This window comes from Sorghum bicolor, chromosome 1, assembly GCF_000003195.3.
Source record: "Sorghum bicolor cultivar BTx623 chromosome 1, Sorghum_bicolor_NCBIv3, whole genome shotgun sequence".
Lineage (NCBI taxonomy): Eukaryota > Viridiplantae > Streptophyta > Magnoliopsida > Poales > Poaceae > Sorghum > Sorghum bicolor.
In genome coordinates this window covers 64,587,032-64,659,120 of record NC_012870.2, presented here as the reverse complement: position 1 = coordinate 64,659,120, position 72,089 = coordinate 64,587,032, and the positions used below count along the sequence as shown (strand labels likewise).

Here is a 72,089-nt window from a genome sequence, read left to right as displayed (position 1 = left end):
ACTAATTTTTGTAATCTTTGTTATTGCAGGCACAAGACAGTATGCCTGGTGGAAGTAGGCGGCCGCAAAGGACGGGGGTCACCTAGGCCTTCATGAGGCCCAACGACGAGGAGCAGGAGGAGGAGAGGATGACGAGGAGGATGAGGAGGATGGAGGAGCTTCACGAGGAGAGGCCGAGGAGGGGACGGGGAGCAGGACGAGGACGTGGACGAGGACCGGGCCGAGGACGAGGCCGAGGAGACAACGAGGACGTGGACGAGAACGAGGACGAGGAGAGGACGACAAGAGGCCGAGGAGTACGACAAGGATGAGGAGAGGACGAGGACAAGGATGAGGACTTGGCCCAGGTCCAGGTCCAGGCCCAGGGCCTGGACGAGGACGAGGACGTTGACTTGGGCGCGATGACACCGTTGGAGCCGACTTCCTCAGCTTCGAGGAAGCCCTACCAGCGCGGGGTCACGCGCCTCCCTACCTCGGCGTCTGCGGCACACTCACGTGGGACGATTCGACCCGTGGGTGATAAGTAAGTAAACGTTCATGTTTTCACAACTTATTCATATGATATGTTGGAAATCAAACTTTACACTAACAATTTTTCTTAATGAATCGTGCAGGTTTCAGATTGTGAGTGCGGGCAAATTCCGCCACCCTAGTTCTATCCAGGGCCTCCTCATTAAGAAGCACTACCCTGGTTTCGTCACCCACAAAGGGAGACGTGAGCCAGCCTTCACGTGGGACCACTTCTACAGCGCGTTGGACGAGAACGATGTTCCCATCGCACAGGTCATCAAGGACGAGTTCTGGGTGAGTCACTATCGCACAACGTTGCTCAATATTATGCATTTATTCTTGAAATATTGAAATGATGCATGATGTATGTATGCAGAAGTGGTACGTGATAGAGGACGGCGCCCCCGCGGACAGGGTTGCGTATGCGCAGAAGGAGACCTGCAAAGACCGAGTCAAGGACATGTACCACGAGGCGCGCATCCAGTGTATTGTCACCTACAACGCCGACGTCCTTGGCCGGTCGGTGGGCAAGAGCCAGGCTAGGGAGATGATCCTGGATCCCGACACCGATCTCACCAGGGAGCAGTACATACAGGTAAGTATGAAACATTACTTCTGATTCCATCCATGAAAAAATAAGTACGCTACATTTCTTTTGATTCATCTTATGACGTGTCAAATGCAGTTTCCTGCTGAATGGTGCAAGGGCCATCTTGACTGCTGGAAGGCCATTGTAGACTGGTGGAGAAGGCCGGAGGCGTACGCCGAGCGGAGAGCCAGACGGGCATACCGCCTGCAGATGCCAGGACCGGCCCACCACCAAGGGAGCCGCTCCCTCCCAGGGTACATGGACACATGGGTACGCTTCTGTTCATTTCATTTGTTCATTCATTAATGTATTCATTCTCATTACGTGTAATCATCCTTGTGTTTTTCTCACAGTCCCAGTCGCATGGTGGCATAGTCATCAACGAGTACGTGGGGTACGCCCTTGCACACAAGGGCCGAGCGGACGATCCAAACAACGTCTACAGCCCCGCGGACGAGACCGAGGCGTACACCAACCCGAACGCCTACGAGAAGATGGCCGAGTACACTTCACATGCTCGCGCGCGCCACGGGGATGACTTCGACCCCGCCACTGAGCCCCTCGACACAGAGATCCTGATGAGGGCTGGAGGAGAGAAGCAGCACGGGCGGTACTATATGGCCCACAGCGCCATCGACCCGACCACTGTGCCCACGCTTTGCCAGGTGCGACAGGCGAGCAGCACGACCTCCTCCGACGTCCCCATACGAGCTCGGCAACCGTCTTTCCAGGTAACTATAGTTTTATGCGTCGTTCATATACTTTACATATATACCTAGTGCATTGTTCAAACATCACGGGTGTGTTATTGCAGTCCGAGTTGGCCGAGTTGCGGGCCAGGCACGAGTCCGCGGAGGAGGCCCATCGGCAGGAGATAGCGCGCCAGAACGAGGCCCATCGGCAGGAGCTGGCGCGCCAGTTCGAGGCGTTTCAACAACACTAGCAGCGTCAGATGCAGGACTTCGCCAACTACTTCACCTCCCTTCAGATCCCTGATGTAGTCACGCCTCCGCTGCCTGTCTTGCTGTTCGCTCCACTCCCCCTTCCTGGCACTGTAGTACAGTCTCTAGTGAGTATATACGAGTGCATATTGCTTTGTCTTCTGCGGACATCATGGAGGTACTAATGACACCGCTCCTACTTTGTGAAGGCACGGTCGCACGGATCGAACCTGACTCCTCAAGACGGCGCTTCTCCAGGCCATGGGTGTCAGGTCCAGCAGACTCCACAGCAGACGTGGCCTGGCGCTCCTCGGCCTCAGACGTACGGGTGGGGTCCGTGGTCAGCTGGCGCTCCGCCGCCTCAGACACACGGGTGGTCGCCGTGGTCAGGTGGCGCGCCTCAGCACCCAGCAGGTTGGCCGCAGCAGGGGTGGCCAGGTGAGGGCTCTTCCCAGGGACACGGGGACGCCGGGTTGCAGCCGTACCAGTGATATGGATATGTTATGCTTGTGATGGATATGTTAGGCGGATTTGTGAACTTTGTGTACGCGGATTTGTGACAGGATGAATACCAACTATTCTGTATGTGGATTTGTGAACATTGATGGATGCATGTATCGATTTGTGACTATATATGTTATGCAGGTTCTATTACATATGTTATGTATGTTGTCTATTGTGAATTGAGTGAAAAAACAGCAAAAAACTGAAAAAACAGCAAAAATCTCAGCTTTGCCAAGTGCTGGCACTCGGCAAAGCTGGGCACTGCGTGGCTGTGGTTCCCAGCTTTGCCGAGTGCCAGCCACCAGCCACTCGGCAAAGAAATATTCAAAAAAATATATAATTATTCTTTGCCGAGAGCCAGCTTGTAAGACACTCGGCAAAGATTTTTTTCAAATAAACAATAAATAATCTTTGCCGAGAGCCCGCCAGCAAGGATCTCGACAAAGAATTTTTTTTTAAAAAAAATAAACAATTTTTGCCGAGCGCCGACCATGGTGGCGCTCGGCAAAGAGCCGTCAACTAACGCCTCCCTTGCGACGGCCGTCAGCCTTTGCCGAGTGCTGACGTGGCTCTCGGCAAAGCCTTTGCCGAGAGCCTGCCACGTGGAGCTCGGCAAAGACAGCCTTTGCCGATTAAGACTATGCCGAACGAGCGCTCGGCAAAGGCTTTACCGAGAGCGTAGTGGCCCTTTGCCGAGCGCTCTAGAATGCTGTAGTGTGCACCAGTGGCCATTATGACATTGTCCTTGCTGCTTGCATGCTCCGAGTGGTTATTAGGATATGTATTCTTTATAATTTGTTCGCTAAAATTGTGGTAGGCACATGTACTTAGACTACCCATGCACGCACGTCGCACGTACATCCGACTTGTATTGGGATGTGACTTTGCACAATCTGATCTGTTTACTGGGTTCGGCTGCGAGCCATAGAAAATTGGCCAATGTTGAACTAAGAGAAACTCGGTCAAAGAGTTTTCACTAGAAGGTGGTTCTTTATTGTGAAGTGGTTCTCTAAAATAAAATTGGGTCTGAGAGCTTAAACAAGTAGCTTCTGTGGATTTACTCCACACATGACATCATTCAATCATTGTATGCATAGAGTTTATCCTAGAGACTCATAATCAAGAATCAATTTTAGACAGAAAATCTTCTACTATAGAGAATCTAGAGTAAGAAGACCTTTGCCAAATAGACTAACGTTGTTGTGAGCTATCTAGGAAAAGTTGCTATCCCTCTCTATCTATCTTGAGACAACTACGAAACATCTCTCTATTTTCACTCATTTGGAAAATTAGAAAGCCGAAAGCATGTGTAATACCCGATTTTGAGGATAAAACCAAATATATATCATATGTGAGTCTTAGAAGTCAAATCTCACATATAACTACAAATAAGGGATAATATTAAAAAAACAATGCATAAATTATATAACGTATATAATAAAATCAGAGATAACCTTAAGCAGCAAACAACGGAAGATACCTCCAAACTTCGGGTATTAACTTCACTCTACAGAATACAACTGACTGTTGATCATAAGCCTAACACTCCTCCTTAATTATGGGGGAAATAGCAAGAGTGAGTCCATGTCGAACTCCACAAGTATAGCAGGAAGACAGTAGATCCCCAAACTCATGATCAATGTGACATAAATAATGTAGGGCATTAAACAATAAACATGAGCATATTAACACAACAAGAATCATCATCTTTAATGTAAGAATTCCCAAGACCGCTCGTGACCGTGAGCACGGCTAGTATACCAGTTTAATAAACACTCTACAGAGGTCGTACATCTTTACCCATGAGCCATGATTTATCCTTTCATCCGAGTTGATCAACCTCTTAACCCACTACTAAGAAAGGTCGGCAAAGATCCCTATGAAGTATTTCAAAGGTTCTTCTAACAAGTTAGGGCCGCTTGGTTTCATTAGTCAGTCCGTGTGATTCTACCACGTAGGGATCCACGGTCTGCTATCCTCCAATTGCGCCACATGGATAACCGCTAACGAGCTAGAAAAGTTACTCATACTTGACTAAAGCCAGAGCCATTATAGCCCTCATGGTTGCACTTCAATCCCGGTTATCACTTACAGACAAATCCTCAAGTTGCTAAGAAGTCATTTTTATCGTTTGTTGCTTAAACATTATTAAGTTACAAGATCATGGCCACAGAAATAAAACCCAAATGCTATACTTGCCTTGATCCACTCTTGCTGAACCTACTGATTCTGCTGGTCCTCCTGGTCGTCAAAGGACTGATCTTGATCACTGAAGTAGCTCACCGTCTATACGTACTTGATCACCAATCATCATCACACAAACAATCGGGACTAAACATAGATGAAGCAAACAAAGCTACAATTAGAATAGTACACCAACGGTATAAAAATAGTAAGAAAAGTTTATAAAATGTTTCTACGCAGCGCTACGATCACATAGACATAAAGATCATGAAAATCGGAGCTAAAATGGAGAAGATATGAATTTTCTAAGATTTCCAATAGAAAAGTAATTAATTAAATAGGGTCAAGAAATTAAAAAGTTTCAGACTGGTGAACCAAAGTTACTAACATGTAGTTCTCGTGATTACGAATCTAACACAATTTGAATGAGTCAAATTGGAGTCAAAACGAATATTTTATGAGCTAAATAAAATAAGTGGCAGTTTTGTAAATACTAAAAAGCATATTTTGAATCCACACGGAGGTTAATTTTGTTCTCAAACTGGGAAAGCGTATTCTAGAAGAGCGCTAAGGATGGCGGGTTCTAAACTCCAAAATAACAGGGGCTCTTTAACAATTTTGCCAGCGAAGGGATATGTTCTTTTCTGGCCGTTAGATCTTGATCCGACGATGAAAACCGATCCAGGGGCACTAGGTGGTGGCCGGCGGTGTTCTTCACGGCGGCACCATGGCCAGAAAATCGTGCCCCTCGCAGGAGTTCATTTTTTTTGATATTCGGGACACCAAAACTCAAAACAAAAAGTACGGGGAGGTACGAAAACTCACTACGAACTCACCTAGGGCCTTTTTTGGGGTCGGGGAGGTCCCGTGGAGACGAGTGGCGAGAGGTGGCGGATGGCGGTACCCTGGACAAGTTCGGCATAGGTGAGAGAGCAGTAGAACGTGATAGAGAGTAAGAAGAGGGGCTCAACACCTTCGTCAACTTGTTGCGAAGCTCGGCAGAGGATCAAATCCCAAGGGAGAGCTTCGAGTGACGAATTCCAAGGCGGCGATGTGTTTGGCACCTCGGCGAGATCCAGAAAACGGTGATAGCGATGGCTAGGGCATCGCGAGCATTGCAGATGGAAAAGGAGAGCACAGAGAGGGCTCACGAAGTTTTATACGGGCTTGGTTAGCGCAACACGTAGGAAATCCTGAGATTTCGGGGATTGGAAAACCGCCGAGGATTGTGTCCTGATCGGACTCAGGGTAGAAGATGGCTGAGATATGGGGCCCGACATGCAGTGAGAGAAGGAAATGGAAGGGAGAGGAGTACGCTCGTGGGCCGGAAACTGGCGGTGGGCGGCCTGCTGATGTGGATTCTCGGACCGGCCTGCCTGCTTGGGCCGAGTGGGTGTTGGCCTGCAGGAGGGAAGAAAGGGAGCTCGGCCGAGGAGGAAGGGGAAGAGGGAGTTGGGTTGCAGCTGCTGTTGGGCTAAGAAGGCCGAGTGGGTGAGGTTTTACCTTTTCTTTTTAAATTCAAAGCCATTTTCAATCCCTTTTAAAATGAGTTTGAAACCATTTTAAATTTTGGATTCTAAAACACTCGTCCCAATAAATCAAATGCAGAGGCATGTATATTCAACAAAGTTGCTAAGTACAATGATAAATTTTAATTTAATGAAAAATATTATTTTTCCTGTGTTTTCATGAGCACAAAATACAAAATTAAATCATTTTTCTTCTATTTTAAAATGGACCAAATTTTAGGGTGTTACAATAGGATTCAAAGGCACTATGAAAATTGTACTATATAAAAGTAGATTTAGATTCAACCTGTTTGGTTGGCATTCTGCTTCTTAGTAGGAAAAAAATACATTCCAAAAGTTGAAACAAGTCACTAGACGCTGCCACACATACGACATCCACACTGTCTAGCCCTGCAGCGGGTGGAGTGAAGAGGGCGTCAACACCCCTCGCCCTCCTCCCTCGGCAAACATTTCTATATACATGCCCCTCACAATACACCCCCTTAAGTAGCTACTTGATACTCCAATTAGGTAGTTAATGATGGTATTTGTGTTTTGCTTTTTTGTCCTCCCTCCATATATATTAATCCCTAATAGCATCTTCAGAATTAGTCTTTCTATTATTTCTTTATCTCTTTTTGTAACACCTGAAAATTTGCATCTTTTGAAATATAGTTAATATGATTTATTTATGTAATTTTGTGCTCATAAAAACATAGAAAAATATTTTTTTCAACCTTAAATTAAAATTCATCTTAGGGTTTAGTAGTATCTTTCTTTCATTCATACAGGTGCATTGGATTTATATAGATCAGTGGTTTTGAAAAATGAATTCAAATGCTTTTGGAATGGATTTGAAATGGCTTGGAAAAGAAAATTTTTTAAAAAAGAGAGAAAATCTCCCTTCTCTCCCTGATTTTGGCCCGAAGACCAAACCCTATCCCGCAGCCCAGCATCCCACCTATGTTCTCCCTCTCTCTTTTGGCCTAGCAGCAAAGCTGGCCCGCTTCCCCTCTCTCCTTGCCGCTGTACGCCAAGCTGGCCTTCCAGGAAATGCCACTATGCCAGCGAGCCAAGCTCACCATGTCCTCTCCCTCTCTTGCTGACATCATGGCCCCTCCCCCTCCCTCACTACCACCCTGGTCCCACCTATCGGCATCAACCCCTACCTTGAGGCCTGGTTTAGTTGACAACCAAAAACTTTTTAAAATTTCCTGTCATATCGAATCTTATTAGACACGCATAGAGTATTAAATATAGACGAAAACAAAAACTAATTGCATAGTTTGTCTGTAAATCATGAGATAAATCCCTAGTTAGTCTATGATTATACAATAATTGTTAAATAAAAACGAAAATGCTACAACACCCAAAACTAAAAAGTTTTTGGAACTAAACAGGCCTGAGTTGGCATCGAGCCGGACTGAAGGAAATCCCCCCGACGCCACATGAATCATCTCGCGACCTTAGCGTGCGTGCCATGCCAAGCCCGTTATATAATCCACCCCTTGCTAGCGTGTCGCCCCCATCCCAAGCCCTAGCTCAAGCCGTCTCTGTAATATCCGATTTTAAGGACAAAATCAGATACGAACTATATGTGAGTTTTAAAAGTCAAATCCCACATATAGCTACAAATAAAGGGTAATATCAAAAGACAATTCATAAATATATAACGTACTTAATATAAAAAATATAACCTTTGATAGCAAGCAGCGGATAGACAACTCTAACCTTCGGGTATTAACTTCACTCTACAGGATCCAACTGACTGGATGATCACAAGCCTAAACTTCTCCTAAGGTTTGGGAGAAATAGCAAGAGTGAGTCCATGTCGAACTCCACAAGTATAGCAACTAGATTGTATAGATCCCACAATCTCATGATCAATGTGACATAAATAATGTAGAGCATTAAATAATAAATAATGATCATATTTAACACACAAGAATCATCACCGTTGATGCAAGAATCCCCAAGGCCGCTCTTGACCGTGAGCACGGCTAGTATACCAGTTTTTAACACTCTGCAGAGATTGCACATCTTTACCCATGAGTCATGATTTACCCTTTCGCCCGAGGCCCGTCGACCTCTTAACCCACTACCAAGGAAGGTCGACAGGGATCACTATGAAGCCTTTCAAAAGTTCGTCTAACATGTTAGGGCCACAAGGTTTCCTTCGCGCGCAGATATAGATGCCCCCCTTCCAAATGGCACAATGACGCGCAACCTATACACATAAGGACAGGGGCTCGCACTATACCCAAAACGGTTCAGCCCCTCTAGCGCCCTTTCGGGTAACCGCTAACATGCTAGAAAAGGACTTCATACTGAGCTAAAGCCAGAGCCATTATAGCCCTCATGGTTGCACTGTTGTCCCGGTTATCACTTACAGACAAATCATCAAGTTGCTAAAAAGTCATTTTTATCATTTATTACTTAACATTAATCTAGTCACAGGATCATGGTCACAGAATATAAAACCCAAATGCTATACTTGCCTTGAACTTAGATCCTTCATCAAGTTCAAACCTTTAAAGAACTGCTTCTAGGTCACACGTATACCTCACCGACTGGACAAGATCATAAGGCACCACACAAGCATCCGAACAAACATGCATAGCAAACATAGTAAATTTAGAACAATACATCAAATTGAAATTACGTGTGACGCATGTTTAAGCTAAGCAAATTATAAATTAGAAACATATTTATGTTTCCGTTAATCAAGCTGACAATTAATTATGAAAGATCAAGATTGTCTTTTTACATGGAAATTATAATTTGCATACATATATACTTAATTTTAGTTTGTAACATTCCGAAGCATATGACATGATTGAAGTTTTAGAATTAGAAGGAATGGATGATTATTGCACAACTACGAAGGAAACCTGGCATTAAGAGCTTAACCAAAATAGAGGTATATATGTGTTTGCATGGCAACCGCCACTTGCAACTTGCAACAGGTGAGATGGTGGCGTGTGCTTGCCTGTAGCTTGTGTATGCGGTATGAATATGGTCGACATGTACAAATGTAAAGGAGCATGCGAATACATAGGCACATAGGAGCGGACAGAGAGGCTTGCCAGAGAAAAGTTGGAACGAGAGTGTTGCCTAGGAGCGCTTACCGATGGCCGAGAAGCAGCTGAGGCCGGATGACCAGCTGACCATCGTTGACGTGACGAGTTCAGGTTTCACATGAGCAGCTTCTCCAGTAGCAGATCATTGACGTGACCATGCATATGTGTAGATATGCATATTCATCTGCACTTGAGGCAATGCGTCTACCATCCATGGTGCTTCCTCTGTGACAAGGATGGAAACGAGACTTTGATACTGGACTAGCAAAAGCACGGGGCACTAAACTTATTTGAAAGCAAATGCAATAGCTGGTCCAGCGACTTACGTGATGGCAAGTTCATCCAAGTAGAGTCCCACGGTTGTTGTCCACGAATGGAATAGGCTAGACGACGAATTTGGCTGCGCGGCATAGAGGCACGGAAGTGGCGCAGACAAAGTCGCTGGAGACGGCGTAGTAGAAAGAGAGAAAATCTAGTTTACTGCCTAGAGATTTTAATTATGGACTCCGTAGTTTTTGGATGTTTCTCCTAAGGGGTTGGTACATATTTATAGGAAGAAAAATTTTCCACCTTCACATTAACTAGCGATATGGTACTAATCAATGTTGCATCCTCCAACTTTACTAATAGGCCTGATTAATTATTTAAGCCCACTAGTAAATAAATATATTGTCCTTTGAGATCATGGGCTGAGCGTTGAGGTAAAATGAAGGATTTATTATTTTCAGAATTATTTAATTTCATGGATAAAATAATTCCAGAAAAGTCTAGAATTATTATTTAAACTGTAAAAAATATTCCGAAAGCTCTGAAAATTCAGAGAAAATTCTCAGAGACATTATGGAACATGAGGAACTCAAATAAAGTATTTGGAACCCATGATAAGATTATTTGGAGCATTAAAAAAATTAGATTATGCTTACAGAAAAGTGAGAACGGAAGCTAGAAAATTCCTACAAAGTTTGTAGGGACTGCTTGATGAAAGAGAAACTAAAAGAAGTGATTCTGATAACAAAGAAAATATTTTAGGAAGCTCCTAATAAAAAAATAGAGCTGAGAAACAAGGAATTTGGTTATAGATAAAGATAAAGACGTATCATTCAAGGAAGATCGATCTATTAAACGCATTTTTAAAAACATTGCTCACTCAACACAAAAAGGAGCAACAAGCAAACATTACATCAAATCTTATGCGCCAGCATGTATGCACAACAATGTTGTTAAACCCTATGATGAATTTTAATTTAAGGAAAAATTTCATTTTACTATATTTTCATGAGCACAGAAATACAAAATAAATTATTTTAGCTCTATTTTCAAAGAAGCAAAATTTAAGGTGTTACAGCCTCATCCCGAGCCCACAACGCCTCCCACAAACCCTAGCAGCGCAGTTGCCACTTCCTCCATTGTCTCACTGATCCGCAACCGCTTTGAGCGGCTTGCCATGCTTTGAAAGTTGATAAGGAGGCCATTGGTACCAGCTGTGCTAATCTCACTCTCTGTTTCGCTCTTGCGCTCATCGGAGCATCACCGTGAGGCTGAACTTCTCAATTGAGCCTAACCTGCCTCTGCTTGCTCTTTGTCGCACCTAACCCTCTAGTCATGTCTGCCACCTCCTGATCTATCCCCCTGTACCTTTCTTTCGACTGACGATGGACAGAATCGACTCCTAAAGCGAACTTCGGCGAGGTCCCATGTTCTCCGGCCATGACATCACCACTTGTGCCACTGTGCGATACCTCTCCCTCCCTTCCACCAATAGGCCGGATCTAAAGTTGACTGAGGTCAACACACGATCAAGTACCGGTCAATCGTGCTCTTCTTCAAAAACACCCTGCCTTTTTTCTTTTTGTGACCTTAGTCCCTGGCTCAGATTAAAATTTTGATTTAATCTATTTTAATTTGAAAATAGTTTGGTCTATTCATGGTTTTGCCATCTAGCTCCTAAAATCCCCCATAACTTCTCTATTTTAGCTCCGTTTTAGTCTATTTAAGTTGCATTAGATTCATAAATGACTTAAAATATGTGTTAGTAACAATGTTTACGATGTCACTAGTTCTAGAATTTCATGGTTTAAATCCTAACTTGAATAATGATTATGCAACTGGATTATAAATGGAATATGGTTAATTTTACTTTAGTTTTCCAATTCAATATAATTTGACTTAATTCGATTTAGTTTTTTTAAATACCTTATATTTTTCTCTTCTCCTATATAAAATAAATACTCATGTAGTTGTTTCTTATTTACCATAGCTCCAATTAGCGTGCTTTTCGCATCTACGAGCTTGTAACGATACATAGGTTAGTTACAAAACCTTTCACTGATTGGTGTATTGTTCTAATATAGCTATATTTCTATGCTATGCATGTCTTTGTGGATGCTTGTGTGGTGCTTTATGATCATGTCTAGTCAGTGAGCTTTACGTGATGATCAAGAAATCTTTTGAAACTATGAATCAGTAGAAGATCAAAGTTTAAGGCAATAATATGGGATCATCCTTGTTTCCTATTCATCTTCACTTAATTCATGTGCATGTGTATACCTTGTCACCATAAGGATATCCTAGCATTTTTACTTGTACCTTGACGCCGTGGGATAAATGCATTGGGTGGTATGATGCTAGTGCTCTACTTCAATAACCATGATCTGTAACTTGACTAAAATGACGAAGGTTGCCAAATGATGAGGGTTGCCCACTACGAAGGTTACTGACTGACGAAGGCTGTAGCTGCGCGCGTGGGCTGTTGGGCCTTCGTGTTGTGTTGTGTTGCTCGGCATACTTTGCTAAGCCAATCTTCAGGAGCTCCCAGCTAAAGGAAGCAACTATGGCATGGTATGGGCGCCAGGACCTTCGCAATTCGTGCGATCAGACCAGGTGCGCCTTCAGGAGTGGCATCGTGCACTTCAGACGTTGGAACCTTCGGAATGAGATTATTGTCCTTGCTTTGCCTCAACTGTAGATTTCTTGGCACAGCTTCGCTGACTGAGGCGTAGTTATCATCGAAGGTTGAGTCATAGATGAATAATGTAAGTGATGACATAGGTGGAGTCGAAGGCTAACTGAGCAGTGCTCGAGCTAGGCGCTCTAAGGATCAGTCTCGGTTGTATTGTGGAGAGTGGAGTGACGACTCTGCTTCTGGCGCTTTCGCTACGTAATGTGTATAGCTTGATGGTTTTCTGGTTATAGCACGTACGTGAAGAAGATGTGCCTTCATGTGGGACATGGGCAGCTGCCAATTAAATTCTTCATTTGTCGGTTAGCAAATAATCCAGCTTGCCTTAGGTAGTCTAACAGATGATCCAACTTACCATCGGACTGAATAGAGATGGGACTTGAAGTTAGTAGATTTAGCAGGAAAGAAGATAACAGTATGCATGTGTACGCTGGTGGTGAATGCACGAAGTATTGAGCGGTCCCACCTTCACGGTCCATGTTGTGTGTCCGAAGGAGGCGACAAGTCAAGGGTGTTCCTCCATCGCTTGCCAACCGGAGGTGTAGGTCGTGCGACTTGGCCGGTGGTGCTGGACGAGGGTCAGGCGAAGATGCAGCCCAGCCTATCCAACGATATGAATGCTTTGGCCTGGTGAAAAGTGTCCATCCGCTCCTGAAGGACTCCGAAGGTTGTGGCATAGGAGCGACAACTACGAAGGTCCACTGACTCTCCGCACGAAGAAGGTTCTCAGAAGAAGGTCTGGTAATGAAGTTTCCAACTTCTAGCTCTTGAAAATATTTCGTGTCGAGCACGGTGGGCGCCAATGTTACGTTGGGATGTGGTTCCCGAACAGGTCTGGGAGAGAAGAATGAAAGGAGGCGGCTAAGGTTTGTTGACAGGAGTGGGGAGAGAGAGAGCCCCCTTGCCATCATGATCATGGCATTATATAGGCAAGCAGAAATTTACAAGCGACTCCCTAGTGGGGCTGGATTTTATATGCCACTCCAATGGCTTGAGTTGGGCCTTTTCTACTGGACTTGGTCCATGTGAATATGACATGTCCCAACAACTTCATAGTTGGAAACTTTTCCATTTGAATTAATTTACTGCTTCAAACTAATGCCTTGAAGTTCTATTTATCGAGTGTTAAATTTCATGCACTTAGCAAAGTCCTATTTGCCAAGTGTTAGTGCGAAACAAAAAAAAAACTCAGCAAAGAACTTGTTTGCCGAGTGCAAAAAAAGCCATCGGCAAACAAGCAAGTTTGCCAAGTGCTATTATTTGCCAAGTGTTTTTGCGCAGCACTCGGCAAAGAGCTTGTTTGTCGAGTGCCAAAAGTTTGCACTTGGCAAACCACCTAGCACTCACCAAAGAGCCGGTTTCTGGTAGTTGAGGAAATGTTGTGAGCAAAGTTAAGTCACATTCAAGTGTCCATATGCTGAAAGAATTCTAACAAAACCATATGAAAAGTTCCATGATATATTCTTAGTTTGCTAACTGCTCCCAAGGTTGGAAATTCTTATGGTGATCAGGAACTCTGAGATCAAGTACCGTTGTGTTGGAAATTCCAATGGGATTTCGGATTAGGGATCGTCTCGGGTAGATGTTATTTTCTTGGGTTCGATATATCTGTACATTCACGTGTTGTCTAGGTGGGTCCACTCTATCTCTTCTAGGTACTGGAATTTTCAATGGAGATCCAAATTTCTGATACTTGATTGTCCAATCACAATAACGGCTAGTGGATGAGTAGGTATTTATATCTCTTCTTCCACGCTCTCTCCTCATTCCAAGGCATATAGGGGAAGGCTTGACCCGGCTACCCAAGGACGATGCACTCCACCAATGCAGTTATCAGGTAATTGGGTTGTGGCACAGGGCGCGTGGGCTTCACACGATGGCCGACAGATATACTTAGCCAGTAATCATGTCACTAGTACAAAGAAGCTCTAAACTAGCGGTGAAATTTAATTTTTACAGGTGGTTTTAATTAAAGAACGCCTGTAAAAATAAATTGGCGGGCCCAACTCAAAAACCACATGTAAAAATCAATTTTCAGACGGTTCTCCTAAGAAACCTTGTGTAAAAATCATATTTCTACAGGCTGTTTCTTAAGAAATCCGCCTGTAGACCTCGTTTGAAAAAAACATCAAAATAAAAGTTGTAGATCTCAAAAAGTTATGAAACTTTATAGTTGATAATTTTTTTCATTTGAAATCATCTTATCATCGAAAACTACGTTTGAATTTCTCAAATTTGAAATTCAAATTTTGTAAATGACCTCAGATGGAGAAACTACCAATATAAAAGTTGTAGATCTTGAAAAGTTATGAAACTTTAAAGTTGACAACTTTTCCATTGTAATCCGTTTAGGGCCTGAAATAATCAATATATACTCGGTTTAGGATAATATGTGGGGAACTAAACTCTAATATAGACACAAGTGAGTGATAAGTGGAGTTGTAGAGGAGGCTACCCGCAAGGGCAAGGTCTCAGGTTCGAATCACACCGACCACGAAGCATGCGATTTTACGCGAAAAAAAGCGCGACTTGCGACTTTGACGAAGTCGGGCGGGCGATTATCTAGTAGGCCTTACCTCGCGACTTGCGACTTTGACGAAGTCGGGCGGGCGATTATCTAGTAGGCCTTCCCTGTAATTAAATCTTTTTTTTTTCTATTTTTAAAAGTTGATTTTATATTTTCTATAAAAATATTTCTACAGGCGAGTGGCATAATTGAACCGCCTGTAGAAATAAATTTTTACAGGCGGTTCTCAGTTATCCGCCTGTAGAAAAATTTATTTCCACAGGCCAACAGCGCAGATGGTTCGTCAATCTGCCTATAGAAAGAGGTTGCGAACCGCCTGTCTTGACATGTAGAATTTTGGCCTGCGAGCTTCTTTTTCTAGTAAAAAAAAACTTGTCCAGTAGAAAATGGGGTGCAATGGATGGGCGTCGCACTAACACGACTGGTGTGCACATCAGCTGTACGTCTACTCTACACCTGTTTAGGCCCTGTTTAGTTTCCCACCCAAAAGTTTTTCATCCATCTCATCGAATCTTTGACATACGTATAGAATATTAAATGTAGATAAAAAAAATATACTATTTACACAATTTGGTTGAAAATCGCGAGATGAATTTTGTAAGCCTAGTTAGTCTATGATTAGCCTTAAGTGCTACAGTAACCCATATGTGCTAATGACAGATTAATTATACTTAATAGATTTGTCTTGCAGTTTTCGGACGCGCTATGTAATTTATTTTTTTATTAATTTCTAAAAACCCCTCCCGACATCCTTACGACATATCCGATGTGACATCCAAAAATTTTTCATCTCCAATCTAAACAGGCCCTTAGATCTTATCACATTCCACAATCTCGGCCTTATTTAGTTACACTCGAAATCCAAAAACATTTTGGAAAAAGTCTACATCACCCCCTGAACTATAGGGTGGTGTCTACTTTACCCCTCGAACTATGAAACAGTCTAATTTACCTCTGAACTATCCAAAACCGTTCAAATCACACCTCTGAGTGGTTTTTTATGGCGGTTTTGCTACAGTAACTATAGTTTTGCTACAGTAATTGTGGTTTTGACTTTTTCTTTTTCTCTATTTGTTTTCATATAATCTTTGAAAAATCATAGAAAAAATATAAAATATAAAATCTAATTTTGTTGGACTCCGCATGAGTAGATCTACGCAATGAATATATAATGTGTTATACTTTAATACAAATTTTTTCTATAATTTAAATTAGTTAGAAAAATCAATTTTATCTGTAATTAATTGGAATAATTCATAGCTGCAGCTTCTGTGGTCCAATTGTGGTGAAATTTTTATGGTGGACTAATTATTCTACGCTTGAACTATAGTAAATATTTCATACTCAACGGATCATAAACCTAAGTTATTATGGTGAATTATTAAAGTAGTTATATATTTAATTATATTTAACAAGCATAAACCTGAATAAACCGGAATAAACTTAGTTATACATGATCCGATGAGTATGAAATATTTACTATAGTTCAAGCATAGAATAATTAGTCCATCATAAAAATTTCACTACAATTGGACCACAGGAGCTGCAACTATGATTTATTCCAATTAATTACAGATAAAATTTGATTTTTCTAACTAATTTAAAGCTACAGAAAAAAATTGTACTAAAGTATACCATATTATATATTCATTACGTAGATCTACTCATATGGAGTCCAACAAAATTAGATTTTCTATTTTATGATTTTTCTATGATTTTCTATGATTTTTTAAAGCTTATATGAAAACAAATAAGGAAAAAGAAAAAGTCAAAACCACAGTATTGTAGCAAAACCGCTATCAAAAACCGTCTGGGGGTGATTTAAGCGGTTTTGGATAGTTTAGGGGGTAAATTAGACTGTTTCATAGTTCGGGGGGTAAAGTAGACACCACCCTATAGTTCAGGGGGTGATGTAGACTTTTTCCAAAACATTTTAAGATTCCCTGTTATATCGAATCTTGCAGTATATGCATGGATCGTTAAATTGAGATAAAAATAACTAATTGTGCAGTTTATCTGTAATTTACGAGACAAATTTTTTAAGCCTCGTTAGTCTATGATTGGACAATAATTATTAAATATAAACAAAAATATTACACTATCCAAAAACTTTTCACCCAAGAAATTAGACAAGACCCTACTTGTAGAAGCTGAGATGGTTTCCAAGCATCCACCAACTTCATAAGTAGGGATGAAAATGGTATGGATATTTTCTGACTGTATTCGAGATCGAATCTATTTAAAAGAGTTCAAATTTGTCTGTATCCAAGTACAGATATTCAACATCTGTATCTGAATACTCAAATCACATATTTATGATATTGACATCCAATAATATCCATATTTGAATCCGAATCTATGTAATACCCGATTTTAAAAATAAAACCAGATATACACCATATGTGAGTCTTAAAGGCCAAATCTCACATATAGCTACAAGTAAGGGGTAATATCAAAAGACAATGCATAAATATATAACGTACTTAGTATAAAAGAGATAACCTATAATAGCAAACAACGGATAGACAACTCTAAACTTCGGGTATTAACTCCTCTCCACAGGATCCAACTGACTGGTTGATCACAAGCCCAAAACTTCTCGTGAGGTGTGGGAGAAATTGCAAGAGTGAGCACATATCGTACTCAACAAGTATAACCAGGGGTTCATGAGGCTCAAATAGCTGACACTGGTTTGACTGCATTTAGCTTTTAGTAGTGGATAGCATGTTCATAATTATATAACAAATGTCAAGGTAGCATAAATAATCCATTAATCACATGATCAAGTGTAAGCATAATTAATTCATAGCATAAACGATAATTAAATGGACATAACAACTTAACAAGCTCATCGTCGTCGCAGCAAGAACCTCCAAGGCCGCTCATAACCGTGAGCACGGCTAGTATACTAGTTTTAACACTCTGCAGAGGTTGTACATCTTTACCTATGAGTCATGATTTACCCTTTCGCCCGAGGCCCGTCGACCTCTTAACCCACTACGAAGGAAGGTCGGCAGGGATCACTATGAAGCCTTTCAAAAGTTCGTCTAACATGTTAGGGCCGCAAGGTTTCCTTTGCGAGCAGATATAGATACCCCCTTCCGAATGGCACAATGACGCGCAGCCTATACACATAGGGACAGGGGCTCGCACTATACCCGTGTCGGTTCAGCCCCTCCGCCTTTTCGGGTAACCTCTAACAAGCTAGAAAAGGTCTTCATACTGAGCTAAAGCCAGAGCCATTATAGCCCTCATGGTTGCACTGTTGTTCCGGTGATCACTTACAAACAAGATCTCATATAGTTATTTGTCATCTTTTAACGTTCATTGCATAGCTATTAATCATCTTACAAGATCATGGATTATATCAAGCACTAGCACATCTACACCAAATGCATATCAAGTAGGTAGCAAGGAATCCAGATAACAATCATCTATGATTTTGCTAAAGTCGACAAGGTGAAAGCATGCATATGATATATATGTGTATTTATAAGTGAATAGGTAACAAGGATGATCCCAAGTTATACTTGCCTTCATCCAATTGCTCTTGCTGATCTTGCTAACTCTGCTGGTCTTACTAGTTGTCCAAGCTCTAATCTTGATCACCAAAAACTGCTCTCCGTCTAAACTCGATCATCGATCACAAACATACGACAACAAACATACACGAAGCAAACAAGGCTACAATTAGAACAGTACACCAATCATATAAAAACAGTATGAAAAGTTTATAAAATGATTCTACTCAGCGCTACGATCACACAAACGTGAACACACTCTAATTGGAGTTACGATGAACAAGACACGGCTAATGAGGATTTACTTTATTAGAGAAAAGAGACTATGAGTTTCATTTATTTTAATTGAGTAAAACCATGTGAGAAGTTATTTGGACCATATTAGTCAAAATATAATTTATTTCAAAAACCAGGCCAAAACTACTCAGATTTTATCTATAAACAGTATCATATAATTTAATCAGATTAAACTTTATTTTTTAAAAAAAATACGATCACATATATTATGTATTCAAATTAAGCAACTTAGAACATAAGAGAATAAATAAACAAACAAATGCTGAAGCATCATCAGGTGTAACGAGAAAGGAAAATTGGAAAAATGAATAGATGAAAACTCACGGAATTTTTGATTTGGCCATCGTCGAACTCCAGCTTTGGGAAGGTGGATCCGCTATGGAACTCACACGATTGAGCAGCTTTGGCAAAAACGAACGACTATCGAGACTAGACAGGTTCTCGATGACCAGAACAAGAAGAGCTAATTGTTGGGGCAGCGTAGAAACTAGAAGAGAATAATTTATTTATTATATCATATAGATTCCCAAATTAGGGGATTTTCTTGTGATAGTTTTGGTGTGCTTTGCCCAAAGGGTCGGTACGTATATATAGAGAGGAAAACTCTTCACATCTAGATCAACTAGCAATATGATACTAATTAATGACACATCTTCCACCCTTACTAATAGGCCTAAATAAAGTTAAAGCCCACTAGTAAATAAAGACAAAGGCCTTTGATAGTTGGTGGAAAATAAGAGATTTATTATTTTCGAAATTAATTAATTTTGTAGATAAAATAATTCTAGAAAACTCCAAAATTATTATTTAAACTGCGAAAGTACTCCGAAAGCTTTAAAAATTTAGGAAAAAAATTCTTGGAGACATTATGGAAGATGAAGACCCTAAGTAAAGTATTTGAAGCTCATGATGAGATAATATGGAACATCTAAAAATTAGATTATGCTCACGGAAAAGACCGGAAAATTTTCCGAAAAGTTTGCTTGATGGACAAGAAACTGAAAGGAGTGACTTAGATTTGAAAGAAAAGATTCTGAGAGACTCTGAATGAAATCTTGATCTGAGAGACAAGGAATTTGATTGTAGAAAAAGATAAATACGTACTGAAAAAAGAAGATCGATCTACTAAACGTATTTTTTAAAAAAACTTTGCTTAGTCTCAACACACAAAGGAGCAACAAACAAACATAACATAAAACATAAAACATATGTACCAGCATGTATGCACAACAACGTTGCTAAACCCTATGATGAATTTTAATTTAAGGAAAAATTTTATTTTACTATATTTTCATGAGCACACAAATACAAAATAAATTATTTTAGCTTTATTTTCAAAGAAGCAAAATTTAGGGTGTTACAATCTAATCAGAAATATAAAAACAAATATTATATCAATCATATTCGTCCATATCAAATCGTTTTCATCCGTATTCAGCTTGTACAATCTCAAAAGCTTCTACTACCTTAGGTTGTCTCCAACAGCACGGAGACAAGACATATTGCGTCGTTTGAGTCTTGTACAGGGATAAAGTCAGATACCCAAATCCCTCCTTCTCCAACAGTGAAGACCCAGTTTCCTTCGTCTCTCGCAGGCCGCAGCACCTCCATCTTCGTCTTCCCCGCAGCCGTCCACGCCAAGCTACCAGCTCCGCGCGCGAGCTCCAGCGAGGTGCGCGGATGAGCTCCGGCAACGTCCCCAGCGTGGGTCCCTTCGCCTGTGCACGAGCCGTCCCCACCGCGAGCAGCACCTGCAAAATCTGGCCGCCCTCTCCTCACCTCGCCGCGTCAGCTGTTCCTGGTCATGCCGACGGCTCCCTGCTGCGGTCGTGCCTGCTTGCGCCGGCCGCACCAGCCATGGACCTACTAGAAGCACCGGATGCTCCTCACCATGGTCGCACCCGCCATGGCTGCTAGAAGCACAGGCTGGGGCAGTGCGTGGCGGCTACCTGCTATGATCGCACTTTCCTGCGCCGTTCCCGCCGCCGCAGACCTGCTAGAAGTTGGCTGCTCCTCGTCTCGCCACGGGCCCACCACTACGGGCGCAGAGGTTTGCGTCGCCTCTCTGTGGAGACGCTTATTTGCGTTTCGGATGAGTCAGGACGCAAAATGTGTTTCTGTATGGCTCTGTTGCTGGAGAGTGTTTTTTGCTACCTAAAACACTGTAGAGGACCTAGTTTGGGTTTGGGTAACATTGTCGGAGACAGCTTGGATGGATCCAAACGCAGCGATAAATGTACCTGCACGCACAGCTTGCAGTGTGCTGCACTGCAACTATCAGCTAGGCTGGGTCCCGACCGGCAGCTGCTTGCGTGCCTCAGATCCACGATCTAGGAAAGATTACCATATGAGTGGCGTGGGAGGCGTTGTAAAGATATATGGGACCATGTCTGATTGACACGAGTTTATTTGATGAATATATCGATCGTTCAGCAGTCAACGAATAGTATATTTAATTATGATTTTTCAAATAAGCTAACATGCTCTCATAATAAACACGATTCTCGTAGAGTGTACTACAAACCTATTCTCTTGTATGAAAAGTCATAGCTAAAAGTATTTTTACTGATTTATTTTGAAAGAAAAATGTTACTGGCTGGTTAAAGAAAGTACCGACAAGAGAACATATCCGACGTTATCTTGTACGTGACCGACATAGGACCCCACGCAATTGGCTTCAGTAGTATCCTGTGCAGATAAGATTGAGTGCTGCATGTACGTACGTTTGGCTGCCCTACACTTCATTATGTGGCCCGTCGTCGCATATGCCCATCATCATCATATAAACACCAAGTACTATGATAAAAATCACCGGTTGTATAATGTCATGAGGTTATTCAATAGAATAGAAATCCAAGTTAATTAACTGTTGCAGGTGTTGAATACATGACAATAAACTTCCTAAAAAATAACAATAAACCTTTCAAATTAAAGGTTGTGTTGCTGGGTTGGTTCTAATCGGTTGAAATCAGATTTAGAGCACTCGAGGGCTAGCTGGTTCGAACTAGCTGCCGTAACTAGGTATAAACTCGACCATGCATGTTATTGGGATCTAAAGCCAAATCTAAATTAACCTTGTAGAGCTCTATAGATCCAAGATCTAGTTTAGGTATGTGCTTTATAGATTAAATTAAAATGGTTTAGATATTTACATAGAAAAATGATTATATTAATCTAAATGCTCTTTGACATACATATATCTAGATAATACCCTAGTAGTCACATAAGCCCGAGTAGCTCAAGGACTCGACTCGCTGCGAGAGTGAATTTAAATAGACCTAACTAAGCTTAAAAATACATTTCCAAGTGAGTTGTGCGTGTATATGTGTAACCGCCTAAGCCGTAGGTATGTTTTCTAGGCCCTCGATAGTGGTTGAGGAAGGAACTAAATCAAGATGTGTTGAGGTGCCAAAGTAGGAAACACAGGTAATATATGTAAGATTTTAAACTAAAGTTTTGTTTGTATATACGCAGAAAATGTGTTTTGATTTCATGCGGCAAGTTTGTATACACGAAAGTTTTATATTTAATTGGCCACGAACAAGACTACAATAGTGTACCTCTTGTTTTGGGCATTTTGGCATTGCCCTTACCTTTTCCTTTCAGATCCATGCTTAGTTTTTTATGCTCACTGAATCAATGTGCTTCGTAATAAATTAGTCAACAAGAAAACCAAACAGGTAATTAATAATTATTTAATCAGCAAATAAATAAAAAATTGAACAAACTAAATTACTTCATCCTTATGGGCTGATGCAATTGGGCAGGACAAAAGGCCGTCAGGGTCACATTAGTTGGGCCCATGCTAGCCTCCCCCAATATGCATAAGCCCGCAAACAGCCAGGAGTAGGTTTAGACATTTTGTTCTTCTTCAGAGCACTTCGGAGCATTATTGTTTTGGGAAAATAATAGAGCACTTCAGAGCAGCAGAAAAAACAGATCGCGCGCGTTCTCGTCAATGCGGGGAGTGGCGGCACATCCACGGTAACCGCCTTCGTGTGTTTGTCCAAATCCAAAAAGGTTTTGAGTTCGTGACTTTTTTTAAGCCACTGTAACACTTTCATTTGTATTTAGTAATTATTATTCAACCATGGACTAACTAGGCTCAAAAGATTCGTCTTATAAACTACAGTACAATTAATTATTTTTTATCTATATTTAATACTCCCTGTCTCAAAAAAGCCGTTGTTATTGACTTTCAGACATCTTGTTTGACCATCTGTCTTATTACAACTTTTGTATAGATCTCATCTATTTTGATACGACTTATTTGATCATTAGAGGTACTTTAATAATAATTTATCTATTTTAAAATTTATATAAAATTTTTGAATAAGACGAGTGGTCGAATATAATTGAACAAAGTCAAAAACATCGATCCTTCATGTACGTGCCGCAAGATTCGATGCTATGATAAATATTGAAAAGTTTTAGAATTTTGAAGGTATCCAAACAGGTTCTCTCATAGATTTTCCTGGCTTTGCGCCGGCCACGCAACACAACTGCGGCGCCGTCGCTGCAGCAGTTGTCGCTATAGTAAAAGCAAGACTAATAATACAACAGGCTGCTGGCTATAAATTTTCTTTATATTCTTTTTGCGGCTCACTCGTATAATAATTAACTTATCACTATTAATACATGATCAACTTGTCTCTTTCACAAATTTTATTGGTTTTTGTGTTTAAGGTGGCTGCAATCTTATAGCCCGCTTCTACTTACTACTTTTTTCTCTCCTCCCTCTCAGTATTTAGCCACTTTACAGCCTGCTATAATTAGTCTAAATGTCAGTTCATGGTGCTGCAGCCGCAGCCACCGCTGTAGCTAATGAACACCCTGATTCATTACGCTGCGTACAATGATCACTTTTGTTTGTACCGATATTCGTTACTGTACTAGGCCAAGAGGAAGCAGCAGCAGCAGCAGGTGCCAAACAAATCTAATAAGGGCAAAAGAGGGCCAGGCTAATAATGACGAGGTGAGCGCGACGGTGAGCGCCGACTCCGACGGGCTACACACAACACGTCGATGGCGATGGCGACGGCTGCCGGTACTGTGCAGCATGCATGACAGGCTAGGAGGGACTGGCCCGCGCTAGCTCTCCCTGCTTGTCTTTTTGCAGGATGCAATGCAATGCAGCTGCAGTTGCCACCCACCACTATCCTGTGGGTGTGGCACGTAGTAGCCGGCTGCCGGCAGCAGGGTACTCCTACCCACGCATCTCTCTCTCTCTTTAAAAAAAAAAGACTTGTTTAGTTCATCTGAAAACCCAAAAGTTTTTAAGATTTTCCGTCATATCGAATCTTGTGGCACATACATGAAACATTAAATATAGACGAAAACAAAAACTAATTACACAGTTTAACTGGAAATCACGAGACGAATCTTTTGATCCTAGCTAGTCCATAATTAGATAATATTTGTCACAAACAACGAAAGTGCTACAGTACCGAAAATTTTTCACTTTTCGAAACTAAACAAGGCCAAAGTCTGAACTTTTGTTTCTTGTTTTCTAGTCTTTCTAACACTAGTGGTTACGAGACCCGCAACTATGATTTAACAGTGATAGCGAGGCAGACGTTTGTTAGTGTTGTGATTGGAAAAGTAACCTAACCATAGTTTACAACATTCAGACATTTTCGCTATCATAAGAGCCGCAACTACAGTTAGGCCTTGTTTAGTTCCGAAAAGATTTCGGATTTCGGTACCGTAGCACTTTCATTTGTTTGTGACAAATATTATCTAATTATAGACTAACTAGTATCAAAAGATTCGTCTCGCAATTTCCAGCTAAACTGTGTAATTAGTTTTTGCTTTTGTCTATATTTAATGCTTTATGCATGTGCCGCAAGATTCGATGTGACGGAGAATCTTGAAAACTTTTTGCTTTTTGGTTCAACTAAACAAGGCCTTATAGCGAGGCACGAAAAGCATGGCCGAGCCGGCTGCTCCTCGCCACAGGCCCACCGCTACGGGCAGGGTAGGGTGCCAAAGATTTGTGTCGTTTCTTGAGACGATGCTTTTTTTATTTCCTCTCACTTGGTATGCAAAATCAGTACTGTGAATGGATTATCTGTTGAAGGATATTTTTAGGTAGGCAAAACAATATGAAAAATATATATTTTAGGTTTGGGTTGTGCTGGTTGAGACACTCTTATGTCAGGCCTGGTTCAGTTAGCGAATTTTTTTCGATTTCGCTGTTGTACCACTTTCGTTTGTTAGTGGCAAATATTGTCCAATTATAGATTAACTAGGGTTAAAAGATTCGTCTTGTGATTTACAGACAAACTGTGTAATTAGTTTTTATTTTTATCTATATTTAATGCTTCATACATGTGCCACAAGATTTGATGTGACGGGAAATCTTAAAAAATTTTGGAAACTAAACAAGGCCTCAATTTATTTTCCCCACATGTCAATGATTAGGCAACTTGTTTCCCGTATAGATGTACATTGGGCCCGTTAAATCTGGCCCGGTCCGTGGCACGGCCCGGTGTTTGCGGGCCACGGGCGGCCCGGCCCGTTGTCGGACCGGGCCACGGGCCGCACCCTCGGCCCGCAGCACGGTGGTGGCCCAGCCCGGTCGGCCCGTGGCCCGACACGGCCCGCTCATTTTGTCCTATATGTTGTGATTTTGTGCTCTTTCTCTTTGATATAACTTGTGAATTGAGATATGTTTTGCTTGAAACAATGAAATTGTATGCTACTTCTTTCATATGTTGTGATTTGTGAAAAAAATTGACCTTTGTTAAAAAAAACTGGTAAATTAAGACATGAGATGCTTGTCGGGCTGTGGGCCGGCCCGGCCCGACCGGGCGGCACGGCCCGGGAAAATGGCCCACGGGCCGGACCATGGGCCGCACCCTCAGCCCGCAACACGGTGGTGGCCCGGCGTGGCCCGCCCCGTGCCGGCCCGGCCCGTTGTACATCTATAGTTTCCCGTCGTCTTCTTTGCACCGCCCGTATTATAAAATAAATAAATAAATAAACAAAGACTAACCAGAGAGATGATGCCACCGGTCCGTCCGTCCGCGCGCGTGACCGCGTGGCATATGTCATTTCTTTTTCAACCAGTGATCTTCTTATCTTGTGTTCCCCCTGCCGCTGCCTGCCGGCCCCTATGATATGATCGATAGGAATCCTCTGGAGGACATGCATCGTGGCCTCATATCTGCGACTTGTTGTTCCTGGCCCGCCTGCTGTTGCGGCGCTGCATCGATCTGCATGCCCAAACACGTGCGGAAAAGCGTGCGCCACACCGGCCGCGGGTTTACGCGCCTGCTGTACGTGTATTTAATCCACCGGCCCGCCGGCCGGTTAATGCCCACAATGCTGCATGTGTAGGAGCAGGAGAGTACTACGGTTTTATTATATGATTAGTATTTCTAAGCTCTCGCACAACAGTCGCCACACAGTACACTCTCACAGGCAGGCAGGAAGCTAGCTAGCTTAGCTATAATGGAGCATCATCATCATCAGGAGCTGGACCTTGAGCTCAGCCTCCAGCCCTTCTCGGCGGATGCGGCGGCGGCGGCGGATGACCCTCCCGGCTTCTTCGTCTGCACCTACTGCGACCGCAAGTTCTACAGCTCGCAGGCGCTCGGCGGCCACCAGAACGCGCACAAGTACGAGCGCACCCTCGCCAAGCGCCGCCGGGAGATCGCCGCCGCCATGCGCGCGCACGGCGCCCGGCAGGTCGACGCCGCCGCCGCATCCACCTGCAGCAGGCCAGGCGGGGACCGAGCGCCCGCGGTGCAGTCTGCCGCCGCCTTGCTGCGCGGCAAGAGCAGCTCTCTGGAGCGCGGCGGCGTCGAGCGCGCCGCCGCCGAGTTGGACTTGTCTCTCAGGCTATGATATGATGCTTAATTAACTGTCGTGCATGTCTCGCTTAATTTTTAGCCTTTCAATTCGCTGCATCTCTGTCTGTATATTTTTTCTTTTCTTTTCTTTTTTTATTTTAGACTTCTATATATGGGGAGATAGCCAGCCCTGTAAGGCTTTGCCTGTTTCCCAATATGGTTTCTAGCTCGTTTCTCTCCAGCTGCATGCAAGTTATTGGTGCCTCTTGCATATATAAATTCAATCGAATCGATGGAATTTCTTGTCAAAGGAAGTAGAGGACAAGCAGATTTAATTATCCACTAGCTCGTTTCTCTTAAATTTGTTCTTCCCAAATTTGTTGATTGATTTAATTTCCTCTCACGGTACCCACTCAATTTTGGGTGTGGAGGGGCTTCTTAGATCGAGTGTTCCGCTCGATTTATGGGCAACTGCTATTTTTCTCTACTACCATGTGTTCTCTTCGTATGTCGATATACATAGAGTTTATCTATCCTACACCCGAGTATCTGCCCAAAACACTCGACTCGTTTCTTTACACATCTTTCTTCCACCCGATGCACCGCCGCCGTCCACCGTCCAAAAAAGAGAGGGAGAGACAGAAAATTAAAGAGAGAAGAATCTAGGGGGAAAAAATTGGAATCCAATCGATCGCAAAAGGAAGACACGAGCTTGGAATGGAAAAAAATTCGAATCCAATCGAACGCCAAATAAAGGAAGACACAACATCACAGACCAAACCGAGGAGAATGAACTGAAACCACAATTGACAAATTGAAACATATATCTACATACAGTCGCCCGACGGCGCCCACACCGACCATCGAAGGCACGTCCAACCCGCGGACGCTGCTCCCACGCTCCGTCGCTCATAGAAGCCACTCCTATGCTCCGTCGGTGAGCCGTGCATATCACCTGCCCACCTGTCTACGTGGCCGCGTTGTGCTGTCGAAAAGCCACAGTGCCTTGCCCGGCAGCCGTCCACGCCGTACTGGCAACGGATGCTTGCCCCCACCGGCCATAGCCGAGGATGTCATGGTCATCATAACATAAATTATATATTTAATAAAATATAAATAAATACGCATCATTATTTCTATAATGTTTTATGAACGTTCAATAGTTTTTTTATCTTCCGTTGCAATGCACGGGTATTTTTGCTAGTAATAATAAATCTGCAAAATTAGTAATCATTCACTATGTAAAAATTGATTTCTCGTGATATTGGGCTTGTTTTTTTAAGGGTGGTTGGTGTTGGAGCCGCTCCTACAGTGGCGTGTTTGGGCCCCACCTGATTAGCCACCCTTAGAATGGCACTTTAGGGGTGGCTAGTGTTCCCTGACCGCCCTTACAAATAGCATTTACAAGGACGGCTGGTGTTTCGAGACATTCTTAAGCGCTTGGACAAGAGCGGGTGGCCCAGCCGTCCTTAGAGGTCGTCCTTAGAGAAGGTTTTGACCCACCCTTAAAAATACTAGGCGTCACTACCGGAATCCGGCTCTTTGCCGAGTGTCTAGAGGTTTGCCGAGTGTTTTTTTCGGGCACTCGTTGCTAAAGAAAAAACGCTCGGCAAAAAAGAAACACTCGGCAAAGAGGGTTCTTTGTCGAGTGTCAAAAAAAACACTTGGTAAAGACCCTCTTTGCCGAGTGTTTTTTTAACACTTGGCAAAGAACCCTCTTTGCCGAGTGTTTTTTTTTTACACTCGGCAAAGACCCTCTTTGCCGAGTGCAAAAAAAGAAACACTCGGCAAAGAAAATTTCAAATCAAAATTTGAAGCCCTAAACAAATTCAAATCAAAAAGTTTTGAACTACAAAGTTGTATAACTTCTCAAGATCTATAATCTTTATTTTGGCCATTTCTTCATTTGGTAAAGTGAAAATAAATTTATTCACAAATTTTATCTTGAGCTCTTATAGTTTCTAGAACTACAAGAGAGAGATATAAGATTTGTGAAAAATATTAGAATTACCGTGTCAGATGAGCAAATGATCAAACAACCAAAATAAACTTTATAGATTTTGACAAGTTATGAAATTTTATAGTTGACAAATTTTTCATTTGAGTTTATCTTATCATTTAAAACTGTGTCTTTATTTGAAAATTTTTAATTTTGATTTTTTGAAATTACCTCGGATGAAAAAACTTCCTAGATAAACTTTGTAGGTCTCGAAAAGTTATGAAACTTTGTAGTTGATAACTTTTTGAGTTGAAATCATGTTGTCATGCAAAAACTACGTTTAAATTTCTAAAATTTGAAATTCAAATTTTGTAAACGACCTCAGATGGAGAAACTTCCTAAATGAAAATTATAGATCTCAAAAAGTTATGAAACTTTGTAGTTGACAACGTTTTGATTTGAAATCGTTTAGAGGCTCAAATAATCAATTTACATATGATTTAGTATGATACATGAGGAACCAAAACGTAATGTAATCACAACCTCCCTCCTCGAGCTCACGGTCGCAGGTTCGAATCCTGCTCGCGGCATATTTGTTGATTTTGTAGAAAAAAAGCTGAAAAAAAATATGGAGGGTGCGCTAGCGGGTGCTAACTGATGGGCAGCCCTTCCAAAAAAAATAATTTTTTTCTATTTTTCGGCTTTTTTTTTTCTTTGCCGAGTGTCGGCACTCGGCAAAGCCTTTGCCGAGTGCCCGATAAAAAACACTCGGCAAAGACCTCTTTGTCGGCTAGAATTTTGACGTGTGCTCTTTGCCGAGTGTGGTACTCGGCAAAAGCTTTGCCGAGTGTATTTGGGCCTTTGCCGAGTGTTTTTGACACTCGCAAAGCCTCTGTCTCCCGTAGTGCGTAGTAGTGAGTATATTATTTTAGGATTTCTTTGGATTTGTTTTACATGTAGGTTAGTATAGTGCACAGAAACCTCTTCAACAGAAACCCACAAACTGGAAGGACCATCATGAATGTTTAAGTAAATTTTTACTGCTTGATTGATTGGTTGTGTATGGATTCAAAAAAGTCCTCTTACTTATGAGGCTCCATTTTGCGTGGCTGTTACCTCCTTATTTTCTTTAACGTCCTTATGTTCACATTACGTTGTGCTAAGTTTTGTGTCCACTAAAATCGTAGAGACAATCGATTATGAACGATTTAGAAGTAATATATATGTTGGCACTCCATTAATCTCAAAAGATACCCGATGCATACTAGCCCTGGCAATTTTTGGCCACTGTAGCAGAGCAAGAGAAAGCCTAAGACTTAGGCCTTGTTTAGTTCTAAATTTTTTTCAAGATTCTATATCACATTGAATCTTTGAACACATGCATTAAATATAGATAAAAAATAACTAATTACATAGTTTGCTTGTAATTTGCTATCTTTTAAGCCTAGTTAGTCCATAGTTGGACAATAATTGACAAATACAAATACAAATATTACGAGTAGTCAAACTCAAAAAATTTCACAAACTAAACAAGACTTTACCTCCTGTTTCCTTTGCAAAAATTGAATCCACAGAGCAAGAACCGTTCCCCTAGCGCCAAAGCACGACAAAATAGCGCAATAAGAAGACAAAAAAGGCCTTATAATCCCTTGGCTCTGGCTGCTTGTTGTGACGAAAAGGTGCTATCGTCTTCGTTGACATGACTGGTGAGGCTGCGTTGGCATTGTTACCGGTGAAACCTAGTTGTCCCCTTTAGTCTTTGATTGTCAGCAACTGTAGCACGGATCGTAGTCCGAAAGCTTTTTGGCATTGGTTTGACACTAGGAATTAGTATTGTTTACTCCTATTGCATGACACCTCATCCGTCTACACGAATTAGCGCATGTCTAAATGGATGTTACCAAAGACGGTGCTCCATGCCTGCTTATATCCTCCAACAAGCAGACTGCTTGGCGCGCAAGGTTGAGTGCTGATGATCTCGAGGTTGAGAGAGAGGGAAGGGCTCACCTCGTCGGTTGTGCCTATGCCTGAGAATTCTCTCGACAAGAGATACATAGTGTTGTCATCCATAGCCTCCTTGCTAAGATCCATTGTCACCTCACGCGTCCTCTTATCGAGATCCACGGCCTCTGATAGTGGACTCAGGGGGGGCACCATAGGTAGAAAGACACTAGATGCGGGGTGCTTCCATATACGACGGGTCTGCTTGGTTGGCTACCAAAAATTATCATATAAAGATATTTAATAAGAAAAAAATTATGAAAATTAAATCAAGAATATTTGTCATAATTTTGGCATTGCTAATTGTGAGATGTTGGCAAATCTTGGTAGCCAACCAAATGGCTGTCAAATTTTAGTCACCAACCAATCAGGCCATCTCGATCTCATCCTCTCTTATGCGCCAGATCTTGAAATACTATCCCTGAATCTCAAGAGGAATGCACGTGAGACGCAGAACCCCATCGCCTCTCTGTGCAAGTGCGCTACCACACTACCACTTTCACATGTGCATGCACTAAGCTTGCGCTTGAGGTTGCACGTTATGTGGGCCGTTGTTGCTGCTAGGAGGAGGGAGAAGGCACTACGTAGAAGGAGTGGACAAGGGAACAGTTGTGCTGAGAGTGATTGAAAGAGAGGGGTACCTAGGGGCTCTGCTGACGGAAGAAGATAGGGAGAGTTAGGGGTATTGAAAAACCCTAGGTTGAATATATACTCTTGAGCATGTGTGGCCTGTCTAGCTTCGAGCCAATTTACTGAGGCAAACCTCTTTGAAGGTCCACCTATGAAAATAGAATCTGCCTCTATTAATTGATTTCGAGAGGTGGTGCTGATTTCACCATCTTTGCAAATATGTTAAATGCATCTAAAAAACATTTCTTTTTGACACCCAAACTTTTCTACATCTCTATAAATAAGAGGTCTCTCTAGAAATATATTTTTGTAGTAGTGTTTATTCGTCCATCACTCTTATTCATTTTGGCCAAGTACATACCACTATGCTAAAACCTATAATCATTCTCAGACCATCAATGTCCATTGTGTTGAATCCTGCAGTGATAAGTTTATCACTGCTGGTTGGTGGCTTCAGTCACCAGTGATAGGACAACTGACAATGATAGGTGCATTATCACTATCGGTATGTGGCTTCAGCCGACACTGATAGACATGGTACTATTACCACGAACCACCGGTGATAGCCTGTTTTGCACAAAAAAAAACTCCACACTTTCATATGAGGCTGAACTAAGATAAACTTTATACCAAATTTGTAGGGTTCAAAGAGATCTAAAACTTTGTAGTTGATAATTTTTTAATTTGAGATAGTTTACATGTCCAAATATTCAATATGATTTCTTAGATTTGATTTGAGATGATTAATAGTGTCAAATAAAGACAATGCCAACATTAAAGTTGTAGTACTCAATAGGATCTACTCCCTCTGTCCCAAATTAAGTGTTGTTTTAAGTTTTCGTGCCACGAGTTTGACTCGATTTGTAGAAAAATACGTGCAATATTTGTATCTCTAAATAAGTTTGTTAAAAAACTAGACTCAAAGATCTTTCTAATGATACTAATTATGTACCATAAATGCTAATGTTTTTGAAATATATTTAGTCAAAATTATTTCTTAGAAAGCATATATATATATTTGTATTTAATAACTTTTTTATTTGAGATCATTTAGAGTATTAAATATATAATATAGGATTCATAGTGCCAGGTGCATAGTCACATTGTCTGTAGCTGAGTTGGTAAAGAGAACACGAACATTAAGGTCTCGAGTTTAAATCCTAAAGCTATTAGTTCTAGACCAACGATTTCGACAGTGACAGGAGTTCCCACCAAAATGTGATTTAGAAATCTGGCGTAATGTACACATACTATGCTCTCCACTAGTTCATTTACCATAAAATCAAAAAAAAATTAACCGTTGTACAATGTGAATGGGCCTTTTAAGTGGCACACCTCTATTCATTGATTTCAAGAGGAGGTGCTAATTTTACTGTCTTGGCAAAAATACGCTAAATACCTCTAAAGATCGTTGTATATTTTGAGAGACTAAAACTTTCTATTCATCTATGTAAATAAGAGGTGTCTTCGAAAATTATTTGTGTAGTATTGTATATTCAATCTTCACTCTCTTCTTGATCTTGGCCAAGTACATACTACATATATACACTCATATTGATCTTGGCCAAGTACATATACATATACTCTCCAATAGTTCATTTACCTTTGGACTCACCCTGTGAACGCATATCATTACAAGTGCCACGTTGTCGATGGCTACTAATAAGCTTATTGTTGAAAAAACAATGCCAATAAATTCTAGAATAAATTAGAAAAAAATGTGAACTTTTTTGTCAAGTCGAAGACTTTAAATCGGTTGAACATATTCCATCATAAGAAACTCAACCACCAGCTTGCTCGGAATATGTTGACCCAATTCAAAGTCTTCGATTAAGTGGTAAATTAGAAGTCATTTTAATTTTTTCAAAATACATATTCTTTTTTAGTTTTCTATATGTATAACAAAACTATAAAAAAATCTATAAAATCCAAAACAATATATAACGTGGAACAAAAACAGTACTGAACTCTACTTATCACACTGGAAAACAACATAGGCTTAAAATTCGTCGTTGTCGTGTCTGGCTCCGCCTATAGGTGTAGCTTGCTGCCTCAGGTGCATACCCAGCGCATCAGCAAATCTGTAATAGGCCTTGTTTAGTTTTAAATTTTTTTGAAAAATGGACACTGTAGCATTTTCGTTTGTATTTAATAAATATTATCCAATCATAGACTAACTAGATTTAAAATATTTATCTCATCAATTTCGACCAAACTATGTAATTAATTTTTATAATAAAAACCACAGACCATGTGAGTGAGACTAGCTACCGGACCTTGCAGCCGGGGCGCAGCTGGAGTACATGACAAGGCACTGAGGCGCAGAACACGGGCATGCCCGACCACCTCGATTTGTGCGGGCCAATCGAATGGATCGCCGGCCAGAACTCACCTGGATCACACACGTACGCTCTCACTGTTTCACTATTTGTCCTTGGCCGTATCTAAGGCTTTGTTTAGTTCGTAAAAATTTTAGTTTTTAGCTACTGTAATATTTTTGTTTTTATTTGACAAACATTATCCAATCACGGAGTAAGTAGGCTTAAAAGATTCCTCTCATAAATTACAGGTAAATTGTGCAATTAGTTTTTATTTTTATCTATGTTTAATGCTCTATGCATGCGACCAAAGATTTGATGTGACGGAAAATCTTGAAAATTTTTGCAAACTAAATAAGGTCTAATAATAATGTTTGTCCACTTCAGGATGTCAAGGGTATAGCTACTGTAATGTTTCCACTTTCCACTCTGATCCTTATGTCCTGTACAAGTATAATTCTCACATCTCAAGGGTAAGTTAGCGAATAAACAAAATTATACATGTATCCTTACACCTTTTGTTATCACGAACTGATCATTAGACCAAGGTAAATGATTACATTGCAAATTTTATACTTTATTGCCACCATATAGATCTATATGCACTCCATTTTAGAACATCACACCTACAGCTGAAGAGCTAACAAGCCAGTCCTAAGCTATAGTTTTTTAGAGTAAAGTCCACTAGCGGTCCTCAAACCAGCTATGTCGTCCTAGTCTCTAAACATGTAAATCGTCCATTTAGGTCTTAAAACGTGTTTAGTTATGTTATCTCGGTTCCTAAACATACAAATCGCTTGTTTAGTTCTCAGACTTGTTCGACTATGTCATCTAGATCTATAAGCTCACAAATCACCTGTGCAGGTCCTTAAACTTGTTCGGTCTGAGTCCCTAAATCGTAAATCGTCTGTTTAGATTTTGGATCTATAGTTGAGTCTTAGATCCAATCTAAATGGGTCTAGATATGTGCTTGTATGCTGATGTGATATGCTAAAATGTGAGGCCACATGTTAGCTCATCCTGTGTCCCTGAGCTCCCTCTCTTCTCTAGTGAGCTCACGCCTCATGGCTCAGGACCAACACAACTTGGGAGCATGGTTGGGGCTAGTAGCGACACTGCTTAGGTCATCATGGTACCCATAGAGATATCCTTTGCATATGGACACAAATCTAGACCTATTTAGATTGGCTCGAAGACCTGAACATAGATTAAGAATCTAAATGGGTGATTTGCAATTTAGAGACTAGGATGACATAACCAAACATGTTTAAAGACCTAAATGGGTGATCTGCAAGTGTAGGGACTTGGATGACATAGCCAAATAAGTTTTATGGCCTAAAGGAGCGATTTGCATATTTAGGGACCAAGATAAGATAGTGGAACAAGTTTGAGGACCTAAACAGGCAATTTACGAGTTTAGGGATTGGTATGACACGGTCGAACAAGTCCGAGGACCGCTAGTGGACTTTACTCTTTTTTTCTACAACATTTGAATCCTAGAACTAAATTATTCTAGGATGGAGGAAGTCATTGAGTACTTTGGAAGAAAATAAGTGGTTATATCATGTCATTTATTAACAAGACATGGATAGTCATTTTTATACGAGTTGTATGAGTGGCCCCAAAACATGTCAAGGGATTCCACTTAGGTCCACAAACTTTAGAAATATTTTTTGGATCCCTAAACTTGTTGGTGCATTCATATTCCTAAACTTGTTAAATGGTGCACCGTAGGTCTATTTTTTGACCATGCCTACGGCAAACCACTTAATAAGTTCAAGGACCCAAAATGTGTTTTCAAAGCTCCACTAAAAAAATATTTGTTTTCAAAGCTCATAGACCTAAGTACTCCTTATAACATCTTCACTCGTGAATTTAATTCTTTTTATAGTATTATTAGATACCTATACTCAATGAAAGCAACCAACTCTACAAGCATAAGTAGAAGCCTCAATTTCCTTGGTAACAACATATTAAAAGAAGAGTGGTACAGAATCATCCTTAAAACATAGCTATATTTCACTTAGGTTCACAATAAACTCTTCAACAACTATGTGACTTCATATTCCTAATTTTGATAAATAGTTCCCCAAACCTCGGTAATCAGCATCTACAGTTTCGCATACATTATCTAATTAAAAAACAGTTTTCACATAGACAAAACCCAGAATCCAATGGTATTTTTCATCTGTGCAATGAAGAATTTATTTATTATATGCTTTGGCTTCTTCACCTATAAAGATAGTCTCTCACTGGACACAATTCCCTTTGATTTATTACTAAGGGGTGTTTAATTTAGGGAATGAAGCAGTCCATCATCATCGTCTAGATTTTTGTTTGGTTTATGGAACAATGAGTTGATCCATTACCACCTCATTTCTCACAAGCTAATAGTTAGCACTAGTATGAGGAATAAGGTTATTTCACTACATTTGAAAATGGATTCATGATGCATCACTCAATCTAGAATAGGCTGATTCCCAAACCAAACACTCCATATATATCATTTGGGTTTCTTCAGTATGCACCGTACCATCATGCCGGTTTTATAATAATAGTGTATAGAATGAACACGTACGGGAAGAACAAGCCATCCCTCTAGAACTCGATGTATATACAATCCTCTATATCTCTCGTGCTTCTTCGGCTGAATACTATAATTAATATTGTCAAATTAACTAGCAGGAACAAACGCAGGAATTCTAAAATCCACCATCTTATAGATATATAGGAATCTAACTTTAGGGTACTTTTGTTCTTGAAAACCATATTCAAAATTAAATGAGATTAAGCAAATGATTCCAAGAGTGGTAAGATTTGGCATTTTTATATAGATTATGATATCTAGAAGACACTAAACGTTTATGGTGATGCCATGAGAACCACCAATTGTCTAAATATGAAATAATATATCTGCAGAATATTTTTATTTTCACTGAAATTTTGTACTGCATGTTATTTCATCCATTAATTATCTGCTGAACTGTCAGCTGTTTCTATGTTCAGGAGCTAAGAACCGAGACTTTGTATTCGACCACAAGACAGTAGCAAGATAAAATAAGGAATAATATATATATATATATATATATATATATATATATATATATTGTAGGAAAAACAGCCCTAATAATATATAATGGGATAAAAAATGGGGGACATTTTATCAGTATGTTTTAGTATGTTACACTGTTACCACCAATCATATATCACTTGAAGTCAAACTAACGAAGGTATAATGTATAATATAGTTGGTATTTTGTTTTGAGCTAGATTGCAGAAAATTTCAGACTAACTGGTTGTCCAAAATGCATATGAATCGGAGAGGTAGCTAGTCTATATATATATATATATATATATATATATATATATATATATATATATATATATATATATATATATATATATATATATATATATATGTCTTCTGTAGATGATATGGATGAATACTATTGACTGTCCACGTACTACTGTCTACTATTTGATCTTCACTTGTAATGGCCTGTCACATAACTTGGTTTGCATTTCAGAACCCTACGCAAGGAGACAAACAGAACGAATATCCATTACTCAGAGGCCACATTCTTGGCACATGCTCATAATGTAAATTGTATTTATTTGAATAGCGAAAGAACTGTGTGTTCGATCTCCATCATCCTAGCTATATATGCACAACACACCTCATTTCCTTAATTTGGGAATGAGCTAGAAACAGGGAGATCATAGTGGAATGACTGTTTAATCTATATAATGTTTGTCCTTCCATCAGCAATCGTGCAGTGCTAGATCATGTAAATAGTATCTCTCATAGCATTCAGCGGTATTAGCTAGCTAGCTATCTTAGCTTTTGGATCTGGTGAAATGGCAACAATATACTTAAAAACTCATCACTCTGACATTCTTATGAAGCAATACAAATACAATTCAGAGGAAGCAGCTGGATGGTGCACATGAGATATATATATATATATATTGTCTTCATCAATATGATCTCAGTAATATATGTGACTGGATGTAAGTCTTGCTGATTTCAACAAATAGACCAAAAAGGCTTTGTTCTATATATGAAGTTGGAAGAATTAGTACTTGTCCATAAAGGTGAGCAAAGTCTCACATGGAATATGGCAATATGCACAATCCTGAATCACTAGAAGCGAACGAAACAATATGCAGAACTCGAACAATATTTCAATCGAATGCATTAATGGAAAAATTAAATCGCCCATCTAATTAAGAAGATGCCGCACCTAAGAAAAAACAACTGAAGCGAACTGGGTAAATAAATTCATAAATTATTGTACTCCTTGACATAAAATCCAAAAGAAAAAAAAAACAATTTCTCACGGACAAATTAAAACCAATTACGTGCAAGTAGCACACTGACAAATTTAAAGGTGCTGGGGGAAAACAGCAATCCCATTATCTATAAGTATATAGCAAATAGGCAAAGCGCAGCCAAGGAGATCGAGGAGGTACACATGGATCGGGAGAAGCCAATGATCATATATAGCAGCCTGAGCGATACCTCTGGGCGCTCAACGAGGTGCAGCAGGCCCCGCCAGATTCATAGCCTGAGGGATAAATCTAGCTGGTCCACTGGCCTCATCCTCTCAGTCTCAGCAGCATCAGGCTCAGATCCAGTGATCACTTGGACGACTCCAGAAGGCCTAGGACTGGCCCCGGCGTCGACCTGGCCAGGGCGCGTCGCGAAAACACGGTGGTGCTTACGCAAGGCGGCGGCGATCTCCCGGCGGCGCTTGGCTAGGGCGCGCTCGTACTTGTGCGCGTTCTGGTGGCCGCCGAGCGCCTGGGAGGTGCAGAACTTGCGGCCGCAGTACGTGCAGAGGAAGAAGCCGCCGGGCGCCTCCTCCTCCTCCTGCGTAGCCCACGCGGAGGGGAGGAGGGTGAGCTCAAGGTCCAGCTCTTGCTCCCTCTCCATTAGAGTTATAGCTTAGCTACCTAGCTAAGTTCACTATACAGCACAGGAATAATCATAGTGGTAACTAACCCAGCACTTAAATAGTACGGGTCGGTATGTATGTCCTGGAGCATTTAGCTAGCGCTATGATGGGATGGGGAGAGAGCTAGTTCGTGGAGTCCGTGGACGGAGACCGCGCACGTTTCACTAACTGTACAACGGAAGAATCCAGGCCAAAAGTTGCGCGCGCGACCGCACTTTTTTTTTCTGATAAAGACACTCAAAAACAAAGTCCTACAATGGGAAAAAAAAAATAATGATCCAAGAGAATTCATCAAACCCATCGCAATAATACAGGTTGTTAGTATCGATCTAAGTAACTATCATTAGTTTAATAAAGCACTTAGCTTCTGTTTGGTTCTCCTTACTAAATTTTATCCACTTAAATTTTAGTTACTTTAGTAGTTAAAGTTCCAAACACACTGACTAAAAATAAGATAAAATAGTTTAGTTCCACTATTCGCTCAAGAGTAGCTAAAATAATTTTTGTTGACTAAAATTTAGCAAGAGGAACCAAACATGACCTTAATCGATTATCCCATTACACCCTCATATGATGTACTCAACCAACCTTCATCCCGGATCACGTAGCGAAAAGAAATTCTTACAACATACAGGTAGTTCATATCACAATAAAGGAGTATATTAAGTTTTACATCAAGTTGTTACAAATTTAGTCACGACACATTAGAGCCTCTCCAAGAGGCTACCTAAACTCACTAACCTATACTTGGGTAGTGGAGGCAAAAACGCACTCCAATAGGCTACCTATCAGTCTACTTTTATTGGCCCAACAAATTTCCACTTCCACTCTACCTACATCTGTTAGCCTAACAAATCAAGCTACTTATTTTTCTTCAACTCTCTCTCTCTCTCTCTCTCTCTCTCTTACTCCTTCGCGCTCGCACAGTCTCGCACGCGCTCCGCCCGTGACCATCTCTATCGTGGCCCACGAAGGCACACCTCCGTGGTGCAATGGTCCTCTCCTGTGAGGAGGGTGTGCAGAGCCTCTTGGGCCGCTCCGGCCCTAGATCCCGCCATGGCAACTAGCCTCAGAAGTTCAGCGGTGGTGCCCTCTCCAACACTGGTGGCACTGTGGGAGCAGCACGGGAGGATGTGCAGGAGGCCATGGCAGCGCGGGAGGAAGTGTGGGCATGGCCATGCCAGCGTGGGCGACCAGCTCCCACGCGACGGCCTGCCATGCCATGAGCGCAGCAGCCTGCCCTGGCGCACCGGACTGAACCTTCCCCATTGACCCTGCTATGCCTGGGTGAGCTGTAGGGGAGCCTCCATGGCAGCCTGCCCTGACCCTGATGCTCCATCTGCTCCGGCGAGAAAAGACAAGAGAAAATGGCATGAGGGACCCACCTATCATTGTCTATTAGCATGAGTTTAGGTATTCAGTTTTAGGTAGTGCTGCTAGAGTTGAGGGCAACATTTAGGTAGTATGTAAATAGGGAAATAGGTAGTGTGTATTAGGTAGTACTGTTGTAGATGCTCTTATCATCATCCATCTAGCTAAAGTATGAGCAAAAGTCTTTAAAAGAACATAAGTTTTTAAGATACAACATGTGGAATGTGCCATCCTCCACACATCTACACAACGTCTGTTCTCCTACCACTATTGGTCCTCGGCGGACTCAGGTGCATAGAATAACCCATAGGGTTGTAGGCCAATGCTACACTACCTACACAACTTAGGGAGAGTACTAAAATGTACTCTACGGTCCTACTTACCCAATATAGTACAAGGAAGTATGCATTTATTTAGTTTACTAGCCAGGATTGATTTGGTTTTGTATAAAAGCATTTTATACAGGGTTGAAAAGGTAAACCTTACAACTAAGCAAATGACAAGCACAACATGGTTCAAAGGCATTGTAAGCATTTAAGGTAGTGTTTTGTCCCAATTGGAAATCCCACCTTCTACTAGTGTTTGGTTCAGAGACAAGCCGAGATAAGACCCTCCCACATAGGAATATGTTTTGTTGATGATGCCATGACTCCAGTCCCTCTTTTTCTATGGATAGAGTCATCCTCTCTGGGATGCGCTTTTGTGAGTGCACGACGAAGACAAGCACGAGCAGCTACGAACACAAGTGGGACAATGAGTGGTGACCAGATAGGTGAGCTCCGATGTTAGCCATGCCATGCGGTCACCTCTACCACAATCCATGCCACATGGGCGAGGAAGAGGCAGCGAGGCGCGCGGGTACACACAGAGGAGTAGGGAAGGAAGAAGAGCAAATGAGATCCGGTGCCACCGTGTGGCCTAGCCCTACAAGCGCATGGGAGGGATCTAGCCTTGCCATTTGTGGCTGGTCTTACGGGCAAAGGAGCCGTGGGATTCGTGTACCGCCGAGCGAGTGAGGTCCAGCGCCGCTATCGCATGGGCTAGCCCTGCAAACGCGTGCTTGGGTTTCGGCCTTGCTACCATCATAAGAGCATGACCTCTGAGGGACAACCATGTCGCCATCGTATACAGCGAGAACTCGCCACCATATGCGCGAGGGCGGGGCGGAAAGAGGCACGACAGAAGCATAAGGAGAAGAGGAAGAAAAGAAACTGACAAATGAGCCCCACCTGTTAGTAGTTGATCCCACTTTTGATGTCTCTAGACCAAATAGAAAATGGGTTGGTCACATCCGTCTTCAACCGAACTAAAAATAGGGTCATCATGTTCCATAAACCAAAGATGCCATTCCATCTTTTCTCTCAACCAAACGCTACCTAAGCAATTAGATCTCAATCTTCCACGAGTCCCTTCAACTCTAATACGTATCTAGAAGCACAAAACTTATACCATTCGAGACTTTGTGGAGTACAAATTAAACCCACCAAAGACAAGGAATAAAAAAAGTAGTGATGGACTCCATCACAAACTCCTCTGATTTGGAAGTTAAAAAAACTATGCATTTAGATTGGGAAATAGTAGTATAATGAGGCGATAGACAATAAATCGGATGAAATTTTAAATCTTTAATATTAGATATAAATAAAGTCAGATGGGTACACTCCTCCCCTCCTCCTCTAGCGACACTCCCCTTCATTCATCCTGCAACGTGCTGACAGTGTTTGAATAGGTAGCGTAAACCACGGGCAATGACGACATGCATGCTACAAGAAGAATCTAGCTAGGATCGCTACCGAACGTTTGAGACGCCGGGTGAAGTGGGGCTGCAACTAGACCATGTAGGAGCAAGAGCAAAGTTCTCTCTTTATTAAAGGAAAAAATAGACCAAAGTTCTACGAAACACATGACCAAAGTTCTCAAAACATATGCTATCTAGTTTGACTAGGCGTCATACTACAATACAACTGCATGCTGGTGCGCTGCTGGTGGTGATGATGCTGCCGAAATTTATTGTTCATTTTGGCTTTGTCATCATAAATCAATCTTCTCTAATTTTTTATCGAGTCTCTAAAAGCTTCGCTAGCTTTTGATCAAGTCTCTATAATTTAATTCACTTTGATATTGGAGATTATTCAAAGTGTAATTTGATTTGATTTCACTTTGGTTATCGATAAATTTAGTAGTAAAATTCTATTCATCTATGTTGAACTTAACAAATATACACTTTGAGTTGAGTTGAGTAAATATTTAAAAAATTCAAATCCGAGATATTTATTTTACATTCAGATTCGGTAAGATCCGTATCCACATGTATAAATCCAAATTAAAATGTGGTAAAAAGTAATATCCCGATCTAATTCCATACTGATCCGATTCATTTTAATCCGATCCATTTCCCTTGCTACTATGGCCTTCTTTAGTTCATCCCGAAATCCAAAAAGTTTTCAAGATTCCCTGTCACATCCAATCTTGCGGCATATACATGAAGTATGAAATATAGACGAAAACAAAAACTAATTATACAGTTTGACTGTAAATCATGAGATGAATCTTTTGAGCCTAGTTAGTCTATGATTAGATAATATTTGTCAAATATAGGCCTTGTTTAGTTCCAAAATTTTTTGTAAAATAAGAATAGTACCATTTTCGTTTGTATTTGACAAATATTATTCAATCATGTACTAACTAGACTCAACAGATTCGTCTCGTCAATTCCGACCAAACTGTATAATTAGTTTTTATTTTTGTCTATATTTAATACTTCATGCATGCGTCTAAAGATTTGATGTGATGGGGAATCTGAAAAATTTTGCAAAATTTTTTGAGAACTAAACAAGACAAAAACGAAAATGCTACGGTACCGAAATCCAAAATCTTTTCGGAACTAAACAAGGCCTCTACTCCATAAAGATTGGGCAGCAAGTGAGGAGGCAGCGAATAGTACGGAGTTCTGTTCATGATGTCAGCCATGTACCATACGATCGAGGATGGTCCTGCCGTGTGCTGTCGATGAAGGTCGTGTGACGTACGCTCGCGCCAGTGATTAATTTCTGCATGTGATATTATATATCTGAGCTTGAATTCTTGCTGGGAGCCTGCCTGTGCGGCTGTGTGCAGTGTGCACACACGGTCGGCTCTTGTTTAGGTCTGGAAAATTTTTAGATTTTGATATTGTAACTATTTTATTTGTATTTGATAATTATTGTTTAACTATAAACTAAGTAGGTTTAGAAGATTCGTCTCGTAACTTATAGACAGATTATGTAATAGTTTTTTTATATATTTAGTGCTTCATACATGTACGGTAAGATTTAATGTGATAAAGAATTTTTAAAAGTTTTTAAATTTTAGGTGATCCAAACACGGCCTCAGTGGTCATGCGCCACATGATGCCACGTAGTCTGGCCATAAGGCGTACGGCGTACTCATCTTGTCTCATCATCCAATCCAAGCACGCCAGGCATTTCAATGCGATCTTGCCCCACGTTAAGGCGGCCAAACACGTCGGTCCATCCGATGTTAACATGGCCAAAAACGTCGGCCCCAGTAAGGCCTTGTTTAGATGGAAGGAGAAATTTTTTTTATATCACATCAAATGTTTCGTAGAATATTGAAAAAGGTGTTTAGATACTAATAAAAGAACTAATTATATAATTTATCTATAAACTGAGAGACAAAATTTATTAAACCTAATTGATCAATTATTAGCATATGTAGGTTAGTGTAGCACTTAAGGCTAATTATAGACTAACTATGTTTAAAAGATTCCTCTCGTGATTTTCAACAAACTATATAATAAATTTATTTTTTATCTATATTTAATACTACATGCATATGTCTAAATATTTGATGTGATGGGTGAAATTTTTTTTTAATTCGGAACTAAACAAGGCCTTACTGGCGTGCTTTGCCCCCATGCTTATAAATTTATTTTTTATCTATATTTAATACTACATGCATATAAATTGTTTTTTTGTCAGTCAACAGTATTTTTCTCTCATAATAAATCAGCAAATAGTATTTTCGAATATGGCTTTTCATACCAGCGAATCCTTCCTCCATTTCTTGAATGGCTACTCTGACCTTGTTTAGTTCCAAAAAAAATTCAAGATTCTCCATCACATCGAATATTTGGATATATGTATGGAGCACTAAATATAGATAAAAAATAACTAATTACATAGTTTGTCTATAATTTGCGAGATAAATTTTTTGAGCCTAGCTCATGTTTAAAAAATAATTATCAAATACAACGAAAATATTACAGTAATAAAGCCAAAACTTTTCCCCAACTAACGGGCGAGACAAGAAGACAATAGCCTACACATGGGTGGTCGGCAGGCCTAATGTTGCCACCTTGGTATTGCACAGCAGCAGGCCATACCAAGACCCAACCGTCTGATGCTCCCATAAATATCGGTGTTCTACATCTTAGACCTTGTTTAGTTTTTTTAAAAAAATTAAGATTTTTTATCACATCGAATTTTTAGATGTATGTATAGAGTATTAAATATAAATAAAAAATAATTAATTACATACTTTGTCTGTAATTTACAAGACGAATCTTTTGAGCTTAGTTAGTCCATAGTTGCATAATAAATATCAAGTATAAACAAAAGTGCTACAGTAACCGAATTCAAAAAATTTCACGAACTAAACAAGACCTTACATTCGCCCCAACAGCCAATGGCCCAAACAATCCATTCAGCTCTTACCCATTTGGATGTTCTACGTCTCAAAACCTCCTCTAGGGCGATTGAGCGGCCGCTAGCAGTCCCAGCGCGCAGAGCAGATGAGCAAAAGCGGCTATTGCGTGGTGCAAGAATAGTAGAAGAGATATTTACCTATATAGCCCCAGAAAAAGTGTATCTTCCTTACATGGTCTTTTTTATTTTGAACTTACTCGCATGACCCTAAAAGGAATTTTTCTTCTTTCTATGGCCTTCTGTCCGTTTTTGGTATTTGATGGTGTTAAATCAATGATAAAATGATCATTTTTCCCTAGCTAAAAAATGTAGAGTTTTATTTGTCTGTCGTACATTTTAAAACTTATTTGTGTAATATTATTACAAACTTACTTGTACATTTTAAAATATATTTACATAATATTACTCTAAACTTACCTGTACATTTTAAAAATTATTTGTGTAATATTACTCCAAACGTATAATATACAAATAAAACTCTGCATTTTATTTATTTATTTTCCTAGAGGCAAAATAGTCATTGTACCATTGACTTAATACTGTAAGGTGCAAAAAATAGCTAGAGGGACATAGAAGAAAGAAAATTTCATTTTGAAGCCATATAGGTAAGTTCAAAATAAAAAGGCATATAAAGAAGATGTATTTTTCTAGGGCCATAAAGGTAAATGACTCATTGTAGAACGCCAGCTGATGACACCTAGCAACTTATAAACATTCATTTTCTCATTACAACTTACCCTACCTTTATTTTTTTCTAGCTCCACCACTGGTCACCTTATAGGGAGATTAAATAATTATCAAATCAATTACTGTGGTTTCAAATATGTACCTTTTTATATGAGGGTTCCGCATATTTGAAAATGGTATGAGGGAATTGTATCATTGATTTTATCCATTGTTATACATATTTTTGCATTGAGGAAAGTCATAAGTCAAAATCATGTTTTGGAGACCATATGGATGTCTAAAACTAGTAGTGGAGCTTCATATGAATGTTATGGCGGGAGAATATTAGTCTACATTAAATAACAAAACCTAAGCATAATTAACTATAGAGGTCGTCAGATCTAATCCAGCAGCCTTTGTCATTCATCTTTGGTCGGTCGGTAGATCTATGGCTCATATCAAGTATGTTAATTGGGTTGGCCAAAGTTGAAGTGTGTTTGTTTTGTTGTATGGGTTTAAATGGAATTGTGGGTAAAGGTACCATGACACCTAAGAGGTGGATGAATTAGTCAACTTAAAATCTATTCCTAACTATCGCCTCTGATTTAACCTAGTAAAAACATATGCAAGAAATAATCTATCTAGATGTGCAACTAAGATTTTGCTAGGTGTATTGCTATCTCTACCGCAAAAGAGCTATATGCACCTTATGTTCCAATCATATCAACTAGCCAATCACAGCTAGGAAAGTAAGCACTTACATAAATTAAGTGTGGAAGGTAAATGGCAATAGAGATATGTAGACTCTCATTCAATGATGTTGATATTTTTACCAAGGTATCAAGAAGCACTCAAGCTTCCCCCTAATCCTTTTTGGATCGAGCCTCCCGTAAGGGCCAAGGTCTTAGTCGAGTAACACTATGGATAGCCCCCGAGCCTTCCCCAAGTGCAAGTGGGTTTTCAAGATAGTCTCCCTTGGATCTCTCCCTGTCATCTTCACTATCGAGCTTCTAGCCAAAATCGCCATAGGTCTCATTTCCTCTAGTACATGGTGGTAGCCACACCACAAACGTGGTCAGTGCGGTCTTGCACGAAAATAAACCCCTCTGATGTACAACAATGGTGCACACAAGCACTAAGTGGTAAGAAGTATGTGAACCTCAGTAAACACTAGCTAGCTAGGCTTAAACCTAGAGCAAATGCTAAAGCGGTTGCCTAATTAACTTAAGTACTTCACAAAGCACCTATGCTAATTATTGAGTATATATCACTAAGCACTTTGGTGGCCAGAGCAACTAGAGATGAGCCTCAACTCACACAAGCCTTCTTGAGCTCTACTAAACCTTAAATGGCCAGCCAAAGGGGTATATATAGCCTCCAACTTCAAAGTAGTCGTTGGACATTGCACATGCTGACTGCCCAATCACTAGATCGTCTAGTTGTTGATGGTAATTTCACCCAACTTTTTACACCATCAAAACCATCAACAAAACACCTTTTCAGGAGTTAGCAAGCAGTGACTTAGGTATAAATAACGTGGTTCCACATATACATATCATTATTTGCTTGTAGGTACACAATACATGAGCATTGGGTGGCTAGAGGCCCCACCTAGGTGATGGGCAACAGATACATGGGCCCACTATCCCCCTCTCAAGCTTCCCATGATCTTTCCAGTAGGAGTAGAGTCAATCTCCACCCTTGGATCCTAAGCTCCTCTTCTCTCATTGGCCAAAGAGGTGAGCACATGGATCCATGGGCCCACAAGTAAAGCAAACTGGCATGATAAAGAAGATCCATGCTTCAAATACATAATATGGCAGTGGACCATACTATACAAGGAATGGAGGTCCCATCTATCATAGGGGTGTCAGTGGCCCCCAAAAGAGGCTAACCAACCTACACTTTCACCCACAGACTTAGTGCATGCTTCCATGCATCTACCTTGATTTGCACTGTTGATCCAAGGTTGGTTCAAGGTCCATTTGATCCAATGGCAAGGAGGAGATGTCACCTAGATCACTAACAGGGCACCACCCCTCTGTTTAGCTATAAATACCCCCTAGGCCTGTAACAACCAAAATACATAAATGTATATTTTATTTTAATCTATCTAGACCCTAATCTTGAAGAATTTGCATTAAAAAAACTAATGTGTGACTTGGTAGCTGTTAGCGGTAGATAACTCCTAATTTTATTAGCCAACAAGACTTCAAAAGATGCAATAAGAATCACCAAACATAGCTCTAGGGTTTTATCTCACAGAATTCCATGAGTTTTGCTGAATATCTATTTCTGCAGAGGGTGATCAGGAAATGACCCTTAGAGGCCCACATGTCATGATTACATAGAGAGAAATGAGATATTTATGCCATGTATACAAAAGAAGGATCTAGAAGAGTTGGGAATCCACCAGAACAAAGCAGAACACGAGAGCAGGTGGGCCCACAACGCCTAGAGAGGGCGGCCACCCTAGCCTCTCCACCAATCAGGTGCAATCTTGTGGATTATGCCCTAACTGCCTTTGAGGAGCAAGGATCTTCATCCATTAAGTCGGTTTGATCCAGGGGCTACGGTTCATCCCACCGGCCTATATAAGGAGGGCCCTATCCATTGGAAGAGGCAATCCTAGAAACCCTAATTCATTATCTTCCACCAAGGATTCGAGCCAAGCATTCAAGAGTAGGCTAGCCTTGTAGTCTTCTAGAGAGATTAGGGTTAGATCTTATAGAATTAGAGAGAGATAGAGTGGAGGGAAGAGTTGTGGAGGAAGCTGTGGATCTGTCGGTGTCTCCTTCCTCGGCTTGTACCTGCGGAGCAATTTCATTGTAAGTTGTTCTGAGATTCTTCTTGTGTTCAACTTCTAATACTAGTAAGTCATTGTTATTATTGTTCTTTGGTTTGCGACTCATTAGAGTACTACAATCTTGGTTGCTCTTGGATTGTAGTTGCATGTCATGTGTAGACGCGGTGTTTAGACACAATTGCACGTAGATAACCCCCTATTAGCCGAGCAAGGATAGTTCGCGGGGAGTGACCCAATCGTCCCATATAATTTATATCTTCCTGTCATGCTAGTAGGACTAGTAAGATGTATAAGCTAGATTAGAGTACTCTTTGTAAGTACTTTGGCCTAGTTTGTCTCCTCTAGAACACTAGTATCATAACTTACCACAGGTTGGAACAAAGATCCATTGACGTCTTCTCTATAGCCCTTTAGTTTCCTTGTTTGATACTCAGGGGTTAAGTTTAGTTCCTGGTTAGTCGTAGCGACCTTTCTCCTTGTGGATAAACAGATACGATACTCAAGATATCTTTTTCCGGGTGAAGTGCTACATCGGTATATCTGTGTGCTTGCATATTATTTCTTTGATTCTTGTGTAGTGCGTAATTAATACCAACAGTAGCCCAACTAGCTAGCTGTCCTATGGGCCAATAGCCCAAATGCCATGGGAGAGGAAAGGGTTGACCCTCCATCTTTCCCAGGACCACCCTCACGTATGCCTCCCCATACCTTTCACGTGAACACTCCCCCCATCCTCTTTTCTACTGTGGTCAACATCCATGGAGGAGAGCAAGGAAACCCAAGAGAAGAGGTGAAAAACAAGTTAGGGAGAAGGGATGGACCAATTAGAGGTATGCTTTGGCATCTTTTCCCTATCATCACTCTTTGAGTTCTGTAGGGAAACCCAAGATGAGGCCTTACAATTATGTGGGACCTATGATTTTGGTTGTATTAGGATTTCTTGATGGCAAATAGGGGCAAGACTTCTTTGGAGGGTGTTGATTAGTCATTTTCTAGACACCAGTAATTTTTAGAGAGTGCAGTCATCATTCTATTAAGTTTTTCCGTTAGTTAAATGCATGTTAAATTAGGATAAAAATTGATATTGTTGTAGTAGACTCTTAGAGGTTTCCACAAAGTCCAAGTTTATGTTTTTATACCAAATGAGTTAGGAGTTATGGGTTTTTGAAGTTGGCTTTGAAGAATCTAACAAAAATTGTGGGGTCAACCTAAAGCAAACTTTTAGTAAGGTTTTTATGTTTTCCATCTTAGTAAAGTATGTTTTTTTTATAAGTAAAAGCTCTAGATATGAATTTCTAAATATCCCTATCATGTTTTACCATCGGAAAAATACAATTCAGAGCCTTGGTACTTTATTTTAAGTGCTTCAAGTCAATAAAATTATTATACCAAAGTTGTGGAGAATAGGGTCTTCCATGCTCTTACCAAGCTTGGGAATTTTTGGGTCAGTGGATATAAGTATACAAAAAAATAGAAACAACACTACTGCTATTGATGAAAGACGATGTTTGCTGTTTAGGGTAGTTTTGAAGGGGGAGCCATAGGATCGCTTTTATGTACTGTTTATACTTGTTTGTATAGGTATAAATTCTGATTCTATACTTCCTATCCAGTGGCGGTGCTTCAGATTGTGCCTAGTGCTTTCCTTGTGTCACTTTGGCTTTTTGGAGGCAAGTAATTGTAGTGGTTATTGTGCTACTGTTGTGACTGGTTTTTTTCGTCCTACACTTTAAATCAGAACTGGTGTATTCAAGTTATGATATGAACATGGTGGTTTCTTCATGCACAAGAATATTTCTTAATGGTGTTATACATTGTTTCACATGAGTATGAAATTGAAGTGTTGATAATCTTTATCACATTGTATCATGTCATGTGCACTTTGCATTTTACATGCACTTGAAGTTGATCACAATCCTATGGATGCGACTATACTGGTACACATTGTGTGTTGCCCAAGGAGGAGTGCGATGTAAAAGAAGTTATGGCATTTGCATTTTTATGCATTCAATGAAGACATCATCTTAATATGTGACTGTGGTGGATGTGAAGTTGAAGAAAATATATGTCCTTAGATATGGATTTATTAGTTGTATGTTAATTTTCTTATCAGAGGCATGTTTCTGTTTTGTTCGGCATTACTTAATGCTTAATCAACTTATGATTTAGATAGCCAGTCAAACTAATTGCTTACTGAGATTTATAAATCTCACCCTTGCTTGCTCTTTCCAGGTACTCGAAGCATTACATGTGGGAATGGGAAGTAGCAGCACATTGCACTGATAATGATTGGACTTAACGTACTTGTGTTGTAATAAAGCACTGATAATGATTTGACTTAACGTACTTGTGTTGCCTAAGGTGCTCCTACTACTGTCCCTACTAGAGATTCTACGAACAATAATGTTGCTCCTAAGATGGCTATTCCAGTTAGTGCAATATCACTGATGAAGTGGATTGGCATGAAGATTGATACCTTTGGTGGCAGTGGTACCCCAGTGCACGCAGCAAATTGGATGACATATGTTGGGGACAAGATGGATGTCTTTGAGGTGGTTTGCCAAGATCTCGTTTGTTATAGTAGTCAACTTTTAAAGGGGGAGGCTCAGATTTGGTGAAAGGGTGTGCAGGCAGCCCACCCAGTTGCATATGGACCATTGTCCTAGCATGAGTTTGTTAGATAGTTTTAGAGAAGGTTTTACCCAGCCACTTCTCTTGATAAGATGAAGATAGACCTGCATAATTATGTTCAGGATAAGAAGATAGTAGCTGAATATGAAGTGGGTTTCAACAAGATAGTGAGCTTTGTTCCGCATGTGGCTTACAATGATGCAGAGAACGCAAGGCAGTTTCGCTAGGGTCTGAAGGCTTCGATCAGACACATGCTGGGAGCATTTCCATTGGTTGACTTTCGCACCATAGTGGAGCAAGCTTTGGGTATTGAGTTAGAGCAGTCCATTACTTATGAGATGTAGAAGTCAACATGTGGGAAGCAATCTTGCAGTCATAGTGACAAAAAGGGACATTCTGGTGGTCCTATGCACAAGAAAGGGAAATTCCAGCGCCACCAGCCATACCATGGCAAGTCCTCTTAGTCACATGCTTTAGATAAGAATGCACCTTAGTATCAGGCTTGCAAAGCCTGGCTAGGGGCTAGTGCGCTTCCCTTGTGGTGATTTCCATCATCGTTCTGAGTGTTAGTGGACTGGCAAATATTATATTTGTGGCATGGATCACAGGAATGTCATATGCATAAGGAAGGACGTTGGGTCCTTTGAGGGGGTGTATGTCACACCTGGCCTAATTTAGAATTTGGCATGTGGTGTTCCATGTGCATATTATGAGATAATTGTGGAGGGTTTAGTCTCACCTTGGTTGTTAAGGGTGGGTTAAACCAATATATAAGGCTTCTAGAGTCCATCCCGTCATCATTGGTTTAATCCTTTTACACGAAGCGAGGACGAAAGCGTAAGTGGGATGGTGGTAGGTATGTTTCGCTCAGCGTGTAGAGTGGATCTGAGCCATTTGGACTCTAGGGCATTACACACTCCTTGGGATTAGTAGCCCCATCGTATTTTTTGATGGTCCTAGGATAGAACTTGTTGGGCCAAACTACCTGGCACAGCGCGTGAACGCTGAATAGGGGGTGATCGAGAAATTCCTATTCTGAGCCTTGTTGACATTGGTGGTTTCCCGAGCATCATGAACTCTACGATGCATCTCAAATTTAGGTCGTAGATCTCAGTCTCGTCTTTGTTGATAGCAGTTTCCTACTAATCGATTAGATCTCTAGGAAGGAGGATTTGACCACTAGATTAAGATCGAGATTGGGCTGCCTTGGCATCCATATGTTGTTTCGTCTGATTTGTCAGGCCTTGTGCTTGTTCATGATTTTGGCTAAGGGTGAACCCTCTTCTACTAGAGCCTCATAGTGCCTAGGAGCATTTTGAGCTGAATGATGTCTTCTTGTGCCACTCAGAAGTCAGAACTTAGATTCCTTGGAGCTAGGGTTGACTAGGTCAGCCACTCATGGTGAAACTGTATTAAGCTTTGGCGCATTGCTAAGGTGTGGAGGTGGTTGGGTGGCCGATGACCTAGCCTCATCTACAAGAACCTAATCACGACTCACCATGTAGACCCAATGACTTTCGAAAGGATTAGTCTCATCTTGTGAGTCCTCGAAGTCTAGATCGAGTTGGTCGGCTTTGCCATTCATCTCCTTTCAGTTGGGTGTCCCTAGGAGGAGAAAACCTCACATCCAACGTGAGTTAGATCGGAACCATTGATCCCTATCCACTTGAGATTGAAATCTCCATCATGCTTGAATACCTGACTCACAAAGTGGATAGTTGATGGCATGTTGCAGGATGGCGAATAGATCTTAGGCCCTGAGTGGTAATCACCCATGATCTCAAATTTGGCTGAAGTAGGCGATGCCTCAATGTTGGAACGCGTTGGATTGGCGTACCAAACTCCATTGATGATCAGCATGATCAATCTTTGCATGAAATCCCCTTACCTGGCACACCTTTGTCGATGTTTTTTACCAGTGGATATTCGGTTCTTGGAAGAACTTGCTTGATGCAAAGAACAATCATAGTTGGGACACAAGATTTATACTAGTTCGAACCCCCGGAAAGTGAGTAACAACCTTACAACCAGTTGCTACTTGTTTATATTATGATCTTGTCGAATAGCAAGATGGTGATTTCAAGATGGCGATTACAACAGAGGGTATTGCTAGCTATTTATAGCCTAGGCCTATACTTGCCATACAAGCTATGTAGTCGTGCTCTAGACAGAGTCTGGCTTGATCTTGAGATATCTTTCCTTGAATAGCCTTTGGGTCAATCTTCTTGGGTACGGATTCAGTAGCCAACATATCTGGTAGTTGGGATTTCTGAGAATATGGCATCATCACTTCGTATAACTTAGAACAAACTTAAAATTCTTCATATTTAGAAGCAATGGAATACTGATCGTTTGACAGATCCTAGATTTGCACTTACTTTTCGGGAACATGTGTGTACATATGGAACCGAACGAAGGGGGCACAAAGAACGCAGAGTTATTATGTGATTCTATTTTACAACCATCAATAATAGGCCTATTTCCTATCTCTATCATCACCAGTATACATTGTTGTCTCCAAAATTTCTACGAAACCCATTTGCGGCTCTGCTCAGGAGGACATACAAGTAAAGTAAGGTACACACCACTCATTTCAAGCTACGGTTTTTCTTCTTTACTTTATTCTCCCTGCCTTCAGTAGTCTTTTTTTTTTTTTTGCTCATGATATTACACGTGTGGTGTCTTAAAGCTGGGGGGCCAAGCGGGGTTAGTTACTAACAAAAACAAAAGGACTCGTGTAATATTTAGAATTGAAGGTGACTTATCATATATGAATATTCACTGTAGATTTTTCGTTTCGACTTTCGAGTAGCTATCGTCATTTAACTAAGAAAGCGAATCAGCTTCTCCTTTTCTTTTCTTTTTTTTTTTTGCTTGTTGGAATATATAGTTAATATTTGGTTTTTGTTACAGATGCTCGATGCCTCGATTTGTTTCGTTTGTCCTGTTCACCAGTGCTACCTACTTGGAGTGATAAAGAAAGAAGTCTACTACAAGGTTAGACGCCCCATGGATACAATTCAAGATCTTGTTTATATGCAAAAACTTTTGGAATTTTGACATGATTTATAGATAAACTGTATAATTAGTTATTTTTTTATTTATATTTAATACTTTATATATGTGTCGAAAGATTCAATTTGACAGGATAATTTTGTAAATTTTTGAAATTTTAAAGGATCTAAAACAGGACACATGTAGTCAGGTTCTGAGGTTCGCTGGCTTTCGGCCAGCTTCTTCCCACGTCGCTTTTGCAGACAGAATCACAGAAAGCTACGTGGTCTCTGTCGTGATTCAGAGACGTCGCTATCCATATGTGTTGTCGAGGCCGGAGCGCGAGTCGGCTGTGTGGCTGTGTGAACTGCGAACCCCTCTTCTTTGTCTTGAGCGTATTGCGGCTTTACCATGCATATATCCACGTGAGGAATCTTGAAGCTTCAATTTGTGAGTACAATTTAATCACGAGCCTGAATATATCGAACAGATGTACGCAGCAAAAGAAGTCAGTACGATCGATATGACGGACCGGTGGTAGCAATGGCAATCTTATCCGTTTGCACGTGGTACACTCGACGATAGATGCAGGAATTGAAGGGTACAAATTTCAATCCACAAATTTTAGGTATAAAATTTTATTTGGCACGTTATCACATAAATTGTTGCAAGTGTGTGTTTGATGCACCCGTAGTGACATTCCTATGGCTTGGCAACAAAAACAAAAGATTCTAAATTTGTTTTCTTCTCGAAGACGTACGTAGTATTAGGATTTGAAAAGTATTTAGAAGTGAACCCTTTTAGTAATGGTTAATGTTGTAGGAAGATATAGAAAATGTGAATATATTAATATAAGTTTGACACATGGTATCTATATTTAACTACTTACAACATTTCAATTATGAGTCGTTTTAGCCTTATTGTAAGTCAAACTTCTTCTGCTTTGGCCAAATTTCTAGAAAATGAAAAATACACAAACATCTATAATGGCAAACAAGATTTATTAGATGCACCATAAATACATTTTGATTTTACATTTGTTTGATATTATAGATGTTGACATTTTTTCTACAAACATGATCAAAGTTAGATGAATTTGAATTATAACAACACTAAAAATAATTGAAATGGAGAGAGTAATTATTAGTCAACATTTATGAGGCAACCTTTTGGTATCCTAACACACCCTATTAAAAAGGAACAAAACCAAATTATACACGATTCCGTTTGGCTTGGGATAATCTGGTGTCTCTATACTATGATCAGCCTCATCATCATCAAGAACACAAGTGCAGTTTTGTAATAAATAGAACACAGAAAGTGATCCTAAGTGATCCTCCATTATCTCTAGAATAATCTCTATATAAAAAGTGATTCACGAGAAGTTATTTTCTTAGCTTTTAGCCTTCTAGTTCATTTCAAAGAACTTCTCATAATCTGCATAGAATCGTCAAAAATAAGTTGACATAGACTTTCATAGATTCGACCTCGAAAGCTGTTACGGGAGCAGCTGAGAGCAAACCCCTTGTATAACCACGTGAAACATGTCGCCAATGAGTCAGTGTCATTTGCGCATGTAGTACATAGCTAGGAAAGGAAAAAGGCCGGCCCTACTTGACATTTGGGAGGCTTAAAATGAAGTGCCGTGGCAGCCATGTGTTCATGTGTTTCGAATAAGCTCGTTTGTCACTTGTTCACACAATCACACCCCACATGATAATACATAGTGTTATATTATTGTTCATGTTATATTATTGTTCATCTCCGTCCGTTTGATCTCACGTGTGTGATTCACCTATCCTTTTATTTATTTTATTATGCACATCCTTTTATTTTATCTGTTTGATCACTCTTCTACATGTATTATATTTTTCTTCACGAAAAATAGATCTATATTATTTTCTTGATTCTTCACAAATAAATAGATCTATATTAATTTCTTAATCCGATATTTTTTTCTCAAATATGCAAAAGGCTTACACATCTTTGTAACAAAAGTTTGATACAAACAATATGCTTCTAGTACGTCCTAGGACAGCCATGGGCTAGACCATTCAATATTTTCTGATTGTTTGCCACCCCCAAAAACTAAGCAACAATCAAGGATGAATTAAAGGCTAAACCAGTACCTCCGGTGTGTTTAATTTGTACGTTTTATTAGTGCATGCACTCACCATTCCGGCCCGTGCTGTGCATACTAGTCATTCAGTTGTGTACTATCAGTTTGATGGCCGTACGTGTGCTGATTCCAAATGGGTATTTCATTATTGTAGAGAATCTAAAAAGCAGCATAACTTTTCAAAAAAAAATCAGCATAAATAATTGTGGGAGAAATAGACCCGGCAGGGATAAAGGTGCAGTGGACAACCACGACAAAGAAAAACATAAAAAAAAATAAAACACCCTGGGAATATAATAGAGCAAAACATATAAAAATAAAAAAAGGGACGACCCTGGGATTAGAGCAAAACATTAAAAAAAAAAAGACCCTGGGAATAGAGAAAGCATAAAATATAAAAGACCCTGGAAATAGAGCAAAACATATAAAAAAATAAAAGACCCTGGGAATAGAGCAAAACATAAATAAAAAAAGGCCCTAGGAATAGAGCAAAACATAAAAAATATAAAAAAACTGGAAATAGAGTAAAACATAAAAAATGGCCCATGCAGGTCTCGAACCTGCTACCTTCGCGTTATTAAACATTTACAAGATATTTGGTTTATTTAATTGTAACGTTATTTGATTATTACTGCAGGTTATATGGATTCCATTATTCAATGTTTGTTTCCGCACTCAAGAAATTGAGTCCCACTGTTAGCTAATACCGCACAGTATAAAACAGATACAGCTCCAACCTTAGCATAATCAGATAACAATACGTTGCCTTCTCCCGCAATTCCATGCCCTTTGCTTCCATTACCATTTCAGGAACCAAATGCCTTGTTACTTCTTTTGACAAAGAACCTTTCACTTAGCTTTCAAAATATCAGTGAAGCTCCATTTACTTTTTTTTCTTAAGAATGTGCTTAACACGTATTTCAGTTTAAAAAAATAAAGTTTTACGACTGCCAAATGAGCCAAACAACATAACAGTAACACTGAGAAAGGCAAACTCGAAGGAGAAGCGACCGACAACAACAAAGATGAATGCAAGCCAAAGGCTACCACGAGCCAAGCACGAGCGGTATGGCCAAAGCCCTCAACAAGAAATGAACCAAGCAGCCTAGAGCTTCAAGCACTGCAGCACAAGCAGCTACTTCGGCACGGGTCAAGTAGAGCATGCAAAGATACAGCGACTACCTCTGCTCCAACAGCAACCACCAAGCAACACCTCCACTAACCAAAGAAGCAGCACAAGAACCACTTCAATTGGACCGCACTACTGGAAAACAGGACTTCGCCAAGTGCCTGGCGCACTTGGCGAAGGCCACTTTACACTTGGCGAAGGCTTCGCCGAGTTCCGCACTCGGCGAAGAGCACTCGGCGAAGATCTTGTCGGTGAAGAGCTCTTCGCCGAGTGCCAAATTTCGGCACTTGGCGAAGAAATGTTTTATTTTTTTAAAAAAAGTATTCTTCGCCAAGTGCCACGTGGCAGGCACTTGGCGAAGCCTCTGCCTTCACCAAGTGTCAGCCACGTGGCACTTGGCGAAGCCCCTCAGCCCGTGACTTTTACACTTGGCTTTCCCAGCTTCGCCAAGTGCGGCACTTGGCGAAGAGGCCTTCGCCAAGTGCGGCACTTGGCGAAGCTGGGAAATTTTATTTTTTTTAAAAAAATGTCCGGGCTATTTCCGCGCAATCCGCTATTAGGACAGCGTATCCATCGACAATTACTCATCACATATATCACAATATAGCACATATATCACATATATCGCAATACAACCATCGACATGTCCACAACCACATATCATCCATCACAATCACATAAACACATCGTCCATCCTCGACGAACACCACGTCCAACACATAGTCCATCACATAGTCCATCACAATCCATCAACTAAGTCCAACACATAAACAAGTAAAGAGACGTGCGAGGTACCTACGGCTCCCCATGGTGAGCAGAGTGTGAATCAGCCCACTGGTCCCACACAGGGTCACCCTGCTGCGGCTGAGTAGAGGCACCCGGCGGCGGACGAGGGAGAGTCGGCCACCCGGCCTGCGGAAGAGGGCCACCGTAGACCCCGGCCTGTGGAGGAGGGCGAGTCGAGTACCCTGGCCAAGTGAACTGCGGAGGGCACCGAGGGGGCCACGTGTACTGCGGAGCAGCGCCAGGGTACACGTACTGTGGAGGAGGGGCACCGTGCAACCCTCCCTGTGGAGAAGGCCCCTGTGGAGAAGGCACCTCTGGTGGAGTCGGGTTCGAACCCGCTGACTGTGGCTGCACAACGAAGTAGGGAATCCGTTAGTAACTGTGAGATGATCGTAAAAGCTAAAGAAATCAATGACTTTGAAGGTACTCACCGGGGTCCCGAAATACACCACTGGCCCACCACCTGGCGCCTGCGAAGCTGCCTGGGCCTGCGCTGCCTGCGCGGCTGCCTGCGCTGCCTGCGCTGCCTCTAGTTGCTGTAGTAACGAGGGAGGGATGGGAGGTATTACCGCACCTGGTATCTGAATCGCCCCAAAGTAGCCAACCATCTCCTCCAAGACCTTTGCAGTGGCAGCTTGTACCTGGGCCTGGATCTGTTCCTGCATGTCACTCTGCATCTGATTCATCTGAGCCTGCAATATACGACACACAAGGTTTAAACAATGCAAAGGAAATGATCGAATACATAAAGCAATGGACAACGAAAGAAAGTGAAGTCACCTGAAAGGCCGCCACCATCTGCGCCGAGCTCTGCTGCCGAGGTCGTATGGGCACGGAGCTGCTCGTGCTCCTCGACCGAATCGTGGCGAGGTTGTCCACGGAGGACGAGGAGATGGCGCTGTTGGCCATCCAGTACCGGCCGTGCTGCTTCCCTCCTCCCAGCCTCATCACGAGGTCTGTGTCGAGGGGCTGGGCGGTCGGGTCGAAGTCGGCCCCATGGCGCTCGCGAGCCGCCGCCGTGTACTCCGTGAGCTTGGTGTAGGCGTTCTCGTTGGTGTACGCCTCGGGCCCGTGAGCTGGGTCGTACACGTTGTCCGGAGCTGTCGCCTTGCCCCTGTGTGCCAGGGCGTACGCCAAGTACTCGTTGCACTCTCGGTTCTCGTGCGACCGTGACTGCGAGGAAAACACAAAGACGATCATAAGTAATGAAAATTGAGCGTTAGAATTAAAAAATGAATAACACAAGTAATATACCCATCTCTCGGCGTACTGGGCGAGGGGCTGTGGGCCCTGGTGGTGTGGCAACCCAGGCATCTGCAAGCGGCACTCCCGACGCTCCATGTGCTTCGCATAGGCCTCCTCTGAGAGCCACTTGTCCACAATGTCCTCCCAGCAGTTGTGGTATGCACCGCACCAGTCCGGACACACCTGCATGCCATCAAAAGTGTTTGATACATTATAAGGTGAATTCAAGTCAACCAATTTGGAATGAAAGAAAACATAACAAATGATTTGTGCTTACGTTAAGGTACTGCTCCTTGGTGAGGTCGGTCCTCTGACACACCATCTCCCTAGCCTCTTGCTTGTTGACCCGTCGATTTTCCACGTCCCCGTAGTGCTTGATGATGCAAGAGAGCCGCGTCTCGTGGTAGAATTCCGAGAGGCGGTTTTTGGCGACCACGTCCAGCACCGCATTCGCCTGGTCCTCGTACCCCTCGTCGCACTTGTAGTAGTTCTGCATGCAAACGCGATGTAACCTTTCATTATTTGAAGAAGTATCGACAAGTGCGTAGTATTGACCAAGGCAGTACGATGAAGACTCACCCAGAAGTCTTGCTTGATCTTCTCAGCAACGCTGATGCCGAGCGACTGGTCCTGAGCGGTGTAGAAGGCCTCCCACGAGTACGGCGGCCCGTCCACCCCGGCATGGAAGACTTTGCCAGGGTAGTGTTTCCGAATGAGCAGAGTCACCGTGCCATTGATGTGGCGACCTCGCTCTCCGGACACAACGATCCAGTTCCTGCACAAGTAATTAAGAATAATTGCTAGTATGAGGTTTGAGTTTAAAAATGTCGTACGAACCAATAGTACAAATATACATGGTTACTTACTTGTTGCCGTTGGGTCTGATCACCGGGCGCTGGTGCGGGAGGGGCATAGCCTGGAGCCTAGAGGGCCCGCGCAGGTAGACTTTGCGGGTACCAGAGGAACTGGAACCCCCTCCACCTGTCGTCTCACCGTCGTCCTCGCCCCCCTGCTGGTGGTCGTCGTCCTCGCCCCCCTGCTGGTGGTCGTCGTCCTCGCCCCCTCGCTGGTGGTCGTCGTCCTCGTCCCCCCGCTGGTGGTCGTCGTCCTCGTCACCCGGGGGTGTCCGCGGGGGCGGCTCCTCCCTCGTACGTGTGCGGCGGCTCCTCGTCCTCCTCACCGACGGCTCTGCACCGTCGTCGGCGTCCCTCGACTGGTAGAGGGACGCGACCTGTCGCTGGGGTCTGCTGCCCGCTCTCCTACCTCCTCCCGGCATTGTGCCGAGTGCCTGCAATTACAAAGATTAAGCCAATTAGTACAAATACACAAGAAGTACTTATAAAGACATGCAAAATGAAATAAACATAATTACGAATAACAATTAAATATTACATGCAATTTAGTCCTCATCGCTATCAATGTTGTCGAACGATTCTCCCTCGCCTTCGCTACTAACAGCCTCGTCATGGTCACTCGGCGACTTCAAGCGCTCAAGCAATCGTAAGTCCCTAGCATCATTCACCTCATATCCCTCGTCCTCATCAACTTCGTTGTCTACTTCCATATCCATTAGTGAACGAATATCTATCTCCAACCTCCCTTCTAGCCCCTCAGGTTGAAAGAATTCTCCGACATATGTGTTAGGATCAAAGTTGTAATCGTCATCGTTCGGGACAGGCGCTTTACCACGTGGCGATACCAAGTGCACAAGGTACCAACCCTTGAGATTATTATTCTGTTGGCACGCCCATGGGAGATAATAAACTTGTGTGGCCTGTTGAGCCACAATATAGACATCATCTCCATGATACACGCGATCACATGTGATCATATGTGGAGATGTTGGGTTTCCGAACGTCCGACGTGCAAACTTGCTCCAAATTTTTTCAAATTTTTATCATAGCCTTCCCATACCATATCAAGGACGGTGGACAAGTTTCGTGGTTTTCCGAGTTCATTTGATTTTTTTATAATTAAAAAACCCCGCGCACGCAAGTTGGAAGCGTTGCCCCGCGAGCACGCTCATCGACATTTGGTGCCAGGACATGGATTTGACCTAATTGCATCCACACAAGCAAGAATAGCAACGTTGTAACCATAGGACACTATTATTCCATGCACCTGCAGTTCAAATCGAATTCGTCGGAAAAAATGGAACGAGTCGCAACTAAATGAAAAAATATAGAAAAAAAACTTCAAAATGCACCAAACGTTGACAAGGTACTAAATATATGGTACTAAACCTCCACAAAAAATTTGGGAGCAAAACTCAAAAAGAAAAATTTTGACTTCGCCAAGTGCTAGGGTTGTCACTTGGCGAAGAGGTCTTCGCCAAGTGCCAGCAACGTGGCACTTGGCGAAGAGCGCTTCCAGGCAATTTCCCAGGGTCCTCTCTTCGCCAAGTGCCACGTGTATGGCACTCGGCGAAGCCTCGTCTTCGCCAAGTGCCAGACGGAGGCACTTGGCGAAGCCGACGGCAAGGGATGGGGATGGATGCCGTCAGGCTTCGCCAAGTGCCTTTCTTCGCCGAGTGCTTGGCACTTGGCGAAGAGGCCATTTCGCCAAGTGCGTTTCTTCGCCGAGTGCTTGGCACTTGGCGAAGCCTTCTTCGCCAAGTGCTGGCGTCGCCAAGAGCCAGGCACTTGGCGAAGCCTTCTTCACCAAGTGCCCGATTTTTGGCACTCGGCGAACTCTGGGGCACTTGGCGAAGCCTGGGTTTCCTGTAGTGCCGCTTACTACAATAATTTTGACTGAGAGTGAACCTCCTGCATGGCTGCATCCAAATGCTCTAGTTCCAGACTCCCTCAAGATGAATGTCTTGGATTCACATTTAATAGTATAGCCAAAGGCAAACCAAAACCCTAATACACACTACATCAAATGTCTTCAAGCACTAATAAGCTTATATTCACTCTATTGTACATGTTCTTAGTCTCCGCGAATATTCTTTGCGCTATAGTCCACACATCAATCCAACTCTCCGAGGCAACACACTTTGTGGCCAATGAACTTGTGACTTTCTCAAATATGAATACCATTAACCACAACATTGTATTCATTAATTAACAAAGTTCAGGCTTGCCCAACTCCTTTCCCTCTCTTGCCGCACCACTGCTGGGATAACGGCGACAGGGCCTTTCTCGCACAATGGCGGCGTGGAGGCACGGGTGACCGCAGTCGGGCGGGGAATGACCGAGCTCGGGCAGCGTGGGGCTCAGCTGGGCTACCTCCAGTGGCTGCGATGGTGTTGGCTAGGATCCGGGCGGATGGATGCAGCGGCTGCGACAGCTGCGCCGCGGCTTGGCGCGTCTGGAGGAGAGCAGCGCAGTGACGCAGCTTAAGCGGCGGCGATGGCAAGGTCCGGCGGCGACCGGGCTTCCTGGGGCTGCAGTGCAGATCCAGCGAAGGCATGGAGATGGAGGTGGAGGTGGTTGCTCGCCGTCAAGGTCTCTAATCTTCGGATTTAGGCTCATGGACGGCAAATCCGCCTCCAACGGCCAGATCTGGTCTCGTTGACGCACATCGGTGGTACGGGGATGGCGTCAGGGATCTCGCAAGGGCGCGTTGGCTGGACAGTGATGACGATGGATGCTAGAGCCAGTAGCGGCAGATTGCAATGACCTCAATGTGCAGCGGTGTTGCGTGGGGCCGATTCTAGGCTACACTAATGGGTGGTTGTCGGCACAGTGAGTATGAGCATTGGCCAATGCCGCGCACTGGGGTAAGGAGCCATGGCAAAAGCCGTATCCCTGGGACCGATGACGGTGACGTCTTTGGGCGCCACATTCTTCCTTGGAATTGTCTATCGACCAACTATCTCCCTTTTGTGTAGCGTGTTGTTCCTGGGTGTAATGCCTTGACCTTCTGGTCAGGCGACGATGACGCCAGTGGCATCACATCCCTCCTTGGGAGACGTCGCGTTGAAATCTCGTGTCTGTCAATCTATAATGGTCGTCACCATTATGGCAAGGAATTGAAGGCTTTTGGTCATCACCGTTATGGCAAGAAAAGTTTAGCTAAGGTTACAAGTTAGATGCACGGTGTGTGCGTGTGGATCTTGACAGGTCAAGACCGTTTTGGTGTACGTATGAGACAGTTGCTCTCATATTGGATTGTATTGTTGGTATCTGTAATAAAAACAGCTATATGCATTGGTTGATGCAGAGGCTGAAATATTATTAATATATTTTGTTTTATAAAAAAATACTAGAAAATCAAATCACTAAATTGGGAGCCTAAATGCATTTAGAGGGCAAGAGCACGACGCCACCAATTACTTCAGCCTCCGTCAATCCTCACTAGATCCCAATTACTCACTAGGTAATTGGCCCATTCCACCATTACATAACTACCTAGAGAGGTATGGTTTGCATAATTGTGCTTACTACAAATACTTGGAGTTATTAAGGGTCTGTTTGGCACAGCTCACAACAGCTTCATAAGCTGTTCTAAGCTTTTTTTTTAATACTCTTTTTCAAAATAATTTTATGGGTGAAACTATTTTTCTTCTTTTCTCACAAAGACATTCTTTTCTCACAAAGACATGAATTGAGGTAAAGCTGAAAAAAGTAGTTTATCATATCTCTCTCCCATATTCTTTCTTTCATTCATGCATGAAGTTGATGGTAAAACTATTTTGCCAAATAACATTTTTTAAAATAACTCAGCTGAAGCTGAGCTATACAAAACAGGGCCTAAGGGCACTCCCAATGCAGAAACCACAGTGGTTTCAATAGACATTAATTACAGTGTCACCTAAGCATTTTGCTGATGTGGCAATATAGTTATTGAAGAGATAGAGTAAAAATCATAGAAACTGGATCTAAGTTAGAAACCATGTCTACACAAAATGAGGGCATGTTTGTTTGCTAGCCATAGTTTACCACAACTAACTTTAGGCAAGTGTGGCAAGCCACAAAAAGTGTGGCTAGCAAATTGGTTGCCACACTTTGCCATGCCTAAAGGAATCTTGCCACACTTTTTAACTCTATGACATGTGGAGCCCAAAAGAATCATGCCTAAACTTAGTTGTCAACCAAACATCAATTCCTATTCTAACCGGCTAGAATCCGGCTTGATCTCCACGTCTTGTTTTCTTGCGCGAAACCCCAAGCAGTTGGATCAAGCCTCGAATTGTCTTCGTGGTGGGGCCAAGCCTCCTGGTCCAAGTCTAGCCGTAAGGGTATAGGGATTTATACCCCCACAATGTCTTTGTGAGAGGAGGGAAAAAAACAGCTTCACCCATGAAGCTGTTTTGGAAATAAATGTTTGACAAAAAAACAGTTGTGACCAAACAGGCCCTTTTATTTTTTTAGAAAATAGCTTCATGAGTAACTTTCTAGATGAAGTTGAGCTGTTTTGGGAAAAGTGTTTGGCACAATAGCTTCATCAACTACTTCATGCATAGTTGAGAGAGAGAAATGAGGGAGAGAGCTACAATAAGCTACTTTTTTTCAACTTCATCCCAACTTATGTCTTTGTGAGAGGAGAGGAAAAACAGCTTTACCCATAAAGCTGTTTTGAAAATAAGTATTTGGCAAAAAAACAGCTCACAACAATTCATGAAACTGTTGTAGCTGTCCTAAGTCTGAATGTGTTTAAAAAAGAAATCGCTATGGGGCATATGCATCTGCATAGTGTTTCTCCAAAAAAAAAGGTATCTGCATAGTAGTATTTTGACAAAATAAAGTACGAAGCTATAAAGGTCAGTAAAATTAGTAGTTACATTTCGTTACTTAGTAAATTTTTATAATCATGTGTGTGGCCGTTGATGACCGGCACTTGAAGATGCAGGATCTATACTGATTTAGGCAACGTGCCTTACGTCTAATTTCTAGTGGTGTTCAATCATGTTTCTAAGCACAATGGCTCAATGTTAGCTTGTTCGCTTGTCTCATAAGTTGTATTTTTTCTGTCAGTCAGCAGGCGAACAATACTTTTAGACATAACTTACGATATACATCTAGATACTAAGGGTCTCGTTAGATATATTTAGGGACCATGTTACAAAGAGAGGGAGAGGGGAAAAGAAGGGGGAGCGGGGGTGCTTGGGAGAGCTGAGTCCTGTGAGGGTGTCCCCCTTCTGGTAGGCTCCACCTAGCTGACGAGGACCCTTGGTGTAGGCCCATGCTTGGCCGAGTTCTCTACCATCAAGTTTTGCTGAACCCAGGCCTTGTTTAGTTTCTGAAAAAATTTAGTTTTTGCTATTGTAGCATTTCGTTTGTATTTGACAAATATTGTCCAATCATGAACTAATTAGACTCAAAAGATCTGTCTCACAAATTACATAGTTTTTATTTTCGTTTATATTTAATGTTTCATGGACATTCGATGTGACGAGGAATCTTGAAAAATTTTGAGTTTGTGGATGAAACTAAACAAGGCCTAAATCCAAGACATATGATTGGCTAAGAATAGAGAGAGAATGAATATGATTGGATATAAAAAATATTCTATATAAACTATCTATTGGGATCATAGTTTCTATATATAGTGTCTATAAAAATTAATGTGTATAGATATATATAGTTTCTAGCATTGGGAGTGCCCTAAGTTACCCCAACTTATTTATGAAACATGTGCGCCTATAAGGAGAGGACTCTCCTGATAAGGATCGGCCTTATTTATGAAACAGGTGCGGAGAGGGCTCTGCTGATAAGGATCGGCGCAGACCCCATCCCGATTCAGTCTGCCACCCACTCCCACTTATCCTTTCCAACTAAAAGCAAAAGAAAAAAAAATGGAGCCATTTTAAATCCTGACCTAGACGATTGATCCTCACGTACTCAACTTCACCTTATGAAATTCTGCACCATATTCCAGCTACCATCACACATTATTAGTTTTGTTTGTTATGATTGGTTTTTTTGGGTAAAACCATTCCCTACCATAGAGTGAATTAGAGAAATAAAACAAATTTTATTGATTGGTTTGTTTGGATGATATGATAATAATAAATTAAAACCATTCCTCTTAGAGCACTCTCCGAGGACCTATACTGCAAATGTAAGTGGGCCAAACACCGGCAACACACCAAAACCGCACGGCAAGGATGGGGACACAATCTTGAAAAGCCCACTTGACTTTTCCATATCTAATGATTCTGACGTCCAAATTTGATTATTATAAGTGCTCACCATGTCTTCAGAAATTCCAAATTGATCCAAAAGGTTTCCGGTTTCCTCCCTGAAATCTCAGGTATGTGTTGTTAACGATAGTTTCAAGTCAACTCAAGAATTCCCGACTCGCTGGCTGAGAGCACATACGTTGTGTTATGTTAGTGATAGTGCTAATGATCCTGTCGGCAATACATACACTTCTGATGAAATGCAGAGCTTTTCATCGGAGCAACTGAAACCTGTATAGATTCAGGATCTTTTCAACGGAGAACCTGAAACCTGTATAGGTTCAGGTGCTGCTTTAGACTCGAGGATGCCGGACAGGGCTACGGTACAGGTCAGCAACAAAGAGCACTGTTCCAGATATTGCAATAGAATAGTGTTCGCGATATCTCAGAATCAAATCTTATGGAACTTATTGTGCCAAAAACATAATCTAAAATAAATTTGCTGGTGAAAACCCGATACAGTTAGCATTTACATAAAACAGCTTGACAGAACATTAAATAAACAAACAGTACAGTCATTCCGCTAACAACATTTTGACGTTATTAACTACACTTAGACGAGGTTAACAATGTTGTGCGACTCCAGAAGCTAATTCATTTTCGTCCAGAAACAATACCTGCATGCTTACTTTTGCATGTTCCTGCACATTCCTGGGTAACAAGACTCCCAGACATGAAGGTCAAAAAGCTCATATCAAGCCCGGTGAACTTAGAACCTTCTAAATCTACATGAAATGAACAGTGAACCTGCAAAACACTTGCGGCTGTGGCCTCATGCACACGATTCAGTCTTTGGCATATGGTTTCCCCATCATAGCAAATTGCCAAGTACATTATCAGAACTTCAGTCACCAATACTCATTTAGTCGTTAAAGCATTGGAACATGTGCATCAGGTCAAAGCGTTCAGTAAGATCATGAGCATGCTCTATCGCAAATTTTGGGCCATTGTGATATAATAAATCGATACGACCAAAAAAAACTTCTAGCTTAGTTAAAAAGTTCAAGCTACCTAAAGTCTCAGATATTAGCTACTTACACCAAAGTACATGTATCTATAACCAATTAAATTAGAAAGCTCATGCTTAAAACGCCAACTTCAAATTGGCTTAATGTTCTCATTCAAAAAAAATGATTTGAAGTTTATGTTTAAACTTGCCTGTGCGTTGCAACGGCATTGTAATCGAACAAGTACAGATGTATGTTCAGCTAGCTAACCTCAGTTCAACAATGATCTTGGAGTCTGTTTGGTTCAAAGCCTGCCAGGCAACAATCTACACCCCAGGAACACAAAATCCAAAGCCTGGGATTGCATGAAGAGCCAGGCAAAGCTGTCTGGATTCCAAACAGGCCCTGAAGATTGAGGCAAGGGGGGTGAAACTGATTGTGTTTGGTGGCGGGGTAGGTGAATAAAGCAAAATGTGCAATTCAGTGAAATATTGGCAGGCAGGAGCAAAGTTTGGTATACCTAGTTTCTGATGGTACTTTCAAAATGGCAATGTGGTTCTAGTGTTACTTTTATTTAGGATGGCAGCCACACATATCACTGAGAAGGAAGTAACCCACATCTTCCGTGGAAAGGCAAGTAACAGCTCCCTATGGGTTTTTTCTTCGAGTAACATATTCCTGGCTTTTTGGGTGGCACATAGGAAACAAATATTTTGAACAAAAACCACTAAACTGGAGCAGGTTTCAAACAAGCAAATACATGCAGTCTCAAATGCGACCTTTCAATACATAGGTTCGAAACATTTACGGCAGGGCTAAAAACATAGGCCCAGAGGAAGACATGAGTAATGTAGTGTGAGGAATATCAGGTGGTCTATGGCATCCACATAGGTCCTCTTAATCAAAGCTTCCAGGATGGGCTCTCTTGGTCATCTGGTTTGGGAAGGGGCACCAATAAGCAGGCTCCAAACTTCAATGTCTTGGCTGTTTTTAGTACGGGAGGGGAGAAGGGGGGGGGACAAAGGTGAAAAGAACAGGTCCATCAGATAGCAGAGCTGGGTTCAATGTGTTCAAAAGGCAAAAAAAGCATTAAGGTGGGCAATGCACAATCACATAATCGTTCTGACATATCAAGAAAAGGTTGAAGAAACATACCTGCTTTATCAAGCAATCTAAATCCTAATAACCATGACGCTTTCCATAGTGAAGAGAACTATGACCAGATAACCTGATGGAAGTTATTAGCAGTTACAAAGAACTGTGTGAGCACAACTAGAAATAAGAAGACATGAAACACAAACAGTTGCTATATACAGCTATGTAGCGAACTGAAATCAAAGATCGTATAGCCATCCTTACCCACTACCAGAGGAGCGAGCACTGTATCCGCTGTAAGCCCCATATCCTCCTCCAAGTGCCTAGAGGAAGTTTTAGTTGATTACGGAATGAAAAATTCTGATAATAAGCTATCAATAGGCATGGTAAAGAGTACAGCATGACATGTTATACCTGGGAGCCACCATAACTTGCATAGCTGTCAGAAGGAATCATGTCATCTGATGTACGAAAAGCACTTGAATATAGATAATGCCCAACAGGCTTAGTGTCTCTGCTTAGATATTTTGGTTCATCCGAAGCACCAGAAGGCAAAGGATGGTAAGGGATCACAGATGGAAATGCAGATAAAGAGCCCTCTCTTTCAAAGAAATTGGCTTTCAGCCTTGTAGCTATTTGCACAAGAGCATGTCTTGCAACATCAAGGCCTCCACTGATCTGGTGCACAGGCAAATCGATATAATGAAAACCTGCTATAGCATACTGTATATAATGACACAAATGCCTAAAAAAATTTAACAACATCAGAAAGCCCAAATTGCTACCTGAACCATCTCTTCATCTTCTGCTGCTACCTTTGGAACATTTTCTTTTGAAAGAATGCGTATATTTGCTCTGGATGTTCTTCGTATCTCAGTAATGATTGAACCACCTTTGCCAATTAGGCATCCAATACGTGATGTTGACACCAGCAAGCGTGTTGTATATGACTGCTCGGCTGATTCTGAATCACTTTTCTCGCTGCATCTAGGCTGCAAACGAACTGCAGCATCAATCGTTGGAGATACAGGATCTTCAAAGAACTGCATGGAACAAAAGACGTGGTTGGTCACGAAAAGCAACTAAGAATAGGCAAGAAGGCATAATACAAGCATATCAAAAAGAGAAATCACCTCTTTCGCAGAAACTGTAATTATGCAGTCATCATCAGGGTCCGAATTGGAGCTAGCCACTTTGATTAAAGCCCCAGATTCCTGCCTAATCTGTTTGATAATTCCACCACCCTTCCCAATTACACCCCCCACATTTGCAGCAGCACAAAGTAAACGCAAGCTAAACTCCTTTGCAGAGCTCTCATCCCTTCGTGGTTGGTATAAAGAGGACCAATCTCCTGCCGCATCACCTTTGTAGCCTCCATAAGGAGGAATTACTGGAGTGATCCCTACAACAGGTGCAGTAGAGGAACCACCAAGGTGGGTGGTGCTCCCTGGATAAGGTTGGGTCAAGCTGGATGCAAGATGATGCTGTGACTTGGATGGGTTGTCATGGAGGCGAGATGACACTTGATGAAGAGCCTTTCTGACAACTACCGTGTCTCCAGATATCTAGTGTCAAAAATATTCAAAGTCTTATCAGTAAAGATGATTAGCACATACAACAAAACATAAAATTCCAGACATCTTTCAAGTTTGAGTACTAAATAAATAGTGTAGACATTTAAGAAAGAAGATACCACCAGGATTATATTAAAAAAAGTAAGGACAAATACATAATTACATTCATACGCAGTACAGTTTGTTTAGGTAATGTAGGAATTGATGTGAGAAATTACCAACCTGGAGAAGTTCATCGCCACTAATGGCACATGCAGGGATATGATCATTACTAAGCACGCGTATTTGTGCACCAGTCTCACTGCGGATTCCTTGGATGATGTGCCCACCTTTTCCAAGAATGCATCCAATCTGGTCTGATGGCACAAGCAAGCGAACAGTAACTTGAGGTGAAATTTCTTCGCTGTCTTCGTTCCCAATACTCTCATCAGTGGCAAGCCTCTCATGAACTCTAAAGAGGGCATCCTGTGCTGGGCAAACCTTATCTTCAGCATCATCGATGGTATTAGTTTTCCTGCTTGAGCTAAATATGGTAATAACTCGCTCATCACATCCAGGGACGCTCTCGCCAATCCTGATCTTAGCTTGGGTCTCAGTCCTCAACTGCTTTGCAATTTCTCCACCCCTGCCAATGATACTCCCAATTTTTCTAGAGGCGCAGAGGTAGCGATACACAGTGTCATCAGGACCAGGGGCATAGGTATCATCACCAGGATTTCTTCTCTTACCGCCTCCATTTTCAGTATAATCAGAGTGGCGCTTTCCATGACTGTTTCGGTGACCAGCCATTGTCTGGAAGCAGAGGTAAAACAATCAAAAACACAGAACAACGCACCAAATAAACACAAACTTAAATAGCAGACCACAATATCCTTAATAGCACAGGATGTGATGCAGTATAACCATAATATATATATATATATATATATATAGAACGCGTTTCTTTTACACGCGCGTGTAGTTACTCTCATCTATGTATCTCTAGATTTAAGGTGTATATGACCGTACGAAATGTATATAGGCAAAGTATATGATCATACTAGACCATCTAGAGTGATATGTATGTTAAGTATGCATACATACATAGAGTATATGGTTATACTTATTTTATATAATATAGTAGTGGTATTTTAGTAATATATTTAAAATATAATTTTTTTTGAAAAATTTTCGCGTGGTAAGATCTAGAGTATCTTAATATGAGTATATAAACATACTCAAACTGATAAACAAGTATGAATACATACACAATGTAGTTTATTGAAGATGAGAGTAACTACACGTACGTGTACAAAGGAATTTCCCTATATATATATATATATATATATATATATATATATATATATAAAGTTTTGGACATCAATTTAATTAATTAGTTAATCCAGAACCCGACAAAAGCTGCGCAAAGAAACAAACACAACAGGGTCAAAGCACATGCATCTGCTAAGAAGGCCTTGTTTAGTTAATCCAAAAACTTTTCAAGATTTCTCGTGATATCGAATCTTGCAGCGCATGCATGGGGCATTAAATTAAATATAAATAGCCTAGTTAGTCCATGGTTGCACAATAGTTGCCAAATACAAACAAAAGTGCTACAGTACCCAAAAAATTAAACAAGGCCTAATAAAACTCTATCTTGAGTCCTTACTATCAGAAGGGGGGGTCCATCTTTCAGGGCACATCCTCAGGCAAGAAATTCCCCAATAATTGGCTAGCTTAACCCATATCTACCACATCCAAGCTCCCACTCCCACCGAAGAGATCGAACCACCAGGAATACAACGGATTGACACGAAATAAGCGCACGGATTGCCCAGATCTACAGGGTGCAGACGCCGAACTAGGGCCCACCGTCGCGGGATCCGACGGAGCGTGTGGCCGGGAGGGGCGGGGGAGGAGCACTGACCTGGGCGCCGCCGGACTGGGCGAACCCTAGGCGCGATGGACCTTGGGCAGCGTCGCGAGAGGGAGGACGATGCGGCAGAAGGATGGTTGCCGCCGTAACCAGGAGCTTGCGATGGAGCAGGGGAGGGTAAGGGAAGGAACACCGCCCGACGAAGAGGCCGGGCCGCCGGGGTCGTGCTATATGCCGACCTTGCTTGTTTCTATCGCTCGCGGCGTGGGCCGAATTCTGAGTTGCGTGGGCCGTCTGCGTTGGTATTCAAAAGTCTATTTTTCCTCAGAAAAAAACTATTTTTCCTCCACAACTTTCACGAAAGTTTATTTTTTCTCATTCAACTTCAAAACCACACAAATCACCTCCCTTCAACTTTTCAAACCATGCATTATATCTCTCTGCGGTTTCAAAGGTGATTTTGCTACAGTGAATAGTGGTTTTACTACAGTGACGGTGGTTTTGTTTTTATGATTTTCAAAGGCGATTATATATTTATTGCGTAGATCTATTTATGTGAAGTCTAACAAAATGGACTTTCTATTTTATGATTTTTCTATGATTTAATATGGTTTTTCAAACATCTTGCCAAAATAATTAAAAAAGACAAAACCACTGTTACGGTAGCAAAACCACTATTCATTGTAGCAAACTCGCCTTCGAAACCGCTCCACGGAGGTAAAATGCACGGTTTGAAAAGTTGAGAGAGGTGATTTGTCTGGTTTTAGAGTTCAGGAA

The 72,089-nt window shown here is 41.5% G+C and overlaps 3 protein-coding genes across 5 annotated transcripts; 1 reads left to right on the top strand and 2 right to left on the bottom strand.

Annotated features, from left to right (window-relative positions):
• On the top strand, positions 25,930–26,777 carry LOC8080477 (zinc finger protein 7). The gene has a single exon (XM_021451220.1). The coding sequence runs from the start codon at positions 26,076–26,078 to the stop codon at positions 26,469–26,471; it is 396 nt and encodes a 131-aa protein (XP_021306895.1). The 5' UTR covers positions 25,930–26,075; the 3' UTR covers positions 26,472–26,777.
• Positions 37,564–38,273, bottom strand: LOC8080761 (zinc finger protein 2). Its single transcript, XM_002465158.2, has one exon. The coding sequence runs from the start codon at positions 38,238–38,240 to the stop codon at positions 37,866–37,868; it is 375 nt and encodes a 124-aa protein (XP_002465203.1). The 5' UTR covers positions 38,241–38,273; the 3' UTR covers positions 37,564–37,865.
• Positions 66,198–71,534, bottom strand: LOC110436638 (KH domain-containing protein HEN4). 3 transcript variants are annotated; one of them, XM_021464066.1, is made up of 8 exons: positions 71,364–71,534; positions 69,680–70,249; positions 69,017–69,448; positions 68,669–68,926; positions 68,298–68,561; positions 68,148–68,206; positions 67,944–68,016; positions 66,198–67,193 (listed from the first exon to the last, which is right to left on the bottom strand). In XM_021464066.1, exons 2-7 carry the CDS (start codon positions 70,244–70,246, stop codon positions 67,968–67,970), a joined length of 1,629 nt encoding a protein of 542 aa, XP_021319741.1. In that variant the 5' UTR covers positions 70,247–70,249; positions 71,364–71,534; the 3' UTR covers positions 66,198–67,193; positions 67,944–67,967. The 3 variants fall into 3 exon arrangements, with proteins under 3 accessions (XP_021319741.1, XP_021319738.1, XP_021319740.1); XM_021464063.1 differs by lacking the exon at positions 66,198–67,193 and adding an exon at positions 67,487–67,843; XM_021464065.1 differs by lacking the exon at positions 66,198–67,193 and adding an exon at positions 67,487–67,772.

Bases quoted from the DNA above. Each gene is read 5' to 3' on its own strand.
- LOC8080761 (XM_002465158.2), bottom strand. From the start codon at position 38,240: ATGGAGAGGGAGCAAGAGCTGGACCTTGAGCTCACCCTCCTCCCCTCC.
- LOC8080477 (XM_021451220.1), top strand. From the start codon at position 26,076: ATGGAGCATCATCATCATCAGGAGCTGGACCTTGAGCTCAGCCTCCAG.
- LOC110436638 (XM_021464066.1), bottom strand. From the start codon at position 70,246: ATGGCTGGTCACCGAAACAGTCATGGAAAGCGCCACTCTGATTATACT. The intron at 68,562-68,668 runs GTAGCAATTTGG...CCTGTGCACCAG, and splicing joins AAGATGAAGAGATGGTTCAG to ATCAGTGGAGGCCTTGATGT. The intron at 68,207-68,297 runs GTATAACATGTC...AACTTCCTCTAG, and splicing joins CAAGTTATGGTGGCTCCCAG to GCACTTGGAGGAGGATATGG.